Source organism: Centroberyx affinis, unplaced genomic scaffold (genome assembly GCF_046629955.1).
Source record: "Centroberyx affinis isolate AG114_WGS23_722 - 3 ecotype Tasmania unplaced genomic scaffold, CSIRO-AGI_Caff_v1 ptg004379l_1, whole genome shotgun sequence".
NCBI classification, from domain to species: Eukaryota; Metazoa; Chordata; class Actinopteri; order Beryciformes; family Berycidae; genus Centroberyx; species Centroberyx affinis.
In genome coordinates this window covers 183,745-236,809 of record NW_027282072.1, presented here as the reverse complement: position 1 = coordinate 236,809, position 53,065 = coordinate 183,745, and the positions used below count along the sequence as shown (strand labels likewise).

The window sequence follows — 53,065 nt, the reverse complement described above, 5'->3', positions numbered from 1 at the left end:
GATGCAGTGAATTAGGAATGCTGATGTGGATATGATCAGTGATGCACTAAGAAATGTATCTGAAATCCTTCCGGCTTTTAGGTAGTGCTATTAAAACAGACCGTTCATCTTCACAGATGCCTCCGTTGGCAGGGGTTTGTCTGAAAAGGACTGTTCCCCTATCTAATCTAAGGAGTGCCTGGTCCTGTCTGCTCCCTCTGCCCACCGTCTGCGGGGGAGTCGTCTATCTGACTACTAATGGCATGTGAAGACGTCACAGTCCTGAGCCTCTCTCACTCTCTACCCCGTCTCCCCTTCACCCCATCAATGCAAAAACCACATATCTCTAGCTCCGCCAAAGTCTGTCATGACTTCAAGCCTCATGTTGGGGGCAAGTAAAGAAAATTTCCCTATGGAGATCGATGAACTCTCACATTATCATTGTAAAATTGTAAATGGATATTGAACGATTGCTTTAGTGTCTGCCAAGTTGACTTTTTGGAGCTACAAGGTCTCTGCAGATGATATTAGGACATCACAGGATCTCACCTCTGGCTCTTTCTCCTCCCTCCTTGTCCTCGGCACAAACGCTAGTTCCCGCCTCCCCCTCACCCCTTTAGTTTATATCACTTATCTCCTGCGGCCCCGCTGTGATCAGGTGGCCATATCTGATTCTCCTGCTTCCTCCTCGTCCTCCTCTTCCCCTTTACCCGGGGCGTTTGCCGCTCCCGGCATTCCGGACGATCCCCCACTGCTCCCAGGAGGCTCTGATGAGAAGTCCAGATAGATCCTGAGCAGCTGAAGGCTTCATATGGCTGTGTGTGTGTGTGTGTGTGTGTGTGTGTGTGTGTGTGATCCCCAATATACGGAGGCCTGATTTTAGGTTATGATGCAGAGAAGAGAGCCTTGCTAATGTATGTGCATCTGTGTGTGTGTGTATGCACATGCAGGCGTAATCCAAAAAATACTAATCTGTGTGTGAGGGGAGTCTGTCTGTCCCGGTGTGTATTCGAATTTATTTATTCCCAAACCTGACCAGATTGTTATTAGCAACATTTTGGGCTTTAGTGAGGTTTACGCTCACTGAAAGCTACTTCCCCCTCAGGTTTGGTTTCAGTTCAGTCAGAAATCTGTTCAGTCAGTCATGTTAGGTCTGTGTCAAGCTCTAACCTGAATGTTTGTTTGATGTATATGTCTTAGGGTGTCTGTCGGTGTGTGGCACATGTATATTGGAAACACACAGGAAAGCTCGCCTGACTCACCTGAAAGGGATTTGGAAAGGGGCAAAGAGAAATTTGATAAGTAAACTGGAAAGTGGTTCTGACAGCCATGTCAGTTTCAATGCAGCCAGTCGTCCCGCACACAAGGTGTGCGCTGCTGTTGGAAAAAAGAAAAGAAATCGTCTCATGAAGAAAACATGTTCACCCTCGCTCAAATGTCAGGGCAAATCTGTTTTCGATTGGCTGTTGCTTTGACTTCCAAATGTAAACCTGATTTATCTCCCTCTTTTTGTTTTTCAGCCCTGCAAGGCCCTTTCGATTCCCCAAAAGGTAAGACCTGCCAAAAAGGTTTTTCGTCTGTTGATGTTCTGGATTGCAAAAGCTCTGTCCTCCTCCTCCTCCTCCTCCTCCTCTCTCTCTGTTTCTCTCTCATCCATCCATCACTTCTCCTGCGGAGCTGTCATTCCTCAGTAGTGAGTCATCAGTTATCGATGGCAGTCCTGAGTCTCTCTCAGTACCTGGCCTCTGTTAACCAGCACTTTGAATCCTCTCGTCTCTCTGTTACTCATGGCTCTGCAGTAACCTCTGCTCTCTCAGCCTCATCCAGGGGCCAGTTTGAGGAGGGATTAAGGGTTTGCTTGGCTTTTAGAGAGGTTTGGGTGGTAACATCACCAGTGTGGTGAGTGTTGCATAGAGATGGAGACTCTCACAGTACACAACAAAACCTGAGCCAGCTACTGCTTATCATGCAAAAGCCTCATGTAAAGAAAACATGCATTATACATTATATCTTATATTTCACATTTCCTTCCCACCTTACATTGTGATCATTTTGGATAAATTGATCCTAAATTGATTTCCCTTTTTCTCATCTCTTTGAAATACCTAATTGACCGAATGATAATCTCATGTGCCATCTGGCTCTCATTGGCTACTCCTCACTTGCTAAGTGAGAGGGAATCTGCAAAATCCAGATGGTTCGCAGTGGTTTAGTAAAGTCAGGCAATAGATAAGCATAAATGTTCTCATGAGTATCTTGCATTTATAGTTTTACTTTGTCTATGTTCAGTACTGACCAATTTATCATGGGTATTTGTCTGGTGTCACACTTTACAGTTTTAGTCATCAATATTCACTAACTATCTTAAGATTGAAGCATTCAACTGGATCAAACTTGCTTTATAATTGAAGTTGATAGGGTGATTAAGCCGTACTTGTGATACTAGATCATTATTCTCAATCTCAGAAACTTTGATTAAGATGTTAATACAGGTTTTGTTTTGTAATTGACATGTTCACTAACCTAACGGACCCTTCCTTGTCCCTAGCTATGCCGAGCTGATAGCTGATTGGCCGGTGGTGGTGCTGGGCGTGTGCACGGTGCTCATTGTGGTGTGCGCCCTGGTGGGCGTCCTGGTGCCTGACCTGCCTGATTTCTCTGACCCGTTACTGGTGAGTACAGTCATCTTAATGGTTCGATGTCATTATCCCTCCCATAACATAAAGCATCCAGCTGCCAACCTTTCCTCTTCCCAGATCAGAAACACTGAGGGTGTTTTGTGCTCTGTGGAATGAGCCAGGAGAACCAAACAGTTTCAGTCAAGAGCTTGTCATATTTTGCACCCGTTCTACTGATCAAATGCATATTCAAAACTTTAGAAACTGAAAAGTTTTATTATTCTGAGTTTCTCTGGGTCTACTAGTTGTAAAGAACAATGTCAGTTCCATTTGGTTTTCCTTTGTAATACTGAGTAGGTGTGGTACTGTTTATGTGGTAAGAGTAATGACGACTTCCCAGCATGCTTTGAAAGTGGGCCAATAAAGCCAATAAAGTGGATTTTATAGTGCACTGTAGTCTTTTGTATTGGTACAGTGCAATTTATTCTATTATTCACGAGTAAACACATTAAACAGCAACACAGTAAACTTTCAAATTGGATAGCTAGTGTATTAAGACTAAGATAGTCAACTTGCAGCACTTGGACCAAAACTTTCTATCAACAGTTACTTCCCTCCACAAACATCAAAATAACTTGTTTTCTCTTATTGTCCCTCTTTCTTCCCACAAGGGTTTCGAGCCGCGGGGAACAGCCATTGGCCAGAGACTGGTCACATGGAACAATATGGTGAAGAACACCGGCTACAAAGCCACACTGGCCAACTACCCCTTCAAATATGCTGATGAGCAGGCCAAAAAGTAATTACACGCACACGCGCGCACACACACACACACACACACACACACACACACACACACACACAAGCCCGACATGCTAGTTTCTTACAATGTTTTCGAAAGCAGTACAGACCCAGGAAGACGTTCTTGGGAACTCTAGAAAATTCTGGAAAATTATTTTGATAATTTGAAGAGTTTTGTCCCAAAATGAGATATCCACAATTTTGATAACTTGACACCTATTCTGACTAAATGATTGACAACATGAAAATCAAAGTAAGTGGTCAAGTAGCAGGTTACTAGGTTGAGTTTTTTTCTATTTCATTCTACAAATGTCTTTGACAGCTAAAGAATTCAGCTAGCTGGCGAAAACAGAAAAGCAAATTTCATGCCTTGCTATAAAGAATCTGTCTATGTGAAATTAACCTGTGTCTTGTCAGAAGAGAAGAACTATGTAGTGACTGGAAACCCTCGATGCAGGATGGTGGGGGTGTCTGTGGGGGGGTGGGGGGGGGGGTGAGTGGACTGGCCTTGGAGACGGAGGTAGTGATGAGAGGGAAGGGGGAGAGATGGAGGGAGGGAAGGATACTGCTGACAGACATACTGAAAAGTCTCAATCCCCTCCTGAAAGAGGAGGGGAAAGAAGTGGAGATCTATCCATCCACAGGGTCATCCTCCGTCTCCTGTCATTAGAAGAGTCTGTTCAATAATCAAGAGCAGGTCTTTGCATGTTTCTGTCTGTATGTCGTTTTGGCTACGTTCACACCACAGGCCTTCATATCTGTGTTTTTTTTGGATGACTGTGGTAGGATGTAATCCATATCGATACCAATATGAACTGACAGATGAACTGATGTCGAAAAGAAACATGTGCAGAGTAACCATAACAAAAGACAAAGCATCCATTTTTGTACCTATGCTTCATCTGTTTCAAAACACATTTTATGGTATGTGCCTTCGAGTTTTGACTGAATTGAGCCGTCTCCCCAAATTCCAATCAAGTCAGTTATTTGGCTTTCTGTCCATCGTTGTGTCTCGTCCTCTATGCTAACAGCGGCTTAGCCAAACTGTCCTCGGCGCCAAAATTATGACAGTTATCTCAGGTGAATGGCGTAAGATTTGTTTACCGTCATGACAACGCTAACAAATTCTGATTGGAGCATTCAAATACAAGTCACATGCCTTGGGATATGATTTTGTGTCCCATATTCATGTGGTCCAGATCGTAATTGAAGACTTAGGACTCCATGCAACTTTTTGCTGTTCACACTGATTAGAAAACATCAGATCTGTGTCACATGCGAGGGGAATAAACAATCTCTCGAACTTTCAGCTGCAGTGTGAACGTAGCCTTTGTCTTTCTGTCTGCGTCTCTCTTTCTGTCTCCCGCTGTGTATCCGTGGTTGTCAGGCTGCTCCGTTCACACTGCAAGCCTTAGTGCTCAATTCGGATTTATTGCTCAGATCCGATTTTTTTTGGTTTGGCTGTTCACATTATTTTTTAAATGTGGCCAATATCAGATTCCAGTGTGAACTGGTCACGGTCCTGAACTGACCCGCATGTGCAAAAGAACAATAACAAAGACATCACACGCAGCACGCTGTCGTACGGAAGTAAACATGGAGGCTACTGAAGTCAGTGTTTATGGTTTCATTTATAAATTGATGTGCAGTGGAAGCCAGCGAATTCGTGAGCAAATGATAACGAGGATGAGGAGAAAGAGAGCCAAATTTTTAATTATGGCTTTTTGTGGAGCAATGGCTGCTACTTCTCTACGGAGGTGTGGTGTGTGTGGATGCGGAGTCGGAGCCAGGAGTGGTGAATCGTGACCTGAATGGCTTCACTGAAACAGATTTCATCCAAAATTTCACCCAAGATACTTATGAGGTCTAACACCTCATTGTCCCTCCACTGACTCCCTCCATCGCAGCTGTCTTCCATGTTTGTATTCACCGAGCGACTCCCGCCAGAGCAGAATTGTGACGAATGTCGATGTCGAATTCCAATATGACTGTTCAGACTGAGGTCGCATTGCAAAAAATCAGACCTGTATCTGATTTAGGACCACATATGAAAGTGGCCCAAATCAGAATTGAAAAGATCAGATTCCATGTGATTTGTGCTGTTCACACTGTTATGAAAAAAACAGATCTGAGTCACATATGAGCAAAAAAAAAATCAGATTTGGGCCACTTTTGCCTGCAGTCTGAACGTAGCCTTTGTCTGTCACTCTGTCTCGCTGCACGTGTCTGTCTGCAGATGTAATTGTGTGCTTATGTGCGTAATGTGTATGAGAGGCCTCTGCTGCGGCTCTCCCTGGCTGTCAGCAAGCTTCCCTGCCTCATCCCCTCTGTCTGTCAACCCCTCAGTCTCTCTCTCTGACAGCCACCTGATTACTCTGTCTTCCTGTTTCTAGGAGAGGATGTGGCCCCTAAAACACACACACACACACACACACAGAGAGAAGACCTGTCTGCACCATAATCCTCCCTCGCTCACACACACTGGCATATATACACTACACTACGCATAAGACCTGGCTGCACCATAATCCTTGCAGACGAACACATACACACACACACACACACACACACACAATACATATACATACTTTACACACACTGCGGAGACTTGTCTGCACGCCCTCCCTCAGGCCCCCTGCTCAATCAGAGCCACTATTATGATTATTACAATAATGATAACAGTATGATAGTGGTGAGTCATTCTGCTGATTGGGGTGCAGCAATTACTGCTGCTTTGTCGCCACTGAGCTTCAGATCTGCTTCCTTCGTTTTGTGTCTGCTGAAGTCTGTTCTCTCAGCCTCAGACACAGGAATGTCTCTGTTCACCACTTGGTGATTTATGAGATCATACAACATGGAGCTTAGACATTAGGGGTTTGTATTGATTGAAACAGCAATGGTCCCTTTTCCTCCTCAAGGGGGAATTTTCATCTCAACTCTTTTTTTCTTTTACAAATCATTGACGTGACTCAACAAACTTAGAAAGTGCTGTAAAAAACAAAAAACAAAACAATAAAACATGCGAACTGCATTAACATCCATAGCTCATTAAAGACTGAGCAAAGTCCAGACACCATTCTCGACTTCCAGCAAACAAATTAACATCATAATGAGAGCATAAATAAGTTATCTTTTTTTTTTTTTTTTTTTTACAATGTCCTTGCAATTGTTTATTTTAATGTGCAAATAAACTAAGCTTAACTATTTGTATAATCATAGTTGTCATATTTCAGGTTCATTCAGAATTTCTGCTTTTTTGTTCACTTTGAGTGGAGATTCTTTTTCCATTTCCTGTTTTTATCATTTTTTCCCATCTTTTTTTAATGTTCTCTTGATCCCTTTGTGGCCGATTGAGTAAGACATGCAAATTTGTATTGTAGCGGATACCAATCTTTCTTTATTGTTTTCTAGTCACCAAGAGACTAGGTGGCCTGAGGACCACTTTGACAGAGACAAGCGCCAAGCAGAGTGGGACTTCAGTAAAGAGTTCTTCTGTGATGTGCCAGGTAAAAAAAAAAAAATTTAATTCCAAGATGATGATAACGGTCACCCTTGATAGAAAAATATATTTACAGAAGTTAGAAACACATTTTAGAAGTAGAAGTGCACAAAACATAGGCCAGATGCTGGGTAAAAAAACAATAGATGGCAAGAAGAATAACAAAAGGCTCACTGGAATAAATCATTCCCACTCTCAGCCTCCCCCCTCTCCTGTCACATCTAAGCCAGGTTTCAACATACTGTAGGTGCTGACCCAGTGTTTTCCACAAGCGCCGACTGCAGGCCAGATAGACAGTTACTGACTCCTTTCCAGCTGGATACTTTTAACAGCCATCTTTGTTTTTAATACGGGCAATTCCCCAGAATCTGATTGCTGTATTGATGTTAGGAGCCTGGAAGCACCAGAAAAACATCTCTACCCTTCATTTCACTTGATTTCAGGACTGTGCCAGTGCAGGAGAAATGAGCTTTGCTTTTGTTGTCTTTCGTCCAATCTGTCAGAGCCTTGCATGTGAAAACAAAAGTGACGCTTATCAGCCAGATGCCAGAATTGTCTTTGTCTCATATTTCTAGTAGTAGTTTTATTAATTCAGGAAATATTATATTCCAGCATCAAGTGCAGTAGTCTATTTAGGATGCAATAACAACAAATGTCCAATGACATTAACCCAATTTTATTCTTTATGAAGGTGACAGTTATTCCAGGCTAGTATTCACATCAGCAGAGGGGAAGAACCTGTGGAGTATACAGGCCATCAAATCCATGTGCAATCTGGACAACACAAGGGTAAGTAGGAGGATTTGTTAAGTTTAAGTTTCTTAAATACTCACATGGCAGCTGACAAGTTCTGAAATACGTGAGCATCACAGTAATATTTAGTTTAAAGGGTATACATCATGAGATAAGAAAAGAAAAAAGTATAAATAGTCAATAACAGCTGGAGATGGCATGGACTTCACTGGCATGATCCTGCATGTCTGACCATAAATGGCGGAAAAGTTATTGCTACTTTAAGCTTGAACACTGTCATCATTTGCAACACAAGCTACCTTCTGCGTACACATTTAAATAAACATCTATTTATAGTAAAAACATTTTCAATTTTCAGATTTTATTTTATTGATGCTCGCTCTCTCTCTCCCTCTCTCTCTCTCTCATGTATATCTGTCTACCAATCCATCATTTATCACCCTCTCTTTCCTTCTGTCTCTATATCTAATCCATCTTCCTTTCTATCCATCATCCATCTTTCTCTTTCTCTCTCTTTCTCTCTGTCTCTGTCTACTCTCTATCCATCTACGTACCTCTCTATTTATCATCCATCTCTCTCTGTCCCTCCCCAGGTGCGTTCCCACCGTGACTACTGGAGCCTTTGCCAGCGCACCAACGATGCCTCCTGCTGCCCCAGCTGGACGCTTGGTAACTACATCGCCGTCCTCACCAACAAGTCCTCCTGCCAGAAGATCACCGAGCGTGACGTATCGCACACCCTAAAGATCCTGCGCTCGTGCGCCAAGTACTACCACAACGGCACGCTGGGGCCCGACTGCTGGGACATGGCCATGCGGCGGAAGGACCAGCTGAAGTGTGCCAACGTGCCCCGGAAGTGCACCAAGTACAACGCCGTCTACCAGATCCTTCACTTCCTGGTGGACAAGGACTTCCTCAGTCCCAAAAACATGGACTACCCTCCGCCCGCGCTCAAGTACAGCATGCTCTTCTCCCCCACGGAGAAAGGCGAGTCCATGATGAACATTTACCTAGACAATTTCGAGAACTGGAACTCCTCAGACGGCATCACCACAGTCACGGGGATAGAGTTTGGCATCAAACACAACTTGTTCCAGGACTACCTCCTCACGGACACGGTGTACCCCGCCATCGCCATAGTGATCGTGCTGTTGGTGATGTGCGTGTACACGCGCTCAGTTTTCATCACTCTAATGACGATAATAGCCATCATCAGCTCGCTCATTGTGTCCTACTTCCTCTACCGCATGGTCTTCAACTTTGAGTTCTTCCCGTTCATGAACCTGACGGCCCTCATCATCCTGGTAGGCATTGGCGCAGACGACGCCTTCGTCCTTTGCGATGTCTGGAACTACACCAAGTTCGATAAGCCGCATGCTGAGTTGTCAGAGACGGTGAGTGTCACCTTGCAGCATGCCGCTCTCTCCATGTTTGTCACCAGCTTCACCACTGCTGCAGCTTTCTATGCCAATTATGTCAGCAACATCACCGCCATACGCTGTTTTGGTGTCTACGCGGGTACCGCCATATTGGTCAACTACATACTGATGGTGACCTGGCTCCCAGCTGTAGTGGTGCTCCATGAACGCTACCTGCCCAATGTTTTCCCCTGCTCCAAGCCTCCACACCAGCAGAGGGGCTACTGCACCAGGACGTTCTGGGCCGGCCTTTGCCAAAAGGCCAACAAATGCCTGTTCACTGTATCTGAGGCATCTAGGATCTTCTTCGAGAAGGTGCTGCCCTGCATCGTCATCAAGCTGCGCTACCTCTGGCTCTTCTGGTTCCTTGCCATCACGGTGGGCGGGGCCTATGTGGTGTGTGTCAACCCCAAGATGAAGCTCCCGTCCCTGGAGCTGGCCGAGTTTCAGGTGTTCCGCGCCTCGCACCCGTTCGAGCGCTACGACGCCGAGTACAAGAAGCTTTTCATGTTCGAGAGGGTTCATCATGGCGAGGACCTCCACATGCCTATCACCATCATCTGGGGGGTGACCCCTGTGGACAACGGGGACCCCCTGAACCCCAAAAATAAGGGCAAGCTGATGCTGGATAGCAACTTCAACATCTCCAGCCCGGCATCTCAGCTGTGGATCCTCAACTTCTGCCAGAAGCTGAGGAACCAGAGCTTTGTCTTCCAGTCGGAGGAGCAGGACTTCACCAGCTGCTTCATTGAGACATTCAAGCAGGTCAGTACTGCTTGAAACTGAAATTTATATACGAAATATTTAAATATGTATTATATCTTTTATGCATTGATGATGTATTTTATATGGAAGGACATCTTACTAGCCCCACCAGAGTGTAAAAATAATTTCACAAATTTACATGCTAGTCTAATGCCTGAAGTCCTTACATAGTTTCTCTCTTAAAATATGCAACAGCATTTGATCAGTGTTACCAGGGACAGTAAACCTTAAACTTATCACATTTTAAACAGTGGATGGAGAACCAGGACTGCGAGGAGGCCTCCGTCTACCCCTGCTGCAGCCAGTCCACCTTCCCCTACAAGCAGGATGTCTTCGAGTTGTGCATCAAGAGAGCCATCATGGAGCTGGACAGGAGTACTAACTACCATCTGGACAGCAAGACCCCCGGGCCTCGATTCGACATTAACGACACCATCAGGGCCATCGTTTTAGAGTTCCAGAGCACCTACCTCTTCACGCTGGCCTACGAGAAGATGTTCCAGTTCTACCGTGAGGTAGGGTCTGCTGTATTTGTCATTTCATGTAATATTGGTCATTTCATGTTGCATGACTGTCTCTGTTGTACAGTATAGACTTGTGTAGGCTACTTACACTTTTACAGTACCACCTGCACATCCTCTCCCTAACTGATTTCACATATTTTGATGGTTTTATCTTATTATTTTTATTTTCCTTCTTGATTTGTTTCTTTGTATCTGCTATCCATGTTTGTACTGTCTGACACTTAAACACAATATTTCCCTGGTACATGTACATATACCTGGCAAAATGACCACATTTATGTCTGCCATTAAGATCTAGCTGCAGAGAGAAATTGCTATTACACACATTTAAATACACATTTAAAAGTCTGAAAAGGACTTATTATATTTTTGCAAATAGGAAGATCTGTTTATTTTCTTCTTTGAATCTTCTGACACTAAATGTGACTAGGAGACCTGTTAAGATACAGTCAGTGTCAGTGGTTCTCAATCCTGGTCCTCAGGAGTCACAACCCTGCTGGGTTTTTTTTTACTTGGTAGTTGATTACATTCAGCTTGTGTACCAGGTCTCATTCAGCCCCTGATGACACCAGGTGAATGTAATAAACTACCAGGTACAGTAGAAAACCAGCAGAGCTCTGGAACTGGTCTATATACATCTTACATATTATACATTTTATGCATTTTATAGATTGTAATGCCAAGTGAGGTCTTTATCATTGCGATTGTAATTCTGTTTCAGGTGGATGCCTGGATCAGTGAGGAGCTGCTCTATGCTCCAGCGGGCCTCAGCCACGGCTGGTTCGTCAGCAACCTGGAGTTTTACGACCTCCAGGACAGTCTGTCAGACGGCACACTGGTTGCCATGGCGCTGTCGGTGGCTGTGGCTTTCAGCGTCATGCTCCTGACCACCTGGAATGTCATCATCAGCCTCTATGCCATCCTGTCGATTGCCGGGACCATCTTTGTCACCGTGGGCTCCCTGGTGCTCCTGGGCTGGGAGCTTAACGTGTTGGAGTCTGTTACTATTTCTGTCGCCGTGGGGCTGTCGGTGGATTTTGCCGTCCACTACGGCGTGGCGTACCGGCTTGCCCCAGAGCCCGACCGCGAGGGGAAGGTGGTTTTCTCCCTCAGCCGCATGGGCTCTGCCATCGCTATGGCAGCGCTGACAACCTTCGTTGCTGGGGCGATGATGATGCCTTCGACTGTGTTGGCGTACACCCAGCTGGGCACGTTCATGATGCTGATCATGTGCGTTAGCTGGGCCTTTGCCACCTTCTTCTTTCAGTGCATGTGTCGCTGCCTGGGACCCCAGGGTACCTGCGGCCAGATCCCCCTGCCCAAAAAGCTCCAGTGCCAGGCCTTCTCTGAGGGCACGGCCACGAGCCCCTCACCCCAAGGCAAGAGCTCTGGCCTGGGCAAGTACCAGCTAGACAGCCGGGGTGGGGAGGTGGAGCATTATGAGTTAGAGCCCCTGGCATCCAGTCATAGAAATGAAGAGAAACCTGCAGAGGAGCGTGAGATGTGTACTCAGCTTTATAATGGAATACCCCCTCACCACCACACCGGCCCTTATTCACACATCCCTTATAAGAGCAAAACTGAGTCTGGGAGAACCGCACCTGAGAATGGACTTGTAGCCACACTGAGCACACCGTCCAGATGCCAGTACTCTCAAAACACTAACTGCACATGTGGGGACCCCACTCCTCCTCATCTGCCCCAGCAGTGGACCCCCCGCCCCTGTGCTCAGCCTCCCCAGGATTCGCCCTCCTGCCCTCCCACCCCTCAGCTGTTCCCCCTCTCAGGAAATCACCCGAGCAAACAAAATGCTGCCCTGTTATCTACAACCCTGGACCCAGTCTACAAGAACATGGAGTGTCGTATGCACTATGTCCAGTATCCCCCAGCTCATTTCCACCACTGTTCCCAGGGCAGAGTAGTGGCCCCCAGGCAAGGACCTGCCCACAGCTGCCATCTCAGGAACTACTGTGTCCACACTGCAAACCTCCAGGGTGGCCTGGCCAGAGAGCAGAGATCCACTACCCCGGCTTCAACCCAAGACTCAGGCCCAGCTCCTGGCCCAATCACTGGCCTAGAATCAACGGGACAAGAGGATAACCATAGGCCTGGAGTGAAACCCTCAAGCCCAGGTGTTAGCCCAAATATCAACACCCCAGCCCAGACACAGCCTCAGACTCAAGCCCCCTCCCCCTCATCCTCCCTGGGCTGCATATTAGCCACGCCACACGCAGCCTCCACACACACAAACCGTCATGAAAGACAGAAGGCAACGGACAGTGACCAATGTTGTGGTGATAATCACACAACTGCCGAAACAACAGCGCAAATGGATGCTTGTTGTAAAATCCCTGGCAACCAGGAGAAGCTCGAAAGTATTCCCGTCACACGGGAGGAAAGTGTCAAAAAGTGCAAGCAGAACTCAAAGAGAGAGAGGGCTTCCTCTGCCTCTCCAAAGAAACTCTTCTGTTTTAACAGGACGCTGAAAGTGAAGTGCAATTCCGTCTCCGAGTTTAACGTGCCAAAAACTGAAGCCAATGTGCCTCCTCTTGCAATAAACACCAATCCCTCATCTGAAAGTTTATGTTGACCACAAATAGAAATTTAAACAGAAACTCAATCCTGAAGGTATAGAGATTGTCCAAAACAGTATGACCTTACCACATATTATGTCTCTGTGCAATCAAACAATTTTTGGGATGTGTGCGTTGACCAAGTGCCTCAATGTGTTTCATGAAACAGCACGGACCCACTAAATATGTTCTGTTTTTACATGGTTTTTTTTTGTACTCACCAGTTAAGATATTCCGTTCACGTGCCAGATCATGTCTTTGATTTTACAGTAAAACACACTGTGTTGTTGAAGCCCTGTTATTATGGGAAAGGAAAGCATTGGTAGCCACGCGAGCCAGACTATTCCCCCAGTCGATCATAGTGAGAAACACATGTGGCCACCTTGTCTGAAATTAGGCTCACTTGCTGTTAGAGATGCAAGGAATAGGCAATGCAGTCTCACAGCAGAATTATGCAGACTTCCAGTGGTTATGGGGCCAGTTATTTAGTTATGTCAGTATAGTCAGCACTTGTTATAGAAGAAGGTGAAGGCATAAGAAGAGCAAACTGATTCCACAGATTTTTGACCAGTATAATGGCAAAATGTCTACACTAGCTACAGTACAAGCTGGTCACTGCTGGATAGCAATCTCAACCAAAAACCAAAATTTAACCGAAATTTAAATCTTTCAACTTGGGAGTGATTTTCATAACAGCTGGCTTAAACATCCACACTGCACACAGATTGGTTTGACTACCAACGCTCTTGGGTGAAATGGTAGAAAGGGATGATGAGACCAGTTGTGTCTCCAACTGTGGTCAACTTGTGGGTGGTGATAGACAGGCTCACAGGACTAACGCATTGTTGAAATGGTCTTTATTCTCAAAGACATCACCCCGAAATTTTGCTAGCTACAATGGTAAATATAGTCTACTTATAAGGCAACCGTTTGCATCGGCAGGAAAACCTACAGTATCTATAATGTCATACTCGATACATTGTGTCAGATGAGATCACAAGTGCATCAACCATAATAAAAATGCGCTACATTTTAAAAGCTGATGAAAATCATTGCTTGACTTTTTTTTGTATTTGTGGGAGCTAGTGTTAAATTTCGCAGTGTGCTGTTATGTTCAAGTTGCCACATGCCTCAGATGAAACATGTACTGTATGATTAAAATGTCTTTTTCTATCACTATTGTCTCGCTGTCTCCTATCGTCTCCTCCTCCCATCTTATACACACACACACACAAACACAAAGAGAACATAAAATAAGATGAGCACTGCACATGGGCCTCTCTGTTCAAAGAAGGGTATAGCTTTAAACATAACAGCGTACACCTGTTTCATTGTCTCATAACTGCTGGCGCCGTCACTGCTAGCTCTGTTACATCTGGCCTTGGGTCATTGCCTGTGATTTGAACTGGGCTGGGTTGGCTGGTCTCTGAGCTCATAGGCTCATATAGGCCTGATTTACACAAGCATACTGATCTGATTTATTACTTTTTCTGATACAGATCGCATCTTCTCCAAGCTACAAGTCAATGCTAAGAAACTCACAGTGTTCCTAGTCAGGTACTGGGAAGTCTGGAAATTTATGGGATTTCCAAACCGTACTGTACAAAAAAAACATTCCTAAAATCCTGCCTTCTCTGTTGTTTGGCTCCCTGGAGCATCTACTGTAGTGAGTGTCATATTTTAGTCATGGTCAGAATCATACAGGACTGTTCTCTGCTTCATACCCATACAGTGTCACTATGCATGGGGTCCCTGACTAGAGCTTTCCTCTGCTTTCCTCCCACAGTCCAAAGACATTCAAGTCAGGTGGACAGGAAACTCTAAATTGCCCGTAGGTATGAGGATGATTGGGAGTGTCTTTCTATCTGTGTTAGCGCTGTGATGTATGCTGGGTGCCAAGGCAGGTAAAGGAAATAAATGTGTGTGTATGTCTTGTGCCTTTCACAATATACACAATCGGGCTCATAATTACACAAATGCATCGACTTAAATGAAATGTCAACTGTGCAGCTCTGAACTTGTACTAAAGCAGACAGCTGTAATTACATGGAGACCATGCTCTCTGGCTCATTGTACTAGGAAATGATTCCAGTTGTCATCGGCGGTGGCATTACTAGCCTGAACAGATGTATACATGTAAGTCCCACTGAGAAACAATAATTTTGTTTTCAAGTAAGGGTTAGGCTACCATTGTATGGACCTAGTACCTCATACAGAAGAGCATTAAAAACATTATTATTGTGCATATTTCCAGTGTGAAATTTGACTTTCTAGGACCGGGGATGTCTTGTTTTTTTCTTTCTATCTATCTATCTATCTATCTATCTATCTATCTATCTATCTATTGCAAGAAAGTTAAAGGAGCACACAACTCACACCTTTCCAGCAACGCCCTGCTTCACATTCATATAAACTCATTCTCACCTGGGAGATTTGGGGGTTAAGTGCCTTGCTCAAAGACTATTCAATGGTGGTTGTTGAGGGAGGAGAGTGTTTCTTGTTCACTCTATCTGAGGATCCTCCTGCTGGGGATTTGAACCAGCAACCTACCAGTCACAAACCTGTTTGTCCAACTTTTAGGCTATCTCCACAAGTCTTGTTATTCTAGCATCATAATAGAAGATAGTGTGTCATGTGACTGTTGGTGCTTGCAATATTTTGGACTAACAGTCACAGGCTTTCCTGCTCTTTCACATAAACAAACAGGCAGCTTGACGAGGTTGAGGATTGTGGCCAGCACTGAAAACTACACATTTCAGAGCTATAACTCAAGACTGTGCCTGGAATCTGATAAGGGCCTGATTGAGTTTGCTGTTACTTCAAAACAGAGATATATGGTTCAGAGAAACGTGACAGAGGGTAGACATAATATCCTCCCAATGTATGTTCTCCTCTCTCCTCTCTTTTATTCTCCCTCCCTCCCTCCTCCTCTCTGCTACTTCTGGACACAAGGCCGCTCAATCTATTCCAACCAAGTGCAGAAAACACCTGTTTCCTCAGAGGTCAGTCGGGAAAAGAAGAAGTAATCCTCTCCGATCGTCTTTCTGCTCCCTGTCTTTCCTACGATGTGGAATGCGAAGGCCGATCGGCTCCAACAGTAACCTAAGATAACATTACACACTGGGTCAGGGCAGTGTTTTGGGACAGGGAATTCATCCTGGGGCAGTGAGCTAAAGTTAGTCCTCTACTGTTGGCTCTTCTTTAGTCTGATTTGGGCTTTAAATCAAAACCGAGTGAGTCGTTACTTCAGAACTCTCACATTTCACTGCATTTCTTTTGATGTGGAATTTCAGAGCCAATCTTCTTCTCACGGTATCTTAAAGGGATGCTTTGACATTTCAAATTTAGTGTGTTATTTTTCTTCCCAGACACTTTCCACGTTGTGGTTCAAACGTTTCTATATGGGCGCTTCTGGGGAAACCTGATTAACTCATCACCAGGCATTGGTTTCAATGTGAACTCAACAGAAAATCCAAGGAAAAAGACATCACAGTTCTGTCCATGCTGTTTGATTGCCAAGGGATCTCTGAGAAGTGTAGTGCAAAAACATCACAGCAATGATCACTTAGTACCATAGATATTGCCCCAAAAAAACACAAGGATCTTGCTGGTTACCACTTTACTAATCAACTAAATGAGAGTTGCTGACTACAGGTCCCCAAGACCAACCAAGTGATGAATTCCTTCAGAACTTTGTGCCCTAAAAAGTGAAAATGTTCCACTGCAGTCAAATCTTGCTTTAAAATCACATCCCTCCTTGGCCTGGCCGTGCCAACAGTCACTCACAGCTACAGGGCTGGGAGCTGATGGGAAAAGCTGTCCTGCTACCATTAAAAATTCATAGTCTTGGCATCGGCCCAGTTCTCTCTTTCTCTTTCCCTCCCTCCCTCTCTCTCTCTCTCCAACCCCCCTTTCACACTAAAATATGGCAGCGTTCAGAGGCACATCACTCTCCAGCTGGGTAGAGCATATGCACTCAGTGGTTCACCTAGTGGTACACCCCGCTTTCGCCCCCAGAACAGCCTGAATTCTTCGAGGCATGGATTCAACAAGAAGAAGAAACACCTCCAAGTCTGAGGCCATGGTTCTCTCTTGGAAAAAGGTGGCTTGTCCCATTCAGATTGGGGTTGAGCAGCAGTGGAGGAGTTCAAGGGTCTTGGGGTCTTATTCACGACTGAGGGTAAGAAGGATCGTGAGATTGACTGCTGGTTAGGAGCAGCAGTAATATGGGCGTTGTATCGGACCGTGGTGGTGAAGACAGAGCTGAGCCACAAAGCAAAGCCCTCGATTTAACTGGTTGATCTTCGTTCCGACCCTCACCTATGGTCACAAGCTTTGGGTAGTTACCAAAAAAATGAGCGGCCAAGAAGAGGCTCCTCCTCACCTTGGCTGTCTTCACTCTGCATGACGGAGTGAGGAGTTCAGTTCACCCAAGGATCCCCCCCCCACCTCTCTTTGGACCGAGTGGGAGGAGACCTTGGGGTAGGCCCAGGACACACTGGAGGGAGTGCAACCTGTTTCCTTCATGACCCTGACCCACATAAGCTGCTACAAAATGGATGGATGGATGGATGGATAGTAATTCTATGAGAACAGTCTTCAAAGGAAAGGCACAAATGCAGCATTTGCTCAATGCACATAGAATGGCTGCCACTGTAGGACACTCGACCTTACCTGTATCCTGCATTAGTACAGCAGGATTTTCCAAACGGTTCTTCTTGGGGGTGAAGAAGCAGTGCAGCACATGTGCAGCAAGTATATGAAAAGTGTGACTTCTACAATGGCTGCATCTGTAGGCAGAAGATGTGCGATGGGAGGTTCATTGGAAAACCTGTAAATGGTGTCAGTGAGGAGGGAGGAAAAGTACCACCGTGCTTTAGTGTGTGTTGTTCTAGTTCTTTCCTCTCATCCCCTCACGCCCCTTCACCCCACCTAACCCCCAAAAACAAACTTCCCCAAACAAACAAACACTATAAAACACATTACATAAGTAAACCACCCACACTGGGGTTGCTTGATCCCTCTGTGCTAAAGGAAAGGTCTTATTTTGGATCATACAGGACGGTTTGTGTTCCTCTCAGCCTTGAACCTGCCCAGCTCCCCCATGGCTGCCTTTATTCTCCTCTTCCACTAAATCAAGGTGGTGAAGATGGGTCCACTTCCCTCAATGGATTCCTCCTCAGTCTTGCGTGAGCGGCCCTGTAATTATATTTGTTTAAACAGAGGTCAAATATTAGCTGTGGCCATGGGGTGGGGTTTATTACATTTCCCTGTGAGGGAGAATCTGAGAAGCAAGTGTGTCTGTTCTAAGTATATTCCACAGCCTGAAATAACTGTAAAGAAGCCAGAGACCTGGAGAGTTTGTTTACAAGGTAAATATTTGCTTCCACTTTTCAAATTGGATTTTGGTGGAGCCATCGGACTGGGCCAGAATCGAGGAAATGAAACAGGTTTGCCTTTTTTCCTCTTTTGATCAATGGTAGAGGTGAACGTTTTTTGTGTCAGTTTTCATTCATTGATTCATTCATTGTCTTTTCCCGCTTATTCCTGTTCAGAGCCACTGGAGGGCTGGAGCCTATCCCAGCATGCATTGGGCAGAAGGCAGGGAGACGCTCTACAGGTCACCAGTCCATCGCAGGGCTGTTTCAGCTTTTTCATCTCTTGAAATTAAGAAAACAATTATATGGTATTTCTAATCTCTCTAACCTGTTGCCTTTAAAATGTCTAAAATGAATATGGCAAACAAAATAATGCTAAGAGCCTTTCTCTTTTTTGCTTACGAAACAGTTATATTTTTTTGAAATATTGACCGATGAATTTCAAACACCAAACTGTGTCTCCCAAATAGATGCATAGAATCTTTGTAATGAAACTCTTAATTTCATTGGGTTTGGGTCATACTGAAGTTCAAAACCTTTGCTGAAAATCTGTTTCCTTCCAAATTGTGATTTTAAAATGTGACACCTGCTAAAGAAAACTCATCATTCTTGAAGTTTTTATACATCTTAAGAAGTTTGCTTACAAAAGAGTAACATTTTAAATTCTCATATCTTAAGATAGTTTAGTTATCTTAAGATCTTTACTTGGCAACATCCGAGATGATATGATCAGATGTGTTGTTTGAAATGTTGAGCAATGAACATCAGGTAGCATCAGATATTTTTTTAATGGGTATATAGCACTTTGGTTCAAGGTTTATGGTTCAACCTTTGGAATGAAACCCTGCAAAACTGTCAGAATTGTATTTATTTATCTGTTTTTTTTTTTTTTATTTAACTTTAACTCACAAAAAGCTTAGTTTAGTTTATTTGACAGTTTACACTTTACACAGGCACTTGTTCTAACAGCCAGGCCTTTTGATTCCTCTTAACTAACTTCCCATTAATGTGATAATCCATGAATGTAATAACAATTTGCAACCAATAGTGTAATAATCCTGTTTACGTAACCTGTTAATGGGAAAGTTGAAATTTTCAGTGTTCAAAAATGTAATAACTGAACTGATAAGGTAATAACAGACAAAAAGTCAATATACAACTGTCATCCATTGACACATTTGGTTATTAACTAAGATGCTATATTAAAAAAAAAAAGGATGAATATGCATCCACTTTGATGATTATCAGTTTAATTCCATTTTTGAAAACTTCCCAGCCTTCCCATTCATGTAATAAAACCCAGTAATGTAATAATTACCATATTGACATGTTACCATGGGAAGTTATTGATTTAACAGTTGTAACAAGCTCTCAGGCTCGGTTAGGGTTTGATTCAACTTGTTTTGCTTCTGTTGCTTAAATTCACATTCTATAGAGCTGAGATGCTTAACGATGGGAAACTCGGCCCAGGAACATGAATTAAGACAATGGCTGTGTCTGAAAGCGCTTACTGTGGACATTTTGAACACACTAACATATTGCATTTTGACATTCAACACTGGTAAAATCCCAGAAAAAATAAACAACTGCAGAAAATATATCTATATACGTATATAGTTGACAGATGTTAATGCTGTACTATGTGTTCAGGTTAATAGACTGGGTGCAGTGTATAAGCAGCAGGAGCTTGTGGTATAATGTTCAGAACAGCTGGCTCATAAAGACTGGGAGGATACAGCCGGAGCCAACTGGAAGGAAGTTTTCCTCTGCCCAGTAGCTTCCTGTTTTCAGACACACAGGTCAAATTAAAGGAAGCAGGGCAGAGTCACATCCACCCTCGTTTTACAGTCCAAGAAACCCATGTGACATCTATGGTTAGAGACACCGTTTGCAGCTGCTGTTAAACTGAAATTCAGTTATTAAAAAGTATTCTTGTTAAATATGATATACACACATAAACGAATGCATTAATAAAGATTGTGTGATCACTTAAGTCTTCCAAACTAGAGCTATAAGGGATCAGTGTGCATTGACCTGGATTTGACAGTAGCCCACGACTAGAAGCAAATAAACAGGTAAAACTCGCCATCTAGTGGTGAAAATATAATTAAAACATCAACACTTTTCCAGTCCGAGGTGCTCCGATGCCCTAGGTCCAGGTTTTCATCTGAAAATTGGGTTTTTCAAACCTGATAACTGAGATTCTGATCACTCAGATTGGGATTTGGATTGGGTAATCCAAATCAAAGGCAGAGATTAGGATAGTTTTAATGCAGGATAATCTTGATCTCATTGGAAGGGTGGATTCTGGTTGGATTTAGAGGCATATTATATATGTTTATTACTAAGAAATTGTGATGTACTTGGTGAGGATGTGGAAAAATTAAAACCTACACTACCAGTCAAAAGTTTGGACACACACATTGTTATTTACTTTTACTATCTTCCATATTTTAGAATAATAGTAAAGACATCAAAACTATGAAATAACACAAATGGAATTATGCAGTGACCAAAAAAGTGTTAAACAAATCAAAGATATCTTATATTTTAGATTCTTTAAAGTAGTCGCCCTTTGCCTTGACGGAAAGGCAAAGGCTTTGGAAAGAAATTCTTACATAGGCATCAACTTCACTATTTATAATTTGTCTAAAAACAAATTTCAAGCATTTAAGCATAAGCCTTTAGATCAAAATGGCTTTAAGATAATGAAAAACATAATACATTCAATCAGGTGTGTCCAAACTTTTGACTGGTAGTGTATATATCTTGAATATAGATTTAAAACAATATTCAATATTTACATTTTATTAAAATTCAAATTCAAATAAGTCTCATATTGTTCATCTGGTACCCAACTGGCACTGCTGCAGCAGGATGAACCAGCTGGATGGTCAGTTAGAGATGCTGTTGTGATTGAACCTTTATTTTTAAAATGGTTCTTGAATTAATTAATGAAAACTGTTTACAGAGAAATGGGAGGTTTTGCTTTTAATTATTTTTCAATGAGACGTTGAATTTTGCCTTTAATTTATAACATTGTCCACTCGTGCAGATAAGTGAATGAAAGTAACATACAGTCTTTCACACTTTTTCATCTAGTACACTCTTGTCTTTTTGTCCAACAGATGGTGAGATAGAGGTCTATTTAAGAGACAGAGGTCTAATTACTTGCTTTTGGCTGGATTGTAAAAAAGTGAATTACAAACTCTGTCATTCTGATCAAGAGTAAAAGGGGCTGCTGTGCACTGAGAGCCAATCTGACAAACTCTGGAGTTCGATCATGTTCTTCATCTCTTCTAAAATTTCAGGCACAGTAAAAGCTGCACTGGTGATTTGCTTCACCCTACAGGTGATCAGGGTGAACAACACTTCATTTGCACCAATAATTATTAGAAAAAGAATCATAGCATCTTTAAATGTCATTATTTTTTGTGGAGAGACTTTACCGCTGACATAAAAAAAAACAACAGAAAAACAAAACAGAAAAAAATCAATGTCATATAAATTTACAATGTATTTAACACTGTGCCATAGAGACATTAGTTGCAGAGAGTAGAATAAAAACAACCAAACAGTTCAGAGGGATAACAGTGAACAGACTGCTCGTTGCCATGGCAACAAAGAGTTTTTGGCACAGAGGAAAAGGTCTGTTTTTTTTTTTGTTTTTTTTAGCTCTCATCAGCTTCCGTAGATCTAAGGCGCAAAGGATATTGGAGTTTTTGGGCGTTTTTTTTTGCCTTCACTTCCTTTTTAGTCATCATGCCATTTATGGTTTGGGGACACTCACTTTGCCACTTTGGCAGTGATCACAATCAGCTCCTACTGATCAGAAAAAAACACACTTAAAATGAATAAAGTAAATGAATAAACTTCTGGATTAGACTTTATTCCTCAATGTTCATTCAACAAGTACCATTTTACTGTTTGTATACAGTATTTACACACATATATTTTACTCCAGCATACAGGCATAAGAAAACAAACCAAAATACCGTAATACGTTATTGATCCCCATGAGAGCACAGGGTCAATGTATTCGAATACAGAACAGCGTCCCTGCAGCTGATGAGGATTCAGTGACTTGCTCAAGGACACTTCGGCATCTTGGATATTTGCGATCACAGGGTTCGAAGCGGGTGTTGTTGACCCGGTGAAGGCAGATCTCTTTAACCCCAAAAAGTTCACATCTCAACTGGTCTGACCTGCTCAAGCTGGATACCATCCTCGTTTTCACACTGAATGTCAGGCTCAGGTTTGTCCTCTGTGGGCTTTTTCACCTTGGTGTTTTTGAGAATCTGAGAGACGAGCCGCTCGTAAAACCACGCTAAGTCCTGAGGGTCTTCAGGCCAGACCAGGTACTCTCTCCTCTGGACGAAAGCCCGGACCGCATTGTACTTCATCAGCTGGTAGTGCGGCACCTTCAATTCAATTCATTTTAGTGGAGATTTAGATCAGCGATGTAGGTCAAAAACTTCAATCAAATTTGTGTTTTATACTTTAATTCAATTGAATCCAGTTTGGTTAATGGAAAAATCCACCCTTGGATATTTTTACACAGTTACACATCACCGATCTGTGATGTTCAATGTATTCCAGCAGTTATTTTGTGATGGTGTGTGTTGAAATGTACTTGTTTGTTATATGCACTTTCCCTCAACCTGTCTCGTCTTCTTCCACTTCAGTTAGAGATTTCCTACATTTCCGAGAATGCCTTTCGACAAACCCCAGAAAACGTGCCTGAACTTGTTGCATCCAGTCATAGGTTTAGGTTTAGGTGGAGAGATAATAACAACAGTGATCGCGATAATAAGATAGTAAGCACCCCTTACTCAAAACGCAACATGTCTTATAGCTGCTACTTTCTGTGGAGAAATCGATATCTCTATTCCACAACGGATTTCTCCTCGTATGATTGTTGAACATCAGTGCAAAAAGGTCTAGAAAGAAACCCTTGTTCTTTGATTCTGAGGGACTGATACTAAAATCTGACGTTTGGCCTTTGATGTTTTAGATAGCTGAAAAAGCACTGTCAAACTCCAATGTAGCTGCTCTGTAAATATCTCATTGTGACATCACGTTGCTTGATTACATTTGGCCAGTTTTCCACAAAAATAAGAAAAATACACAACTAAATGGGTCTAGAAACGCAAGGTGCATTGCCAATAGTTGTTTTTCTTTAACATTGTTTTAGGTTAGATTCTTCCTTTAAGTGCATCTCACATATGAGTGTAAAGAAAACAACATTTTCAAAAATAGGCAAACAGAGAGGGTGTATGATAGGAATGACGAGCACAAGTAAATCAAATCTCACAGAGAGACAAGTTGCTCAGCAGTGATAATGCCCAATCAGATTGAATAAAAACAATGTTAGACAGTCAGACCGATAGAATGAACAAACAGTGGACAATCAAACAGCCAACATGACCACCGACAAACAACTCTGCTGACCAATCAGCAGCCAGATACACACCTTCTCTACCACCAACATGATCAGGACGTTTGTCAGCTCCTCCAGCATCCGGCCCTGGGCCAGAGTGAACGCCTCCAGGCACCAGCCGTCTACGAAGAGACACCAGCAGGTCAGTTTTGGTGTCTAAATTTTCCTCTTTGATATTTTAAGGGGTTTTTTGCTTCATTATATAGCACAGTGGAGAGTGAAAGGAAAGATGCAAGACAAAGAGAGGGGATGATATGTGACAAAGACCACAAATACATGGCATCAGGACACTCCTCATCTGTTTTATTTTGTATACTTGGCTAGATACTACCATTCTGTCTGACCCTTTGCTTCTATACACTGAGAGTTGTGATTGCAGTATCCATTTTAAGAGGCAGTGCAAAGAATAGAAGAAATGAGTCTGACTAATAAAAAACGCATAAAGTATGAAAATGATGGCCTTTTTATGTTCATTCTATGGGACGAGAGGATACTGCGCACCTGGCTTAAAGACTCTGAGACAGGTGCAAATGGAGCCAGCCTTAGAAATATGGAAATGGAATACAGTTATTGTTTTGCAAGTAATGTGTACAGGACTTCACTGTCCCTCGTATTTCTGCAGTCATCTAGCTAATACATCTAAAATGCATAACCTGTTCTATATGATTCGATTGTTTTTCAAATAACATAAAAATATCTTTAAATATATTGTCTGTCATGTTTGTAATACTGCTGTTAGTAAAATTTCTCATTGAATTTAGCCATGCTAGCTCAGATCCTCATACACATATTTCACTGAGGGACTTTGTAACTTGGAAATTGTATGTAGCTTGTTTTTGAAATTAGGAAAAAAAAGCTTGAAATTTATCGTGGGGAGTATAAAAAATTAAAGCGGACATTATGTCAGCTTCCAATAATTTCTCCAAATCAAAGTCAGAAACCCTGTACCTTTAAGGAACTCCTTGGACACGATGCACACGGTCTTCCTGCTGGCCCAGACGGCGTCTCTGATGTTGGAGAGGTGATCCTCGCCCGGCAGGAAGTCTCTGGCCTCAAAACAACAGCGGAGGATGTTCTCCGGCGAAAACTGGCAATCCAGCTTCTTTAGCAAAGCAGCCTCCACCCACCTGTAGTCACTGTCGCTGAAGCAGAGGTAGGCGTCGTACTGGACGTCGCCTCCAGGAGGCGGTGTTTGCGGGCCCTCGAGAACCCTGCCGACGATCTTTTTGTAAATGATGAACATGCGTCCACGGAATCGGGTGTAAACAATCGCATTGACGATGACGAGGAGGAGGAGGAGGGCGGAGCAGACGAAGAGAGCGAACCTCAGATCCTCGGCGGCGCTCTCTTCGTCCTCGCACGGCTCGATGATCCGGTAGTAATCCAGCAGCGGAACGCTATAGAGATCAGAGGGGAACTCACATCTGTACTCCTCAGGACTCTGGAGAGTGGCGTTGGTCTCGTTCAGCCACGTCAGGAAGCTCTCCAGATTGCAGTCGCAGTGGAACCGATTCATCGCCAGGTTGATGAAGCTGAGAGAGCGAAAGGTGGCGGGGTCAGGAGAGGCCAGGAAGTTGTCTGAGAGGACGAGTCTTTTCAGGCTGATGGGAAAGACGTCCGGCTGCAGATAGGTCAAAGAGTTAGAGGAGAGGTCGATCTCCAGTACCGAGGTGAGGCCGCTGAAAATCCCTTTGGGAAGAGTAGTGAGTGAGTTGAAGCTTAAATCGACAGCGATGAGATTCTCAAGACGATCAAACAGGTCAAGGCACTTCCCCTGTGCCCAGATTGTCTGCAGGGAACTGTCGTGAAGATCCAGCACTTCCAAACTGTTTGGACGAGGCACTGAAACGTTTGAATTTATTGTGCACCACTTGATGAAGTTGCCACCGTAGAATAAATTCTTGAGGTGCTTGAATTGTGTTACAATGACATAAACATCCTCCAAGTTTTTCAATCTGTTGTCCCTTATACTCAAATGGATACTGTTACTGCCTAACTTAATGATGCTTCTCAGTGATTCAGCGTTCAATTTATTGTCATCCAAAAGGAGATACTCTAAGCTGGGCAATGATGCAGGAAAACCTAAGTCTCTGAGCGAGTTTCCTGTTAGATATAATGCTCTTAATTTGGGAAAACCACTGAATGACTCATATGCCAATGCACCAATATGGTTGTAAGACAAGTCTAACACTCTAAGGTCTGTCAGATTAGCAAATGTGTGAGAGTATATTTCCCCTAGTAGGTTGAATGACAGGTTGAGTAATCGTAAATGTCCTTGAAGCCCATCAAAGGCATTTCTATTTATCTGATTGACTTTATTATGGGAAATGTCAATTATTATTGCGTCTTTTAGTGGGCTAAAAACACTCCTCTGCAAAACAAATATCCTGTTCCTAGACAGATCTAAAGCACTAATTGCACTATTCTTGAGGCCTTCAAACGTGCTGTCGTCCGGATCGGGGAAGTTGTCATGTGAAAACCCTTTACCAATGTGTCCAGACAGTTTAAGTTGACCAATATGAGTCCCCTCAATCGCTTTGAGAAATTGTGCCAAATTGTTCACGTTTAACCCAGTGGAGGACAAGTCAAGCTTATTAAAGGCCATCTCTCGGAAAGGATTCCCACATCTTCCCCAGTCAAAACCTGCACTACCCATGGCATTGAAGCGGTTGGAGTCCAAGTTCAGCAGCTGGAAGTATTTGCCCCGGAAACCAACCAGATCCTCCTCACATATCATTTCAATTCTGTTCAACTTGAGGTTCAGCTCTGTGAACTTTGTCAGCTTTGAAAAGAACCGGGCAGGGCGGAGTCTCTCTATACGGTTCCCAAAGAGATCAAGTGATTCCAAGGACAAAAGTGGTTGCAGATAGCTTTCCTTCAGTATGGAGTCCCCCAGTTGACAATAATCCAAATAGAGGCTCCGTAAACTGGAAAGTCCCTCAAACGCCTTTGGCTCCAGCTGAAGATTAATATTGTAGCCTAGGACAAATCGAGTCAGTTTTTTTTGCCTGAGGAAAGCATTGTTCCTTATCGTTAGTTTCACATTCTGCATTCCAAGATCCAACTCCTGCAGCTCCTCAAGGCCTAAGAGGGAGGTGTCGTTGATTTCACTGATGTAGTTGTTCTCCAGGTAGAGGTGGGTGATGAAGGGAGGCAGCGCAGGAACCCAAAAGTGGTGCTGTGAGGCGCAGTTGGCTATGGAGCCATATAAACGGCATGATGGGTAACATCTGGGTACCTGCAGGTAGGAGGGTAACAATATACCATTTGTTAAAATTGAAACTTAAAGGATAACACTGGTGTTTTTTAATGCATTTCTTACCGTCAACAAATCCCATGAAAATAACAAAATCAGCAATTAATTTGTTTTGCAAACAAGTCTCGTCCATGTATCCAATGACGCCATGTCCCGGTAGCCATAGAACTCCATTGTATCAAAAAAATGATTAAAAACACGTCAAAGAGCCATGCCGTTGCTCTGGGCAGCATTTTTCATCATCACGATGCACCGGGCCAGCCGACTTTTTCCTCAAACAACTTAATAAGCCGGCTGTAAACACGTTTTCAGTCTCAGGAAAGTAGTTCCGTAGCACCGAAAATAGTCCCCATTGTAATGAAGAATTTGTTCCCATTTGAATTTGATTTGGTAATAACTACAACACTCTGACTTTTCGTGGTAACAGTTAGCGATTTTTAAAATTTACACTATGTCTTTGTGAGCTGTATTTAAAGGTTTTTAGCTTACAATTGGAGCCAATTACTTCAGTTTGAAGGCTAAAAAGGGAACGTGGGAAGTCGGAAAGAAAAGGGAGTAGAGCAAATGCATTGTTGATTTTATTATTTTCATAGGATTTGTTGATGGTAAGAAATGGATTAAAAAACACCAGTGTTATCCTTTAACTGAAATCTACAATCTACATTTCAGTAATTTACACAAGGGGAATGTCATCCCTTCTCCTCCCTCATTCAAATACCCCCTGCTCCTCACACACTGCAGAGAAACAGCAAATATATTGTGACTACTAGGGATGGGACGATATGCTTATCTCACGATACAATACTCGATACTCGATACGTGGTTCACAATTCGATACAACCACGACACAGTGTAATAAATAAAAGTTCAATCACAACAAAGTCTAACTGCAGATGTTTATGTTTATTTCTGAGCCACAATTTTTTCTAGCGATGGCACTGGCTTGCTAGATTTTAAACAACAATTTAAAAATGTCATTACAAAGTGCAAATAATATAATTTGGATGGAGAGTTTGTGAAATTGTGATGGGCAGGTCGTCTCATTTGTGATTACTACAGCAGAATAAAATGGAGCTCATATCACAGTTCATTTTTCTGCCCCACGATACGTATTGTCACATTTTTGTATTGCGATATATTGAATTTCGATATATCATCCCATCCCTACTGACTACAACTGGGCAGACAACAACATGCAAATCACTGTATTATAGTTTCATGTCAAAATAAGAACATTTCCATTTAATCTTCTTGAGGCAGAAAAGAAACAGCCTAGATTGTTAAACTTTTTTCTCATGACAATATGTTGTACTGTGAGCCTGTTATTGTCTAATTATTCACATTTGAGATGAATGCATTGCTCCACGCCTACCTGTAGGTAAACGCCAATGACAACCAACTGAAGAGGCAGCGTCCACATAATTGCCTTATGAAGAAAGGAAAACAAAAAGGTTGTAAATCTTAGAGGAAGTGACCTGGTTGCATTGGTCCTGCAGTGTAAATGTCACACTGGACAATTGTATCAGCCTTAAGTAAAACCCAGATTCACAAAGGAAAGGCGAGCGCAGTGTCTTTCAGATTGTTTGCTCTGGCAGGTTCATAGTTCACCTCATGTCACAGCGCTGAGTACACATCTATTCATGCCTGACAGGACTGAGCTTTTATTAATAAAGCTTCCCTCTAACAATCCACATGTTTGGCTTGAACTAATAGACATTTGAAGGTGTGATATTGTAGGAACTAATACTGTTGATGCACCTGCCTTTATACAGACGGCTATTTTTAGTGTCCATGCCTGTATAAAAAACACAGTGGGGGAAGGTCTTCCAAGGTTGCCCAAAGATAAATAAAAACAATAAAGAGATAGGAAGTACCTTGGATGCAAAAAGTGAAAGGTTATTAATGCTACATATAAGCACACAAATGGACAAAAGTGCATAAGTGAGCAAGGGATAAACACAGAAAAGGCTTATATACTGTACATGCAGCTATATGTGTCCATGCCTGCGAAATGTATGACGCATTGAATTTATTTATATAAGTCTACAAACAATGTGAAACTCATTTACGTCACCATGTTATCCAATAAATCACAAACCATTTTTCATGTTTAAAATAAATGGACATCAAATGGAATGTGGGAAGGGACATGGGTCACTCTGGGTCAGAGTTTTCAAGGTAGAAAACAATATAATACAACACGTCATCCCAAAATAACTCCTGGGATGCATTGAACATCACAGATTGATGATATATATTAGGAGAGTATCAGACGGTTGATTTTACCTTTAACACTGCTTGCTGTGCATTGGGGACAATAAAGACGTATACTACTACTACTACTACCTTGGTACAATCACCACTTTAAAGAGAATGTATTTTATTTTAAGGTAAAAACTGTAATTTTAATGCAGTTTTATAAGTTTTAGAAAACACGTGAAATCATTGTAAAAACTGACATTATATGATCTGCTATTTTACAGTTTGTTTTTCTTTTATTTACAGTAGGCTATCACTGTAAAAAAAAACAACCCAAAAACCCCCAAAACATTTATAAGACTGGTGCAGGGGGTTATAGGGGGCGGTGCTGCGTCCTGTGTGTTTCCTATAATACTCCTTCGTTTATATTGTGTCTGTGCTTCTCAATAGTGAGTTTATCGTTACTTTATCGTAGGTTATTGGCGGTTCTCTGATCTATCACTATGGTATTCCTATAATATTCCTATAGGGAGCTGGATTAACAGTTTTCCGGTGATCTCTGTATCGTATTCTTCTAAAAAATGATTACAGATTACTTATTCGTAAAGGCTCAGTACGCTTGGTATTTTAATCGTAATAATAATAGGCCGTACTGAATATAGCCTAAATACGTGGGGATGCAACAGAACTAAACTAAACTGTAATCTGACATTTCTAACAGCGATTGTGATCTGTCATGCACACCTTGCGGTCAGATCAGAGATTTGCTCCTGGAATTTCTGATCTTCCGAGAAAGTGTTTTGGAAACCGATTAGAAAGAAGCTTAGTCCGCCACAGATGTGCCTCTTTACCTCCAAAACCAAATCATTACCGTGAGAAATGAAACATCTTACCTGTGTTGGAGTTATGCAAAGTGGGAGCGCCAAGCGGGCCGCACTGTTTCTCTCGTGCAGGATGAGTCTGTAAAACCACTCCTCCCTAAAACATACACCAGGCCCGAAATATTCTCAGTGTTTCCAGTAACTTCACTAATATCCCCCCCAGCTGTCTTTTTGCAGCCACTGTTCAGGTCTAAATCTGCAAGACTGCGACCTATAGACGCCTCTCTGCCTCTGTCCTGACAGAGCTAATCTAACTGAATATTTCGCAATTTCCCAAATTGGCCAAACAGGTTCTTCCTCTTTCAAAAACAGACTCATTCCTCATTTTTACTCTCCAGTAGTTAGATACTTAGATTATATGACATGCATGATGTATATAATATGTAGGCTATATGATGTCGTATGATATATTACCTGTATATGATGTAGTATGGTATATGACTTGTATGATATAGTATCATAAATTACATGTATATGAATATGATGTAGTATGGTATATGACATAGTATGGTAATAAATAATAAGTAATAAATAAAGGGGCATATAAACTTGACTTGACTATAGAGTGGATCATTGGCGAGCTTAATGAAAAGTCTAGTAGGCCTAAGTACCTACGAAAGATAACAATAATATTTCAATAATATTCCTATAGGGAGTTACGGAGTGTGTAATAGTCACTTTAAAGTTAAAATACTTATCGTATTTTATGGTATTTTTGGCTGATTTATCTCCGATGGTATCAGTGTAATATTTCCAATAAGATGTAGCCAAACACACAATTTCATATTTCCAATAGGATATTATAAATAGCTTTGTTGTGACATGTGTATAGCATCCGTCTGGCCTATGTTTTCTTTTTCATACTTGGTTGAGGTGAAAAGTGAGGGAGTTCAGGTAGGCCCATTTCATCTTTGATTTATAATTATTATGCTCCATAATATTATCTCAATCTTTACGGCTACATTGTGAGTTTATTGGGTGTTAAGTTACTTTTCAACACATCACAGTTGAAAAGTGACACACGTGTGTGAATATGGTGGAAATTACATTAATTTGAAGAGTGCATAGTAACAATCAGTGGGAGATTTAATGTCACTGGGGGGGCAGTGGGGGGGTAAAATATTGTTTCCCCCATTTTCTTCCTAAAAGGTGAGGTTAGCAGAAGGGGAAGCAAAACATTTACTTTCAACAAGGCTGGTGTCATGCTCTGCCATCTGGTTAAACTGCCAGTCAGTTTTCCTCCACATGGTGGCGCAATCCTCCTGTCAGAAAAGGGTGATGGGGACAGGGTGCCATGAAAGAAAAAAAACAAACAAAAACAGACATCTCTCTCAGTCTCAGTTTCATAATTTAATAGTGTTCAGGTACAAACTTTTACAAACAATAGTTCTTCGTCACTGTTTATGTACATGTCTGCTGTTTGGTGTGAGTTGAATGGCGGATGTGATCAGTTTTCATTTCCAAAGCTGTGGGTTCATGTCGGCTTCTTCCCTGACGAAAAATCACTATAATATTCCTATAATATTCCTATAAAGACTTATAAGTATAGCCTATCAATAGTGAGTTTGCAGTGACCTTATCTTATCTCCTATGGAATCACTGTAATATTCCTGTGAACTTCCTATTCGTTTTGCTGTAATATCTGTACGGTATCCTTCCAAAAATGTATTATGGGATTGCTATAGCTCCTTTTCGTTAGGGAAATCACATCTGTTGAGATTTACATTCATGTGTCTTGCTTCAAATGTCTCTCTGCGGCTGTTTTGTCATGATTTTCGGTCGTTACATGCTCTAAATCGTGAGCCTCGTCCCCCGGAGCTTTGAGCGCACCGGCACTCTCCAGTTTACCTCTTCTTTTGAGGATGTGATGAACCAGAAAAACCAACACCAAGATAACAACGACGATACACACTATGATCCCCAGAAGACCCCCTGCTGTCACCTTGGCGGGTCGCCTGGTCGGTTCGGGATATTTCACACTTGGTGTAATGAAGACATATGGAGTTGTGGCCACTCCGGAGCCCTCCCATCCCTCCGTGTCCTTATCCGTGGTCACTTCAGTCTTTACGCACCTGTACTGCTCAACTAATGTGTAGCCCGCAGAGCAGGAACACACATAACTCCCGTATGTGTTTTTACAACCCTGGTCACAGTAAAACATATTGCACTCGTCTATGTCCAAGCAAAACATCCCGTCTTGCCTCTCGTCCGATATATACCCACCAGGACAATCGCACTGGTATCGATCATTGGGGTCGCACTCTGCAGGACATTCGTCGCGACCACAGTGGAGTTTACACTTATCCGGTGTCTCCGGTATCACGATATGTCCCTCAAAACACGAGCACTGGTAGCTGCCGGGGGTGTTGCTGCACATGTGCTCACACGGAGCGGACACACACTCGTCTACGTCGACGCACTGGCCGCCTGTCAGCCGGTATCCGTCCTTGCAGACGCACTGAAATCCGCCGACGGTGTTGACGCACTGGAAGTTGTCCCCCGGGCACTGCCTCTCGTCGCGGCAGTCGTTGAAGTCCCTGCACGACCTACCGTCCTCCGCCAGTTCAAACCCCTGTTCGCACATGCACGAGTATAAGTCGCCTTCCTGGTGACAGATTTGCTGGCAGCGCAGTAACAGACACGGGTCGTCAAGGTCCGCTTCACAGGTGACATTGTTTCCAGGGTTTACCTCTCGCCCCGGCGGGCAGACGCAGGAGGGGGCATTCTGGTGATCATCAGCACATTTGTACTCGCACCCACCTTCCTCTATCTCGCAGCTCCAGGGCGCCGGCAGCCATTGGTCAGAGAAGCAGATATATTTAGTCTCCGTTGGCCTGCGGACAGCGATGCTCCCCGGCGGCAAAGACAACACATCCTCGCCCTCAAAACCGTAAGGGGTCCTGTAGGTGACAGTCTCGCCCTCTGCAACCTCTAGACGCGTGCACGGGTTTTGGAAGCTGAACTCGCAGAGAAACCCGGCCGCCTGTTTGCTGCATGGCTCCTGTATCCATTTGAAGTCGTCATCTTTGGAAACCGAGACACACTGGGGAGAGGAGCAGCTGCTGTCGAAAGTCGGTGCCCAGTTGTAGAAGTCGGACTCGCCGTCTTTAGTCACCCACTGGAAGCCCCGCAATTCAGCAGTAGCGTCTGGACAGCCGATCGGTAGATGCAAACCGATCCAGTATCGCCCAAAAGGCTCCCCAACAAGATCAAAAGAGTATCGTGTGATACAGACGACCGAACTGTCATTAAGTGTCCACCCTTTTCTCTACATTGGTCCTGGGCGGTTGTGAAATCGCCGGGATCTTGGAACACCGCAAAACATTGGTTCCCAATGCAGTATCCGTTATTCGGATCTATCCCGCTGACGCCTCCAATCAGGAACGTTAGTGCAATGGTAAACAGTCCCGTAACATCCTTCATGTTTGAAACTCGGTTGTGTCCGTTTAACTTTGTGCGCGTCACAGTAGCCTATGGCCTTGTTTGTTTGAGAGTGTTTACCCAGCCGATAGCTCGCATTTATAACCCCCCAACTCCATGTTAGTGCTCTGACCGAGGAAGGAAGTTGCTTTTTATCACCCTGCTGCGCCGCTCACTGTCCTTCAAAAAACTTTCTCTGCCCACCGTGACTGCGCACTGCGCTCCACATCCCCAATTACGCACGCTTTTTTACGCACGCTTTCACGCACGCACAGGCGCATCTAGCCCACTCCCCTATTTGCCAAAGCCCCTCCTTGCGTAACAGCACTCCACTGCAAAAAAATGTCCATCTTAACAAGTCATTTTGTCTCATATCCAGTCTTAAAATCTTGTTTCCTTAACACAAGTGGGACATTCTTACAGTTGGTTGAGAAAGTTAAACTTGTTCCCATTGCAATTTAACTTGTTTCAAGAATTTGCAAGAAATGAGTGTCAACATCTTAAAACAAGGAAGAATAAGGCAGATCACTTCACTAGAATCAAGGAAGTGACATTTGATTGAAGAAAAATCTTGAAACACGGTGATTTAGGCTACATTGGAGGCATGTGACTTCATCTCACCCCATTGCTGATTTCTTCACTTGTTTTGAGAAAAATATTATTTAAAACATAGTACAAGATTACTATGATGACTTGATGGATATGTATTTTTTTTTTTTTACAGTGCATCTACCCCACTCCCCTATTAGCGATAGCTCCTCCCTGTGTGTGTGTGTGTGTGTGTGCGTGAGGGTCTGTGTGTGTGTGTGTGTGTGTGAGTGAGAGAGAGAGAGAGAGAGAGAGAGAGAGAGAGACACTACCACATATCACCACTACACACATGGAATGACTACAGAATAAACTTTATCAAGTAGTAAGAGGTAAGTAGAAAGTGGCCTAAGCAAAGATGAGCCATTATGCCAGGAGCTTCTCTTCTATTTCTTTGATATGAAACAGATGAAACAGCTTAAGTGTACAACTTCACCCCCCTGGACTGGATGCCAGTCCATCAGAGAGGCTTCACCTCAATCCATCTCATCCATTCTTATTTCTTCTCGTCAGTTTCTATCTTATAATATAATAGTGGCACAGCCCTTACCATAGCTTGCACTATTGATGATCTGGGAAGTGAGGCTTATTCTATTGTTACACTCATTGTAAGTGGTTCTGGATAAGAGCATCAGCTAAATGCCTAAAATGAAAATGTAAATGTAGGAGCCCTTTCTAGGTCTTTCCTCAGAGGTTTTTGGGCAGAGGAAATGGGAGCTATAGGCAGCTGACAAAAGGGATTTGCTTCAATTAAACCTTTCATTTCAAAAATAAGTAATCAAACAAGAGTTTACATACATTGTCTTGAAGGGACACAAAGGAAAATAGCTGCTACATCGCAAGACACTGCAGCAAAAGGTAAAGAATTATTATACCTGGTCCATTGTAATCTGGCTCTGGTGTTGGCATAACCCAAAAGCATTCGCCACACAAATGGAGGACATGAAATAAACTTTTATCCTTTTTAATTTATCATTCAAAAGTGACATATTTATATTCCATAACAAAAAGGCAGACACGGCAGCAGGTCCTGCTGCCGTGTCCTGGTGAAACCTGCTGCCGAGTCATGAGGACTAGGCAGATCTAAATAAGGTGCAAATACATTCATTATAGCAGCAGTTTTACATTCATCTTGTGGTGGCGTTCTCTCAAAGTTAGTGGATTGTGACTTCAAGACAAATCTGTTATACAGCATGATCAGCAGCATTCAGCTCAGTCAAACTCATATAAATGTAGGCAGCAAGGTGCAGTCAGTATAGCACCACAGGATTGTCACTGAATATGATCACAAGAAATTCTGTTACATTTTTAATGCTCTGATACATTTAAACTAATTAAACTCCATTTCCATAAAAGTGGTGTAAAAGACCCCATTTATATTTACAGTGTGGGGTACATTTTACAGTTTCAATGCATGAAATGAGGGAATAAAAATAACATACCATACCATACCATGTGTTTATAATTGATTGGCCCAAGGTTACTACTTTTTGTGTTTTTCATCAATCAAGTCCTGCGGAGTCACGGTTGAATACTCTGATTTACAGATTTACTCCAAAATTTTATATATCAATATCTTAAGTTCTCTAAACCATAGAGGATTCAGTCTGTCAGAGTGTGGGCAATTTGTCAAGGACTTAAGTTACCTACTATCTTTTAGGAAGTACTGCAATTTGTTTTTATGTTGTGTTATCAATTATGTTAAAGAGAAGAGTGTCACTATTATACCTCATTTTGGAACAAAACTCTTCAATTCTACTTGTATAGAATGGGTCCCAGGACTGTCGCAGTGGTTTCAAAAAAGCCTGAACACACAAAGTCATGGAGTTAGTCAGCATCAGAAGCATATCTATAGGAATCAATACATTCTATACAGTGGTCAGTGACAAAATCAAACACTTATTTCACTAACTCTTCCCAGAAAATGCAAAGTCCAAGAAATACAATCACATCTGATGAGCAAACATCAGTCGCTTTGAGTCAATGTCCCCATCTAACACACACCAGACAACAGCAAATTCTTTGTGTTTTACATTAAAAACTAAGGATCATTTTGATCCCTTTTGTGGAAACTTGTGGTAGTGAAGCAAAAACTGGTTTTATCAAAAGGTAAAAACCGTAAAGACAAGTCATTTACAAACAAGTTTTACAAGGAATATGTGGAATATAAAATTACTGACTAGTTCTAATATGAAGATATTGTCAAGCCAATACCAATGCAGATAATTTGACCCCTTTTATACACTACAGGATTAAAATACAGCTCCGTTTTCATTACGGTATAATCAGACAGCAACTACTTGTAACAAAACGTGACCAATTTTTTTCATTACCAAGCAGCCCATCATTCACCTGGCACTGGCTGAAAATGTACTGGTTAGACTGCTGGATTTTACACTTTGAGAAAGTTAAGCCATTGCTGGAAAACAGTGTCCAGAATCCAACTTTTTAGTACCATTACCATTAGTCATTTTCTGTGTAACAGCAACATCTTATAATTTAGCCTATCATTAGTTATATTTTACTACTGTTTAATAATGAGGGCACTGTAGGTCTGATTGAGAGGCTAACACAATGTTTCCTACCCGGTAAATAAAAAGGTGTATTTAGGTGTATATAGGTGTAAGTATTATAGCATAAACGATCACCAGTTCCATACAAAAATCAATTATACATTCAGTAAAGCATTATTTTCAGCTTTTTCCTTTAAAAAACATACATCTCTTAATGGTGTATACAAAAACACACATCACTTAGTATGATGTATAGCCTACTATAAATGTATGTGATCAAGATTTATGCCAGCCTAAAAAGACAGTAAACCCTATAAATTCTACTCTTAAAAAAAGGAGGGTAAACTGAGTTGTGGGTCTTCCCTCCACTACACCTCTGTGTGTAGGAGGCTTATGCCAGAAAGTACAAAAGTGAACGAAACAGGACTAAACTCACATATTAGTGTATATATATAGTCCCCCCTTACTGTCTATGGATAATTCTGACACAGTCTAATAGATAAACTTGACATTGGTGATGGATGAAAACAGTGTATTGTACGCAGGCCTATACAACAACATGAGAACAAGGCCGAAAAAGGAGCATCAGTGCTTTGATTAAAGTCTTTGCGAGTCGTTTTTCCACTGTTTGTCAAAGGAGAACCTCTTGTACTTTTCTGTCGTCACTTGCTGCAGATGGAAAATATCGACATCTGGCCCCTTGAGGGAGGCCAGGTCCATTTTGCCGCAACGTTTCAGCGCGTTTCGGACCAGAAAATACAGCAGCGCCGCGCACACCGCCACAAACACCGCTATGCCGAGGAGGCTGCCGGCCTTCACGTACGAAGGCACCGCTGTTGGGTGCACGGCAGCTGGCGTGCTGACGTGGTAAGGCGGCGTCGAGCCTGATCCATCTTCGCTGGATACACACCGGTGATTTCCGAGCAGCTCGAACCCCTCATCGCACAAACACCTGTAACTACCATATGTATTTATGCACGTGTGGTCGCAATGCCTCTCATCCTCACATTCATCTATGTCAGTGCAAATGGCTGTTTCGTTTCTTATGTCTTGTATGTAGCCGTTTGCGCAGTAACACCGGTACAAGCCCGGTTTGTCGGTGTCCGGGATGCACTGGGCCGGGCAGTCCTGTTGGGTGCAGTGTATGTCACACTTGGGTGGGGTCACTGTCTGACACGCTGAACCCGCTGCGACACTCGCACTTAAACACCCCGTCAGATTTCTCACACAGCATGTGCTCACACTTATCGCAGATTTCATTGTCCACACACACTCCGTCCTCCTCGACAGACCCCTCTCTGCAGATGCACTCAAACCCGCCCTCGGTATTCATACACTCCTGGTTCTCCTCTGTGCAGCTGTCCTCGTTGTCACATTCATTCACATCCACACACCCCTTCCTGTCCGATGCCAGCGTGTAGCCCTGGTTGCACCTGCAGACGTAGATGTCGCCCTCTTGTTGGCACTGGTGCGCACAGTCCGCGCACGGGTCTTTGGCACATGTGATTTTATTGGCATGGAGAGCTTGCCCGGCCGGACACGTGCATGAGAACTGTTGATTCAGAGTCACGCACTCGTGCTCACAGCCGCCACCCATCACCTCACAACTCCACGGGGCTTGCATCCAATCACCGGAGAAACAGACATGCTTTGACTCCAAGTATTCGGCGTCCAAATGTTTCTTTACAGCGATGCTTCCCTGCGGAAACGTCGCCAAATCGGTCCCGTCGAAGCCCATAGGCGTGGTGTATTCAACCTGTTCGCCCCCTTTTACCTCTAACCGTCTGCAGGGGTCTTCTAATGAATATTGGCACAGAAATCCTGTTAATTTGTCGCGGCAGGACTCCTGCCACCATGTGGAGTTAACGTCCGCCGACACGGAGACGCACTTGGAGGAGCAGCCGCTGTCAAATCCGCCCCAGTTGTGGAAATCGGTGGCACCATCCCCAGTGATCCATCTGTAGCCAAACAGCTGGGACTCACTATCGGGACACCGGCCATCCGGCAGCTGCAATCCAATCCAGTATCTGCCGCTGAGCCCGCTGAGTAAATTCAACACCACCTCCTGCGCTTGCGGCGTCTGCACCGTCAGTAAATGTCCGCCGAACTCTTTGCAGCTTTTCTGAGCGCCTGGAAAGTCCTCGCTCTCCTGGAAAACCGCGAAACACTGATTCCCGGCGCATTGTGCCCGTCCAGAGAGGACTCCTTCCTCCAGGCTCCAGAGGAAAATCAGGAAATAACAAGTGCTTGTGTTGTGTGCCTCATGTTCAGGCTGTAAGAAATACTACTTCTGATAATGACCCGGGACAATATGAATTGCTCAGTTCGGCGATCCGAGGTTGATATAGCGAGTGAAACCTGAACATAGTCCCCATTTATAAAAGCCTCCAACTGTGTTTTTTGGACAAGGCAAGGAAGGAAGTTCCGTACGAGCCAGCGGTTAAAGCTCTGGCGTGATTGCTCAACCCCCAAGCTGTCCACAAGCCTTATCTCAAAGCGGCTGCCCCCCATCAAAGCGCGCGCACCACACACACACACACACACACACACACACACACATACATACACACACACACACCCACACGCACTTTTAATATGAGGTAGACGAACAAAATTCCATAATCCCTTCCCATGACCGACACTTCCTTTCTCTGTTTAGATGAGGCTTCTGTAAAAACATTTAATGTAATTTATAACATTTCTGCAAAAAAAAAACCTGTCAGCTCTTCATAAGACATACCTTACCCAACTTTATTGATTATATTTCTCACAATACAAAATAACTATATAAAAGCATAAATAATAGGTTTATTGTCAGTCTGTATAGGAATTTAAGCAAATACTTTGTTTCTCCTTTTTTCTTGGTGTAATTGAAAATGAATATCATCTTTTTGGGACCTAAAATGGGCCATGATTGGTTCCTAGGACCATGAGTGGTACAGGACAACATTTCTTACATACACAGCAAATCATCCAGTGTTAATAAGTGTTGATTTTTAGTGACAATTATTTTGTGTTGATTGGAGAGTAGTTTGTCCACTCATACAGCTGATAGGGCTTTAAAACTTCCTAAAAGTGTTAAATTAACTCAGATGAGTGTGGACTTATATATAGAAACACAGACATAGTGTTTATTTTTACACTCTCAGAGCTATAAATTAACACTGTCAATTCTGCTGGATATGCAAAAGTTTAAGAACTCCTTTCTCTAGAAGATTCACTTCCTCTTTTCCTCTCCATCCTCGCATCATTAAATGCAAGTCAGTCTTGATGATAAAGGCAGAACCATGTTCAGCATCCATGTCACCTTCACATATCTTGACTCCCATATAATTTCTCAGTTTAAAGTGGGAATGGCGAGGGACAAAAGTAGATCATGGAGACAGTTGAAATTTGTATATTTGGGAGAATACATTTATTTTAGAGGGGTCAAATAATGTAAATAAATCCCACTGCGCTATAGATTTTAGGGATAATATGATGGAAAATGAGATTTGACCACCTGCCACCCTCCTTAATGAATATGAAGAAATTAACCACTGGTTGTTGGAAGTTAAAAAAAAAAAAGTGTTTAGGTGTGGAAATACCTCAATAAGTACCAGCCCAGGGGAGGGAATTCCTTCCAGTAGCGACACTGACTCAGGTGTTTGTAGGAAGTAAGGAGCCGGGAGAGGGACAAACTTCCTGCCAGTACCACAAATACCACAGACAGAGACACAATTGTCTGAGCGTGACTTATGATTAATCTAATTTTAAATCAATCATCATTCATAAACCGTTCAGAGGCGGGACATAGATGCCTAGGGAGAGACCTTTCCTCAAGGAAGAAAGTGACTGGACTCGGAAAAGGAAGTGGGAGCAAGTGGGCAGGGTTCGCTTCCTATGGAGAATGCCAGGAGGGGCACAGTATGAGAACATGACAAGCTCTGAATTACGTAAAAAAAACATTATTCACTCTATACTCTCTCATTCCTCAAACTGCTTTGTTTCCAAATAGTTTTGGTGGAGTAGATTGCGTCCAAAGGAGTCCCTCCCTGTGATCGAGAGAGTGACTCAGTGGATGTAAAAAGAGGAAATCAGGAATCATAAGGAAAAATGAGCATCAAAATGGACAGAAGCGGGATTTGAACCCGCGCTTCCATTCAGAGACCAGAACTCCTCTGCCATCTTGAAAACGAGAAGAAAAAATGTATTGTCGTTGTCATGTGAAAACCTCATAACTCCAATTTTCTTGACTTTCATGTCACTTTGAAGGATTGCATGCTCCTCTATGAGCTAAGAAAATTCTACCACTCTTGGTCTTATGAAACCCTTTCAAAACCCATTGGAAAAACTCAAAATTACATGGTGGTCAAGTTTTCCTTAGTTCCTGAAAAGTTAAAATTTGGGAGATACGAGGTTTTCAACTGACAGCGACGAAATGGTGTTATTTATCCGTATAATTACCGATTTTTCAGAATCGCCTACAATCGACAGCAGTGACGGATAAAGGGATTCAATGCTATTTCAGTGACGACTCGTTTCCCCTCATGAAAATGGGTGTGGTGGGATGGAATGGGGTGGAGGGGATGTGGCCGAGACGCACGGGGAAGGGAATCCTTTGTTCATGCAGTGGAAACAAAATAAGCGGTTCAGTGTTTTTTATTTGATTAGCGAGTGATTTAATTTTAAGATTCAGAGTGTTGCTAGGACGCCTGGCATCGCCGGCAACACAGATTCAGTCAAATATGGCGACAGACAAGTCGTCTAACGTTACGAGAGGTCGCTTTGGCGAGACAGACCCTGACCGCTCAGTATCTCAAGTAAATATTTTCCCTGCGAAACATGCCCGAAGAGTGTTTATTTCTCTTAAATCAAAGATATCCTGGGAAGGGACTTTGCCTGTTCGTTCCAATAATCAGTTACTGGTCTTAGTGTGTGTTTTCACAGTGAAACCATGTGATGCAGTCAGTTTGACAGGTTTTATGGCACTATGGCACTAGCAACACACCCAATACAGTCTTGTTTCCAGTTTGTTATTTGTGATGCTGTCCCACACTCCTGTTTAACCTTGCCAGAGCAGCCTTGCTAGTTTCCTGAGAAACTAGTGAAGTGAAAACGAGACATACACACGCACACACGCACCTACCCAACACACACATGCACACACACACACACACACACACACACACACGCAGTATACACTTACCGACCCACATTAGGTTTGCATTAAATACAACTGCATAAGTTATACTTGACAAATCACAGTACACTACATTATGACATTATTATGTTATATGTCGCCTCACTTTTATATCTTTTACAGAATCACACAAATAGGCTACCTATGAAATTTAATAAAGAGCCGCAAAATACTCAGTTTGTGGTTTGTGCGTCAAGAGTTTTGCACAGCTGTGGCCTTTCAGCTATACCTCGCTCAGTTTCAGTCACTTCCATGCAATATTAAACTAGCATATTAGTAGCTGAGGGATGAGGGAAACTAGCTGATCTGCAGGCAGAAATAATCCCATTGGTTGAGTTAAACCTTAATGGGCTGAGCCAAAGAACCACAGTTTTTCAGAGTGGAAGTTAGCTAACTGACAAACCTGAATGGCAAAGAAGGCACTCTGGTCAAAATGTAAATAAAAGTATAAATAGCAATGACTCAATTTTCATTCATCGATGAGCATTTCATTCATTTTCGGATTACTAATATCTCAAGTAATCCGAAATAAACTCGTCTCGGCTGATCTTCTTCATTAACAGTAGGCTACTTGGTGTTCCACTGACGAGTTGGAAATGTCCGATGCAAGAAATATTAACACTGATTTAGTTGTTTCTGGTCACTTTATTAAGTTACAGCAACAGTATTACACTCTCTTCAGTACGACTGAACGGCAGTCGGCAGGCAGTGCATTGAGCAGAACAACTGGTAAAGCAAAGCATTATGGGAAAGGCTAAAATCCTCTATAGTGTGGCTAGTTTAAACTTGGAAGGTCAGCTAGGCGAACTAGCTAACCTAGCTAGCTTTGTAGGCTTCATAATATTAGCTTCCTCCTCTCTTACCTCTTGTCTTTTTCACTGGGCTTCAGCATAATGTTACTTAGCCAGAAAAACTGTGGTTCTTTGGCTCATTGAAGTTTAACTCAACCAGGGAGATTATTTCTGCCTCCAGAGCAGCTCTGCCTCCGAGAAATGTTTGTAGAACTAAATCTGCTTTTTGCATTAAACTACCTGGCATTCCCAATCAAGAACAGCACTGAATTTGTTGGATCCAACTTGTATGTACAAAGTATTTTGCTAACCTTAGCCCTAAAGTGTCATGGTCAGTGTCACGGCAGTTGCCAACGGCAACTGAGCAAGGTGAAAACACAGCCAAGCACTACACAGTGAGCGAGGGTGAGTGCCGCCACCAGCCGAGGAGGAAAAGGGAGGCGTTTCCACGTCCTGGATGAGGATGAAAGGAAGGAGCGGGGAGGTTAATTTACCCATGACCTTACACACACACACACACACACACACACACACACACACACACACACACACACACATACACACACACACGCACACACACATACACCTACATAAACCTACGTGCACACACACATGTACAAGCACACACAAGCAGGCACTGATGCACACACACACACACACACACAAACCTATAGAAACTGGCTACCTTCTGTCACACACACTCACAGACATGCATACACACACACACACACACACATAGGCATGATCTGTACACGCTGAAGACTTGCCCTGTGCCACCCACACCCAAAGGAACTGAGTAAGCTCTGTTGCTATATCATGGGTGGCACATTTTGAAGTGGACACACACACACACACACACACACACACACACACACACACACATACACACACACACACACATACACACACACACACACACACAAATGGCCTTACGAAACACACGCAGACACACACACCATGGGTGACAACTCAGATGTACTGGAAAATTAGCTATCATGGGTGGTGCATCCTGACGTGGGCACACACGCACGCACGCACACACACACACACACACACACACACACACACACACACACACACACACACACACACACACACACACACACACACAGATGACCTTTCCTGTACCATACATCCCCTCCAGGGAGTGGTTGGTCTTTATGTAGGAGAGACACCTTAGACTTATCAAAGATAGTGCATGCACTCCTGCACTCCTGCACTCCTGCACGCACACACACACGCACGCACGCACGCACGCACGCACGCACGCACGCACGCACGCACGCACGCACGCACGCACGCACGCACGCACGCACACACACACACACACACACACAAAAGGGATCTTCTGAGAGCTTTGAACTCACACACACAACTCACCAGTTTCCGACAAACACATAATATCTCTTGGTTAACTTGGCAGGAATTGCAGAGCAAAGTTATTTTCCCCATTGTTGATATATATTTTTTTACATCCTTGAGTGTTTTCCCTCCAGCGGGTTGGTTTGAACCCAGGTTCATAAAACACTCCGTACACACGGGAGCCAATGTCAAGTGCCAGTTACAGTGGAAACAATGGAGATAAGGTTCCTGCTGGACACAAAAAGGACCAACTTCATGATTTCTATTCGCTGTTACTTCTGCTTTATTTTCAAATTTGGTTTCATTTTTATCTAGTTTTAGTTCAACGTTTAGTATTGTAACAGTCATGCCTTTATTGCAGATGTTGGTAGTGCCTGTGGTAGTGCACATACTGACAGAAAATATATTGAAGAAAGTATATTGATGGAGTATTTATAGTTTATCTAGGCCCATTTATTGCTGGATTGTTCTCTCTCCTCTTAATTTATAAACATTATATCAGTGGTCAAAAGATTAAAGAACTCAGGTTCATTTTTCAGGCAAACATTTTTGTTTAAGATTGGTTTTCATTAAGATGTATTTTATTTCACTTAACTAAAAATTGTTTTCATGCCTAATTGCAGTCTTAATTTTTGTCTTAAGTTTAACTATTATAACTTTGGCAGGAACACAACAGCTCACCGTCTACATAAAAGTTGATTAATATTGTCAGTGGCGCAATGAATGACTCTCTGTATGAATAACTCCTTTATGTCAAAATCGGTTGTTAAGAATGAATGCTAAAGGGATATTGTGACATTTTAGATTGTGGTCTACTTTTTTTTTTTTTTTACTACACCAAGAACTTCAACTTCAACTGTCATTGTGGGAAAAAAATACTCATACTGGTCATTCTTTAAATTCAGAAACTTCTTGACAAATGAACTAAAATAACAGAACTAAACTGAAAATATCACAGGACTCCTTTAAGAAAAACTGAATTTAGATACATATTTCTTCTATTCAATATATGAAATAAGGTCACAAGGATTTTTCAGTTATATCCTCTAGGTAACTGAATCCTGATGTAATCCTAACAACACCCAAAACGTGGCGGAGCAACGTGATGTAAAAACATTTTGGCAATCTTCCAACCATTACTACTGGAAGCAAACCTACACTGGCCAGTCAAGATTTTGAAATCCTGGCATGGATGCTCCTTGCTTTCTTTATTCGACCCTTGCTGACCTGTGAGGACCTTGCTGTGAGGATATTGTGTTTCACCATGTGACACACACAGATAAATATTCGCTGTGTAAATCATGTCCTGTGTTGAGGCGTAGGGGGGGGGAAAGGTAGATCCTCCGCCTCAATGGCAGGAAGTGGCCCCTCGGGACTCCGGGATGAAATCACAAGCCTTCAGGTTAAACAAGCAGAATATATTACAACTTTGTCCTCGTCTCCATCCTTATTTTCAACCTGACCACCACTCTACTTGGAATGTGAACCGCAGGGAAACTCCACCATGATTTTTAGCTGATGTTTCAAAAAACAAACAGCAGATTATGACCTCAGAAAGTGATTTTATCTTGTATTCAGACTTACCGAGACTATTTCAAAATAATTTAAATCAGATTACATTACCACATTGTCAGATAATTTAACCTGGTAACAAATGGGGAAATTTGTTATGGTGAAATTGTTGATACTGGTGTGGCTGGCAGTGATGAATGTTCTTGACTCCAAAGCAAAAACCGCACTACCAGATGTTATGAAAGGGATTTTGTACTGTACACAAATTTTTGCATGAAAATATCTTGTTTGGGTTTTGCTGTGTAAATCAAGTTGAAGATTTTGTAACCCGCTTTTGGATTTTGACTAAATAGTAGGATAATGACCCCAGAAACATCTGTTTACATGAATACAAGTAAACCCTTACAGGCGTGATTTTCAGAAGCAGTGAACTTTCTATCTTGGACCTCTGAATGACAGAAACTCTAACTCTCTGAAGTAACTACAAAAAACACACAACACTTCACTATACTTCATCAACCAAGACTATATTATTAAAATTATGACAATAAACGATAAATCTAGATTTTTCAACTTCAGTGCTTGGAAACTGCTCAAGTGAGGAACCTCAAATGACTTTATTTTAAATTAGAGTGGCCAAGTATTAACTTAGTTTTTAGTCATTAGTTCTTCTTTTGTAATAGTGCACAGTGAAGATGGATATGAACTGGAGGAGAGACGTAAACATTAAAGGGCTTATGTTGTACTTGCCTCTCCATTGTGTTTCATGTGTGCTCTGATGAAGGCCTTGTAGCCCGACTTGTACTAAATGTAAATTGCATAGATCAAAGTGCGCAGATGATCTCTTCAACTGTAGAGAGGTGTGCATTAAAGGAAATTTCACCTTTTAGTCTATGCATTGTATTCAGCGGTGAATGACTTCTGCACTACTGCTCTACCTATGGAAATTGTTTTTGGAGAATGAAAAATGCGTTGTCTTTTCAGCAGCAAGAAGGCACACGGAATCAATCAGTTGACTGTGAGACGCAGATCTAGTGTCAGACTGCTTTACAACAGTAGAGAAAGGGTGCAACAGCCACTGCGGTATTTAATGGAGGATAGATGCAGGATAGGTGGATGATGCTGACTTCCAAGATGGCTACCACTCTATTTTCTTTTAAAACTCAAGCCCAGCTCTGGCATTCTCTCTTGCATGGAGCTGTGCAGTCAACGCTGACACAACACGGCCTCAGTCAGCCATCTCTTCATGCCACAGTTAATTTGCAGGAATCCGGCTGATTGAATTGAGACTCCCCCCGAGTAAAGCCGCTTTATTAGCAGTCTGTGTGTTTTGGCAGGGAGGACAGCTGACCGACGAGCCACGGGGAGGAATGTGTTCTCACAGAGACACCAAAGCTCCCCGTCCCATCCCCGGCCCTCCGTCCAGCAGGAAACCACAGAGAACCACTTTGTCATTTATTGCCTGTTTTCATTTACGGCCTGGAACACAACAGAGGGGCTTGGTCAAACATAATGTTGATTTATTGGCACATGTCACTCCATTTCCAGCAATTGTGTTTCATGTCAGAAAGGAGCAAAGTAAGCAGGCAAACACTATGTGCTGCCTATCATGCTCTGTGCAATATAAACAAATGCTTTGTATTGCAAATTCTGACCATACTTCTGACACATTCCAGTACTGTAGATAAAACATGCTGAGCTCCGGCTTACTTACTGCCTTGGGGGTTTCTCCTTAATTCTGTACATCTGGGTTTGATCAGCAGAGCCTGTATGTTGAATTTCAAGGAAGAACAACTGTAATATGCTCGTCTAATAAGAGTAGAAACTGATTTGAGTTCATGCGCTTTGATTAGCTTGGGGTGACCTTTGAATACTAAACAGATATTTTATTGTCAGAGTTTGAACACAGTTTTGACTTCTTTTGTTTTTAATGATTATGTTTTCAAGGGGGAATTACTGCGTTATAAGTTAGTACTCTGTAGACGATGACAATTTTACATTCAGTTTCATTGGGGAACAGCAGTGGCAGGCTGTTTTGTTTACCAAAAGTTGCAAAAAAAGTAGCTCAGTTTCTTTGTGTGTTGGTTCCGTCTGCTGATCTTGACAGATTCATCACCAGAAACAAGAAAATCCATATCATTGTGTTTGCAGCACCACAAAACCAGCCTCCCCTGTGTCTCTTTAGAAAGCCCAGTAACACCGGCGTTTCCCCTCAGCTTTCCTGGTCACTGTTTCCATTCCCACCTTGAACACAACAGCCCAGTGACAGGCAGACGGACGGATGCATGGGGGGACGGACAGGAACACCCCTATTCTGTTCTCTGTACCTCTGCGGTAAATAAGCCTCCCCTCTGAGGAGGCCATCTTGGCACGCTAACAGAAATATTATGAACTTTGTGTGACCCCAGAAACAAGAACAAACACACCGGGCCTCGGCTGGACCCTGGTGAGCTGGGTGTAGGTACCAGTCACACACATGCACACACACGTTTGTCATACTATACTTGTGAGGACCTTCCATTAACTCAGTGGCGTAATTGTGTCTAAAACATTGGGGGGGACCAACTGAAGGTCGGGGGGCTGGGCCCTCCCCCAGACATTTTTACTAATATTAAATGCATTTCCTGCAATTCTACAGACTTTGGCATCACTGTTGAGCTTTCTTGAATACAGTAAAAAATAGACTAAATCACCAAAAAAGGAAAATGCTAAGTGACAAACTATTGGCGTAAGTTTTGAACACAATTGAAACAGATTAGCCCGTAGTCTGAACACACCATAACTCCTTAATCCTTGATCAGTATATGCTTAACGCCCTGGATGTGACTTTTGACACAGTTTGTTTGACGCTTCTATGGCGCTCTCCAGGCAGGAGATGTGAACCACCATTTGCACTTTGCCATCGCAATATGGGTGACATAAATTCTATAACCTGGTATATGGTCTTTGTATTCTATGAAATTTTACAAACTCGCCGACTTGTCAATCTATCAAAGGGCAGGAATTGACGAAATCTAAAATATATGACACCCATACATTGCTGTAATATATAACAGTAAATTAATAAAACAATATGCATCATAACATGCCTAGTATTTAGAGAATTTGAGAAGAAGTTGAGAATATCGCCTCCTGGGAAAAAACCCCCATTATTCTACTGTTTTCCTTTTGCTCTGCGGCTCCTGAAACCATGAAAAACAGCCGTGCTGGTTGTCTGTTGAAGCTGCCAACATCAAACCAAGTTCAGAGCATCACCTCAAGGCAGTTTAACGGCCCACTAAATGCCTTGATCGCATGTTTGGCCACTGAAAACAATTGGTACATTTAAAGACACATGTGTACGACGCTTCCAGTGCGTTTCTGGCTTAATCCTTACCCTAACCCCAAACCAAATCCAAATTATAACCTTTACCCTACACCCAAGTCCTAACCCTAAACTAACCTTAACCTTTACTGTTTAACCTAATCCTAATTTTAATTTTAATTAACCATGAACCTAAATCCTCATCCTAAACTGACCTTAACCTTATGTCTTACCCAAACCTTATGCCAAAATGACCTCACTTTGCAAAAATGTCCTCACTCTGAAACTCAAACTGGTTCTCACAAGGATGGCAAAACAAGAACACACACACACACACACGCACACACGCACGCACGCACGCACGCACACGCGCACACACGTACATCAATGAATTTTATACCCTATTGTCTGGCTGTTTCCACTCCCCGTGTTCTACACACACGAGCACACATACAAATTCATTTCATACACTATTGTCTGGCTCTTTACACACCTTACACACACACACACACACACACACTTGAGAAGCACAGAAGTCAACACAGACATACAATAACACAGGGCCAGTTGATTGTTTTCATGCCTCTGGCTGGAGCAACATCCGATTGAAAACATGAGGTCTGCATTCTGCAAAATCAGGAGGATTCTAGACCCACGGCTTTAAGTTTCACTGCACTGAACTGCAGATTACAAATATAGAAAATAGAAAGAGGAACATGAGACAGATGAAATTAAATTGTTGTACATTCCACTTTCTAAAAACATAACCCTTGCTGAACAGTACAACTATTTGTGTAACATTTGACCTTTTAGTGTACAGTCCCATGACCAGAAGTGTGTGTGTGTATGTGTTTTTTGTGTGAGGATGCAGGAAATACAGCGGATAGGGGTCAACTGTAAGGAGTCTTACAGTAGGTTTTAATGAGAATTAGAGGCCTTAGTATTACCGTACAACACCCTCCCTTGAGTATCATCAGCTCTTATGGGGTGGAAATGTGTGTGTGTTCCAAGGAATTCATATTTCATATTTTCCACAAAGCGTATTCTTTTTTCTAACCTGAGTTCATGCTTATGCTGTAGGTTATTCCCCCACACAGAGCAACTACTCCCATACTTCCTGTGCTCTCGTCTCCAGGGCTGAGTGTGGATTTACACATGTAACAGTTACGCTCCGTCTGCTTGTGCTCGTCACACAGCAAGCTCGATGTATTCGATGTATTCTCTGTTATTCTCTGACTTATGCTGTGCTCATAAATGGAGATTAATTGAAGAAGAAAAACTCTGAGTCAGTCAGTTTCACATTTTGTTCGTCAGAGAAACCACAAAATTTAATCGTCAGAGTATGAGCTCTTTGCGGTGTCGAAAGGTTAACAGGCTGCAATTCCCGTTATTCTTTCATTCTCATGTCCTGGGCTATGTGTTGGTGTGTGTGTTTGTGTCTGTGTCTACCCTGGTTTCCCCATCTCCCAACACAAATTTCCAATGTAAAACAGCCTTTTCTCTGATGCTTTGACCTATCAAGTGGTCATAAAGCACAGTGGGAAAATCCTCCTCCATCCTCCTCAGTGTCAAGTATCAAGATCTTTGGCTCATGTGAATTTCAAACGAATATGAACAGTGAGGAAGTAACCTGCAGTGCAGGAACAGTTCTCATGCACTGTAGTTCCCCTGAAAGAAACATACTCAGATTGTTCTTCCAGTGTTTGGAAACTGTGTGTTTCCTTCCAGTTGGACTAAACTGACCTGAATGCGACTGTTTGTCCTCTAACCTGTTGCAAAAGTTTGGAACAGTGTTGGGGAAAGACACTTCAAACCTTTTCACAAACATGGCTGCCATGCTTCCGCTGGGTATAGCTCAGTTCTCACCATTGCCAGCAATGTTAAAAGGCCAACTCTCTGTCGCCCATAACACAATACAGCTGTTGTCACTCACATATCTTTCTGTTTCTGTTGTCAGATGACTGCGCAAGTAACTGTGATAGAGGGTCACAAAATGCTAACTGGCTAACCAAGACTAACGGTAATTTCAGTACTGTTAGCATTTTGTGACCCTCAATCAAATGACTTTTTTTTTTATAGTTTTACAGTCGTCTGACAACAGAAACAGAAAGATATATCAGTGACAACATCTATATTGTGTTATACTTTATGTTGAAACACAAAATAAGTGATCAGACAGATTTATGGGTGGCAGAAAGTTGGCTTTTAACATTGCTGGCAATGGTGAGAACCGATCTATACCCTGTGGAAGTACGGCAGTTTGTGAAAAGGGCCTATTGGTTACTTTACTTCTTTATTTACCTTAAAAAGTAACTAGTTATGTTACATTAAACTTTTTTTTTTTTTAAAGTAAGGCAATCTCATCTATATCAGGTGTTTTCAATTAGCAGTATGTTGTCTGCATAAGCTGCTGCAGGATTTTCACTTTTTTGTACTGTATTTAAAATTTATGCCAACAAAAATGAAACAATAAATGAAAGAAAGTAAAATAACAACATTCTAATATAAAAAGTCCTCAGTTGCTAAGCGGCAACAGCGGCTGTAGTACTAGAGTGTGAGGTATGGCACCGCTGAAGAAGAGCATCTTTCCTTTCAATTTTCCCTGGATGCTCAAAACATGTGTTTAGACAGCAGTGAATACTCAGCCCATGTCTTTCCATGCAACACAAGACATCTGGAAAGAGGCCACAGCTCTCAGTATCGTGCCTGAGGCAGCAATGTTGCTGTTGATACTGCTGTCTTTCCCTAGAGGAAGACAAATATGATGCAGAAAAGTTCATGAACTGATATGATATGAGGTTTGATCCCAAAAAGAGTTAGTCCTTTTTAGAGCACAGGAAAAGTTTAGAACAGTAATTATTGTCTTTCTGTAACCATTATACACATAATCATTGAAATAAACTAGTTATCTTAATCTTAAAATTATTTCGTCAAATAAATCATTGGATTACCACGGTAAAAAATAAACCCAACATACAGATATTGTAATATAGCATCCCAAATCTCATACAAGAAAAAACAGGTGCTACCTCGGTTTCCCTGTACATAGCTATATAGCAGGCTTTCGCTTGAAAAGCCTACTCACATGTTAACAATATGTGTTAAACGATGCCACTTTAATAAAAAGCAGACCGGCAGTTTCTTTATTGGGTGCCAGACAAATGGGCTGCTACATAAGTTAAATCCCCTCTAAATGCTGGGCTCTTGCTTTAATGCGGGCTCCTTTTCTTGGCCCAGTCTCGCGCCTGGTAAACACACAGGTTCCTGGTTCTGCTTCCTCCTATTTATGTTCTCATGTCTATCTAAGGGCTACAGGAGCCTGAGACGCAGCGGGCATCCAAGTGTCGGCTGGCTCAGTGCGCTGTCGGAGTATACAGTAGCTGTTTACAAATCTTAATGGTGTATATGTTTAAACAGAGGAAGTGCAAAAGGTGCCGGTGTTACTAATGAATTGTGGAGGCTCGTGCTGATAAATAAATTTTAGATCCAAGTCGAACCGCATTTCCAAAGCAATTAATCTTCTATGTCGTAGTGTTAATACAGAAGCAAATGCAATGCAGGGCCATTGTACTGACCAGACTCTGGACAACAAATGAGCAAGATAATTCATTTGGGAAAAACAAAACTATTTGAGTTACTAACTGACTGAGATTAATTCTTATATTCAAACAAACTAGAATGGCTTATTTAAAGAGAGGAAATACAAAAGGCAGCAGGCTGCACTTTTGTTATGTAAGTTTTTGTTGATGTAATATCTATGGACATCCAATCCAAGTTCAACTGCTGTATCCCCAGGTCATTAATCTTTCATGCAGTAGACAATCACACAGAGATAAGTTTAAGTTGTTATATGAATATGCTAATTTCTGCTGTGTAAACATTGTCACACTCACTTTGGTGCTTTATTGTAATAAACAGGAAAATGACATGGTCCTTTATGTGCTGAGATATTTTCATTATCGAGGACTCATGAAATTTACACAAAACCTAATAAAAAACATTTATGGAAGTAAAAATATAGCTGCTGGTTTTAATTCCTGAAAAACTTAAGGTTTTTATAAGTAAGTACATTAATATAAGTGTTCATAGAAATGAATTTCAGTAATATAATCAATGTTGTACACTATTTGATAGTGCATACAAAGGGAACATGTTGAGTTACAGTTAAGGTGACGTTGTGCCTCACTGCAGTAACGTCTAAGATAGTGATAATAAAGTGGCAAGTATCACTTGAATGAAAAAGAATGTAAAAAAGCCTTGAGGACCTTATATACTTAAGCTCCACAGGCTGTAGAGATCTTTCAGGTGA

At 42.4% G+C, this 53,065-nt stretch overlaps 3 protein-coding genes and 1 pseudogene across 3 annotated transcripts; 1 reads left to right on the top strand and 3 right to left on the bottom strand.

The window, feature by feature from the left end:
* The first annotated feature begins 2,531 nt into the window (after positions 1-2,531).
* Positions 2,532-14,081, top strand: disp1 (dispatched homolog 1 (Drosophila)). The gene is made up of 7 exons (XM_071543817.1): positions 2,532-2,651; positions 3,269-3,396; positions 6,810-6,904; positions 7,589-7,686; positions 8,244-9,833; positions 10,085-10,348; positions 11,079-14,081. The coding sequence occupies exons 2-7, from the start codon at positions 3,323-3,325 to the stop codon at positions 12,945-12,947; spliced, it is 3,990 nt and encodes a 1,329-aa protein (XP_071399918.1). The 5' UTR covers positions 2,532-2,651; positions 3,269-3,322; the 3' UTR covers positions 12,948-14,081.
* Positions 14,082-22,336: 8,255 nt separating this feature from the next.
* Positions 22,337-28,424, bottom strand: LOC139664829 (toll-like receptor 5). Its single transcript, XM_071543806.1, has 4 exons — positions 28,377-28,424; positions 24,697-26,986; positions 23,782-23,870; positions 22,337-22,729 (listed from the first exon to the last, which is right to left on the bottom strand). Exons 1-4 carry the CDS (start codon positions 28,422-28,424, stop codon positions 22,493-22,495), a joined length of 2,664 nt encoding a protein of 887 aa, XP_071399907.1. The 3' UTR covers positions 22,337-22,492.
* Positions 28,425-31,425: 3,001 nt separating this feature from the next.
* Positions 31,426-33,644, bottom strand: LOC139664845 (thrombomodulin-like). The gene is given in 2 exon segments (XM_071543819.1): positions 31,426-33,285; positions 33,288-33,644. Coding segments are annotated over 2 exon segments (1,695 nt in total). The 5' UTR covers positions 33,508-33,644; the 3' UTR covers positions 31,426-31,810.
* Positions 33,645-35,169: 1,525 nt separating this feature from the next.
* Positions 35,170-40,772, bottom strand: LOC139664837 (thrombomodulin-like; annotated as a pseudogene).
* Between the last annotated feature and the right edge of the window lie 12,293 nt (positions 40,773-53,065).

Coding starts and splice junctions, on each gene's coding strand:
- disp1 (XM_071543817.1), top strand. CDS start 3,323: ATGGTGAAGAACACCGGCTACAAAGCCACACTGGCCAACTACCCCTTC. Junction 9,834..10,084: donor TCATTGAGACATTCAAGCAG/GTCAGTACTGCT, acceptor CATTTTAAACAG/TGGATGGAGAACCAGGACTG. Junction 10,349..11,078: donor TGTTCCAGTTCTACCGTGAG/GTAGGGTCTGCT, acceptor ATTCTGTTTCAG/GTGGATGCCTGGATCAGTGA.
- LOC139664829 (XM_071543806.1), bottom strand. CDS start 28,424: ATGTGGACGCTGCCTCTTCAGTTGGTTGTCATTGGCGTTTACCTACAG. Junction 26,987..28,376: donor TCATTGGCGTTTACCTACAG/GTAGGCGTGGAG, acceptor TCCTACCTGCAG/GTACCCAGATGTTACCCATC. Junction 22,730..23,781: donor TCATGTTGGTGGTAGAGAAG/GTGTGTATCTGG, acceptor ATTGAATTGAAG/GTGCCGCACTACCAGCTGAT.